This window comes from Bidens hawaiensis, unplaced genomic scaffold (assembly GCF_021521415.1).
Source record: "Bidens hawaiensis isolate Kalapana, Puna unplaced genomic scaffold, B.hawaiensis_p1.1 tig00019675_1, whole genome shotgun sequence".
Classification (NCBI taxonomy): domain Eukaryota; kingdom Viridiplantae; phylum Streptophyta; class Magnoliopsida; order Asterales; family Asteraceae; genus Bidens; species Bidens hawaiensis.
The window spans coordinates 339,085-411,173 of NW_027492987.1; the positions used below are offsets into that span (position 1 = coordinate 339,085).

The window sequence follows — 72,089 nt, forward strand, 5'->3', positions numbered from 1 at the left end:
GAAAACCCTAAAACTAAAAACCCTTTTCAAAACCCCTTGCTAGTCCAAAAGTTCACCTCACTTATTATTAATTCATGAGAAGAACATTGGACTGGGGGGACTTGAAGAGGTAGGTCCCAGCAGAGCCCAGTTGGACCCGCAAGACTCACCTTGAACAGGGACGTCTGCGCTACGACCAACTGCTCCCGCAGGACCCACCATGCTCAGAGAAAACCTTACGCGCAGTACGCCAGCTGTACCCGCAGGGAAAGCCTCCCAATGGTGAAGTACCCCGCTTATTCCCGCAGTTGCGGATACAAGCCATCAGGGAAGGCTACCCGCACTGACAGCAAGGCTACACGCACAAGGCACTAGCTACTTCAGTAGTCACATGAAGGAATGAGCAAGGCGGGAATAATCACGCCTAAATGAGCCAGTCCGTATGCTTCTGGAAGATCTTTTGTACTATACCTACTAAGGTATGGGCAGAACAGACGATCTGACCAGAGCAGCCCATGAACCAATCACAGGGTGACAGCTCACCGACAACAGTACGAGGAGGAGCACCCTCTAGTACTGTTTGTCACTATTAGCCGCTGCCTACTCACCAACCCTTACTATGGGACGTGCGCAGCCTACAGTTGGTGGAACAGTGCATAGCCGGCAGTAAAGGAACAGTATACAGCCGACCTTGTTACTGTCGGCCGTAGTCTATTCACCAACCAGCATGGCCTGTGCGTAGTCCACTGTTGGGAGAACAAGAATACTATTCAGCCGGCTGTACCTTCTAGGAAACCTACCTTCGGCTATAAATACTCCAACACCTTGGAATGGTAAGGACATCATCTGATATCTCGTTATCTTATCTTATCTAGCAATCTCTCAATATACACATATATTCAGAGCAATCTAGTCTGATTCTCACGCCGGAGGGTGGTCACAAGGAGGAACCCCCCCTTCTCAGTGACGAGCTTACGGTGTCTGTTTTGCAGGTCACCTGAAGAACAACCTTCTCTGCTGGACCTCATCCTCGTGGGAAACATTACTTAACCCCCAGATTATCCGTAATCTGCCCCGGGTCACTTAGTGTTTCTTCACGAACCGATGACCGGTTTGGGCGGTTTCACGGTTTCAAACCGAACCATGAACACCCCTATTGTAACCCATCAACATTGCATAGGTTCGGCAGCCACTAACAGTCACCCTCCACACCGGTCTGCATGCTCAATGTTTTCTACTTTCTTCTCTTCACAAACCTAGCCATCTCTTGTTTTCCTAACTAGTCGTAAAATAATTTCACTTTTAAAGGCCTTAAACTACGATCTTACCTCTCCAAAGGGCAAAGGGTATCTTTACATTGATTAAGGGTTACATTAAACACAATCTTATTCACTAAACATAGACCATGTTGTGTCCATTTCTTATATACTTAACTACTATTAAAAGTTTTTGTTATTGTCATGGTATCAAGATTTGGATTTTGGTGTCCCGAACACAGTACTAATATATGCACTTATCTTCCACTCGAAAAAAGAGATAATGGCCAATTGTCCATTTAACTAGTTGATGTCGACAAAATGTCCATTTAATCAAACAATTCTAAAACGTTCACTTTAAAACTCGTTAACCCGATCACCTTTTAATCATTATCGATAAATTTTAAGTAGCAAGATTATGCTATGTTTCATAAAACATCGGGTCGCCACTTTATATTTAATTTTCGGAGCATATGAGATTATTTAGGCTTCTGATAAAACTTATTTTGGACTTTTGGTGTCCAACGTGTTATTTTGGTTTATAACAAGATTCTTTGAACACGCGACATGATTTGGTTGGTTACAATTTACAAATCTCGTTGAGTAATGAATACCAAATGATCGTGTTTACGACAATGTTTTAAAAACCGGTATTTTACTTATAACAGATTGGTACAACCGATTGAACCGGGTTATACCAGGAGTTTCAACTAGTTAAATAGTTTACCTCATAATATCATATAAATATAACTTCAATCCACAAATAACCCAAAACTAAATGATTTCATAACAATAAATAATCCAAAAGTTAATCCATATTAAAAAATAATTCGAAAACGTTTAATTTTTAAAAAAATAGTCCTAAAGTTTACACGTTTAAATGCTAATTGTTGAGTTAAAAGTAATTTTGAAAAAACATGGGTCGCAAAAATAAAAAATTTCTCGGACTTAAAAGCCGGTTTGCCGGTAAAAACCGGTATTTGAGACAAAAACCACCGGTAGATGTTCAAGCAAACCGATGAAAAATACCGGACTCAAAATACCAGCATGTTGTACGAGTTTCGTTTTGGGAAGGTTAGATAGACATCTTGTAGACATTAAATAAGCAAAGTATTTTGGTAATTTTCCCATTAAAAAAAACAAATGAATGAAAAAAATGATGAATAACTATACAAATCGGACGACGGCGTATATCATTTTCATCAGTTAACTTGACACCGGTGTATTACTATTACTCTAATCAATCAACCACCCACCCACCAGCTTTCACTCACCGGAATCACAACTTCCACTATCCCATGCCCGTAAAACCCTAACCACCACCACCAACACCACACCTTAATAATAATAATAATAATAATAACACCACCACTACCACCAAATGGACATCCTATTCGCTCAGATCCAAGCCGATCTCCGCTCCAACGACGCCCTACGCCAATCCGGCGCCTTACTACAAGCTCTCCAGCAATCCGCCGCCGGCCGAGACATCTCCGTCATCGCCAAATCCGCCGTCGAAGAGATCGTCGCCTCTCCCGCCTCCGCCGTCTCCAAAAAGCTCGCCTTCGACCTAATCCGATCCACTCGCCTCACCACCGATCTATGGGAAACCGTCTGCACCGGCATCCACAACGACCTCGAGTTTCCTGATCCTGACGTCACTGCCGCTGCCGTTTCCATCCTCGCCGCCATTCCGTCGTATCGCCTCGGTAAACTCATTACTGATAGTAATAAGGAGATCTCTAGGTGCTTTGATTCCCTTAGTGATAACTTGAGGTTCTCAATTACCGAGACGTTAGGCTGTGTTTTAGCGCGGGATGATTTGGTGACCTTGTGTGAGAATAATATTAATTTGTTGGATAAGGTATCCATTTGGTGGATTAGGATTGGGGATAATATGTTGGATAAGGCGGATAATGTGGCGAAGGTCGCGTTTGAGTCGGTTGGGAGGTTGTTTCAGGAGTTTGAGTCTAAACGGATGAGTCGGTTGGCTGGGGATAAGCTTGTGGATAGTGAGAATTCCGTTGCCATTCGGTCGAATTGGGTGTCGTCGATGGTGGAGTTCGTTTGGAAGAGGCGGAACGCGTTGATGGCACGGGCGTTGATTCTTCCGGTCGAGAGTTTTAGGGCGACGGTGTATCCGCTTGTGTATGCTGTGAAGTCGGTTGCGTCGGGTTCGCTTGAGGCGTTTCGGAAGCTATCGAGTTCTTCGAAGAAAACTGCTACTGGTACTGTGGATTCAACTAAGGCGGAGAGATTTGTGGGAGTGTCGGATGTGGTTACTCATCTGGCGCCCTTTTTGGCGTCTTCGTTAGACCCGGCGTTGATTTTTGAGGTCGGGATTAATATGTTGTATTTGGCTGATGTTCCTGGTGGTAAGCCTGAGTGGGCTTCAGCATCGATTATTGCAATTCTCACACTTTGGGACAGACAGGAGTTTTCTTCTGCTCGAGAGAGTATAGTTAGAGCTGTTGTCACCAACCTACATCTTCTAGATCTTAGTATGCAGGTTTGTGCAACCACTTTTCTTGCACTTTGTATTACACTTGCAGCAGTTTATAAGTTTCAGTCATCGTGTGCGGTATTTTGTGTACAAAACCATATTTCACCGGCATTGATAGTATAAGATCCGGGTATACTAGTTCCAATGATTAGATGAAAGGCTTAAATTGTTGATTTGAAATATAATACACATTACACAAAAGACAGGCTAAGAAATGGTTTATTTTGTGTACAAAACCATATTTCACTGGCATTGATAGTATAAGATCCGGGTATACTAGTTCCAATGATTAGATGAAAGGCTTAAATTGTTGATTTGAAATATAATACACATTACACAAAAGACAGGCTAAGAAATGGTTTATTTTGTGTACAAAACCATATTTCACTGGCATTGATAGTATAAGATCCGGGTATACTAGTTCCAATGATTAGATGAAAGGCTTAAATTGTTGATTTGAAATATAATACACATTACACAAAAGACAGGCTAAGAAATGGTTTATTGACATGCTTCATCATAATTATAATCAACTAGGCTCTAAGCCCAACAGATTGACTGGGTTTGATGTTTAAACTCTATATAATACCGAGATGCATGATATAACATTATAAGATTCTATCCTATTTACCATTGTGATAGAAAATAAAACTTACTAGGTTTAATTTGTTTGCTATGTCCGACAATCACTAGACAGTAAATAGGAGGAAGATGAGATAACGTCTGTCAAATTGAATTTATGATTTTAGAAGTACACAGGATGATAGACATTTACTGGGCACATGTTAACAAACCAATAAAAAAATAAGTTAAGAAGACAAATAAATAAAGACAGTTTATTGGATATGCCATCTTTGTGTTATCTACCTTAAAATGTTACCCATGCTGTGTGCTTGTGCATCATACTTTCCTATCTAGATTCTCCTTCCCAGGATCATATAAACTTTGTATTTCCTAGTCCTATATTGTTAGTGCCTTTTGTCGGTGTTCAGAGCAACTACACTTGCTTGATTTGATTTTTCTAAAACAAATGATAAGTTAATTACATTATGGCATATTGTGCACGTTATTATTAGTGAATTAGTATCAGATTGTCAGCATAATTCTCCACATCACAATTCTATAGGATAGGTAATCAGGTTACACATGAAAGTTTCTCTAATCCATTGTGGTTTTCTTAATTCTTGGTGAAGAGTCAAGGTTATTATTATTATTCGCAGTAGTCAGTTATGATCTATCTTATCAAACAGTTGGAGCTTTTGGTGACTCTTCTTAATATTGTCTGCACAATAAAAATACAAATTAATGTTAACACAATGCAGTTATATATGGATTCAGGTTTCATTATTTAAAAGGCTGCTTCTCATGGTGAGAAACTTAAGAGCAGAATCAGACCGCATGCATGCATTAGCATGCATTTGTCGTACGGCTCTTTGTGTTGATCTTTTTGCAAAAGAAAGTGTCCGAAGAGGTCAAAAACCTCTTCCTGGAACAGACATTGCATCACTTTTTGAGGATGCCAGAATCAGAGATGACCTCAACACTGTCACAAGCAAAAGCTTATTCAGAGAAGAATTAGTAGCCACTTTGGTTGAAAGCTGTTTTCAGCTGTCCCTGCCATTGCCTGAACAAAAAAAATCAGGTATGGAAAGTAGAGTGATCGGAGCATTGGCTTATGGAACCGGTTATGGTGCATTAAATTGGACCGAACCAGCTTTAGAAGTGGTGGAAGTGTGTCGACCTTGTGTGAAATGGGACTGTGAAGGTCGAACCTATGCTGTTGATTGTTACTTGAAGCTGTTGGTTAGGCTTTGCCATATTTTTGATACCAGGGGTGGGGTCAAAAGAGTCAAAGACGGGGCATCTCAAGATCAGATTTTGAATGAAACTCGCTTACAAAATTTGCAACGAAAACTTGTAAATGATCTGCTCGAGGTTTGTGCAAGTTTAAATGTTCAAGATTTAAAAATTCTAATATATCCTTCTAAATTTAATAATATTGTATCTACCCTTTCAAAACACTATAAATACCCTTTGATGTTGATCAAAGAAATAATTGCTTATAGTAGTATATTCACTGAATAAATGAAAAAAAATATTACACATTCAGTGATGATTCACTATAGTAATGTTGTTTTCCACTTCGTATATGCACTAAAAACAAACTTTTATAAGCAATCAGTTTTATTTTATTTTACTACAGAAAACAAAAGTATAATGTTTTTAGTGTTTAGAAAGGGTAAATATGGTATCATTAAATCTAGAAGATTTACATTGAAACTATGAACTTTTAGAAGGATGTATACATTTGAATTATAAACCCTGCTCTTTTTTGTGTACATAATATATTTCTTAATTTGACAGGTTAATACGCCTAGAATTGCTGCTCGGCTTATTTGGGCAATTTCTGAACACATTGACTTAGAAGGTTTGGATCCTCTTTTAGCAGATGACCCAGATGATGCACTAAACATCATCATTTCAAAAATACACAAAATCTTATTCAATGCTGACTCATCTGCCACTGAAACAAATAAGCTGCAAGATATTCAAGCTGTTCTTTTGTGTGCTCAAAGATTAGGATCACGTAATGCTAGGGCGGGCCAGTTGCTCACTAAAGAGCTAGAAGAGTTCAGGGCTGACCCATTGACAGATTCCGTTAACAAACATCAGGCCCGTATGATACTGCAGAGAATCAAATACGTTTCTAGTCATTCTGATGACAAGTGAGCATCCTTTTCTAACTTTACAAACATAGACAGCAGATTCATAGATATTCCCTTGCACACTTTTTACATGATTGTTTGATGCTTTTGTTCCAGGTGGGCTGGTGTTAGTGAAGGTAGAGGAGATTACCCATTCAGTCATCACAAACTAACGGTTCAGTTCTATGAAGCTTCTGCAGCCCAAGATCGAAAGTTGGAAGGATTAGTTCATAAGGCTATTCTAGAACTATGGAGACCCGACCCTAGTGAGTTGACTTTGTTCTTGACCAAAAGAGCTGACACCACTTCGCTAAAGATACCTCCAAATGCATATACATTAACTGGTAGTAGTGATCCCTGCTATGTTGAAGCATATCACTTGTCAGATCCTAGTGATGGAAGAATCACACTTCATTTGAAGGTTGGACTCAACTTCTAACTACCCTACATGCATTTATAGGTTTTTATTTAGATGATTTGATTGTAAAATGTCTCTATATGCACGCATATAATCATATATAACAAAACATAAACAGATAAAAGTTGGTTGGTAGACTGAAGATAACTTGGAAATACATACTTTTTAAGTTATATAGGATATTAATATAAAGTTAGAGAAGAAGAGGGGGGGGGGGGGGGACTATTTGAAATTGTCATACAGGAGGTTATGTGCCCCTTGTTTTTATTGGTGCTATTAAAACTCCCGGAATGGAGGTGGACTTAGTTTTACTGATTTGATAATATCAGAATTTTGTAATAGCTAGAAACTTATGTTACACTCTAATGCATTAAACTATCATATTTGCGCTTTTACGACTTGTTGCAGGTTTTAAATTTGACTGATATTGAACTTAATTGGGTGGATATTCGTGTTGGGTTGTCTGGTGCTTCATACTTCATGGATGGATCTCCTCAAGCAGTACGACAATTGCGTGATCTAAATTCTCAGGTTTCTCCAAACATTACTTAGCTTTGTTATTTGTTTTATGCTGCATGTTCTACTGTGGTAAAAATCATATCAATGGTTGGTTCTTGGAATCAAGGCCATATAAAACATCCTAAAAGTTCTGTTTTCATATGATCGCGTCTAGGTAAGGAAGATCCTTTATTAGACAATTAAATACCAAAAGAAATATTATTTCATCCCATCTATAAGCATTTAAATTAAAATTGTTTTTTTATTAAAGCTTTGATCACAATAGTTGTGGACAACTCAAACCAAAATCTGTTGCACACCTAGGCTCATAAATAACATTATTGCAGACCTCTTATGAACATAGAACTCTGAAGATTTTAAGGACATTCAAACACTTTTAATTAAGTAGCAATATTAACTGGCTATATGGAGAATGCATGATCCGTTTGAAAACATATTCTACTACAGAAAAATAACTTATGTCATTATTTTGTTTCTGTTTTAAACGTAATCCATGTGTGCAGGAACCAGTATTATGCAGTGTAACTCTAGGTGTGTCCCACTTTGAAAGATGTGCTCTTTGGGTACAAGTCTTGTACTACCCCTTTGCTGGCAATGATATTCCAGGAAACGTAGGTGACTACGCAGAAGAAGATCAACAAATCATTAAACAAAAACGAACCGCAAAGCCAGAATTAGGAGATCCAGTCATCATGAGATGCCAGCCGTACAAGATTCCACTAACAGAGCTTCTTTCGCCCCATAAAATCTCACCCGTGGAGTATTTTCGCCTGTGGCCAAATCTACCTGCTATGGTGGAATTCACAGGCACTTATACATATGAAGGTAGTGGATTTAAAGCTACTGCTGCTCAGCAGTACGGTTCTTCTCCGTTTTTGAGCGGCCTCAAATCTCTTTCCACCAAGCCTTTTCACAGGGTTTGCTCTCACATAATCCGGACCGTTGCTGGCTTTCAGGCAAGTTTGTTTAAATGAAATTTGTAATTTTGTTCCATTAATTAAAAAAAATATACTATATTGCTTTTGAACAGTTGTGCTTTGCTGCCAAAACATGGCATGGAGGTTTCTTAGGGATGATGATATTCGGTGCAAGTGAAGTAAGCAGAAACGTGGACCTGGGAGACGAAACCACGGCTATGATATGCAAATTTGTGGTTCGAGCATCGGATGCAGCTATAATAAAAGAAGTGGGTTCAGACCTACAGTCATGGTGTGATGACCTAACTGATGGCGGCGTTGAGTACATGCCGGAAGATGAAGTCAAGGTGGCTGCAGCAGAGCGCCTACGGATATCAATGGAACGAATAGCCATTCTGAAGGCGGCTCAGCCGCCACCCAAGTCCCCCAAAGTTGAAGATGTAAATGATGACGATGATGAAGATAGTGATGATGATAAAAAGAAGGAAGACGGGAAGAAGAAACACAAGGGTCCCACAACGTTATTTGAATTGACACCTGAGGAGGTGGAGCATCGTGCTCTTCAAACTGCGGTGTTGCAGGAATGGCATGCTTTGTGTAAAGATAGAAACGCCAAGGTTAAGTAGGTATTTTTCATGGATGGAAATTTTGTGGTGGTTGGGTTTGTTCGTTCGTTCTACAGTTGGCAGTTATTTTTTAAGCGTATAGCGAGTGATTTCTTTTTTGCGTGGATTATAGATCTAATTTGAAGTCGGTCTTTGTAATCATGTTGTTTGTGCTTTTTTTTCTTTACGGATTGTTAAACTTAAGAACTACTTCAGAATGAGAAAACTTGTATTTTTGTTGTAAAATAATCATTATAAATTCAAGAAGGCGATTTCGACTTTTTATATTTGATTGTTAATTCTAGCTACTGGTATTTGGATGTTAATTCTAGCTAATGAAGAGCATGCGTAGTTTCAGTTATGGGTTTTAACCGAATCTATAACTAATCGGTTTATTTACAAATGGTTTGTTTAATTCCGTTATTGGAGAAGATGGTTCAGTTCTTTTCCAGTTACTAGACATGAAAGGGCACCAATTCCGTTATTGGAGGACCATCACTCAAACCGCACCCGTTTTATCTTTTTATTTTTTTTGTATTCAAGGTAAGCCCAAGATTTCTAGTCCCTAAAACATGACAAATCTAATTGCCTCCAATAAAACATATAAAATCATTAAGGGATTCCAAAAAAATAAGCCCAATAGGCAGACTGAGCAAAAGGCCAATCCTAATAACATTTGCATACACTGCATATAGGTTTTAGTCTTGTTGGTCAGTTAAACAAAATGTGAGATGAACCAATATGATGATGGCAACTACCGTCTCTTACAAAATGTATCCGGGCCAGTCTCTCATAAATTGAACCTTGGAGGAACATTATCAAAATCATCAAAGTCATGTCGTTGTCGTTCCCTCCCAATCTGAAGAAAGTACAATCAATCATTAACGTAAGGTTCCAAAAAAATCTGTTCAGGTTGTTAACCACGAGACAGATATAAGGTTTTTTAGCGCGATCAAGAGTTATACCTTGGACAGATAAACCGGATCACAAGACATAGATTCATCCATCGTCGTCAGCTTCTTTGACAGTTTCATGATTCTGAAACAATTCAATGACATAGGTCCAGGTTAGGCTTGTAGTTGAGGTATGATAAACCTTCAGAATATTAATATCATACCTTTGGATTGATGTATCAATATGCTCAATCATCTCACACGTTTTATATTGCTCGGGGTCCTCGAGAAATCTAACCATTCCATCCTTCTGGTTGATGGTTGCATAGATCTCCCCATCCTCAATCTTCCAATAAAAGGATAACACATAAAAAACAATCAAACAGAAAAGGTTAAAAATGAGATTTACTGAGATATGTGTTTACCATTTCAAGTACATGCATTTCAGCTTCCTTAGGGGTACTTAGCTGGGCAGTGTTGGCAATGTCTTGAAGAGATAACGTCAAATATGTCTGTGTCAACCTCTGAATGTTCCTTTTGTACATAGATGACACAACCTGCTTTACCAATCCAAGATTGCTTCCCTGCAAAAATTTTTTTTAAAAAATAGTGTAAATCGTTTATATTTGTATTTGAACTGTATGATACAGAACACAACCCAAACCGGCCCATTAGGTAAACAAGTAAAAATTTTAACTCTACAAGCTACAAATTGAAGGAGACTACAAAACTTACATTCTCAAATTTCTCTTGATTTGCTTGGACAAAGGCCTTAAGTTCGGAAATACTTCCAATGCTGTAACTAGTTGCCAACTCGATGTACGGCTACTTGGAACAGAAGAAAACAATAAAGATGATAAGAATATTAAATCTTACACGAGATACAAAATACATGGTTGAATGAGCATACTAATAACATAGAGTTTTAGTTAGCTAGAAGAACATGTATTCTATTTACATCAGTATTTAAGTAAAGGAAAAGACATCAGTCTACGATAATTTTGCATAGCCAAATAAGAAAAAAAAAACAGCAACAATATTTCATATGAGGGAAAGCTAGAAATCACCTGAGAAAAGTTCTTTAGATTCCTTTGAGCAACTGCGGAGGTGTACTTAGGGAAACTGCTTGAAAACTGCATTCAACAACAAAAGTATAAGTGATCACAAAGAAGAGGAACTCAATAACAATCAATAAACAAGATCATCAAAATTGCTAAATTTAATATATGAATACAGTTTATCAATCAATCAATCAATCAATCATACCCAGTGAAGTCCCACCAATAGCATAGCTATAAGTAGGGTCTGGGGAGGGTGGGATGTAGGCACACCGTACCTCTATCCACATGGATAAAGAGGTGGCTTCCAGAGAGACCCTCAGCTCTAAAATACATATGCATACAGTTTACATAATATAAAATCATAACATTCCTGATGTTACCAAAAGACAACTGATGTACTGAATACCAACTAACAAATAAAGCTGCACATTTGTAACACCGATGGCATATCCCGTAAACTAACTTATATATTTGAATATTAGAGTTCATATACAAGTATAAAATACATAAACACACACCTGGCGAAGGTGAATGAGTGAAACCAGTATGTATTTTTTGTATGCTTCAACAACTATAGCACTCAGTGTAGACATAGGAGCAGTTACCACCTGTAAATAAACATGAGCAAGAAACGTAAGAAACCAGGCAAGTTTGTTCTTAAACCATGCATGTATAAAAAAAATAAATGTAAAATAAATAAGCTGATTGAAAGGTATGCAAAAACAGATTGACACACATTGTGGAAAAGCTCCAATGCTTTGGCAAATCGTTTTTGTCCTATGCAAATCATTCCCCTGCTCAGAGTCAATTTCACATGACATCAGTTAATACATGAAATATGTAAAGGTCACGCAATTAGTATTCCTTATACATAAACAATAATAGCTCACCCATAATAGCAGTACAAGAAAAAGTCCCTTGGTTGATCAACTTCACATATATCATCCTCCAAAAGGCTATAACCAGTTTTGTAACACTTAGCAGACAAGCATACTTGAAGAAAATCTGAATGTAACGGAGTTAAATGCTCAGGGGTGGGTCGAATCTTGTGAATAGCAGTCAGCAGAGGGGCCACAGCTCTCATAGGGGCATTAAGGATCATAACAAGCTCGTGTAGTCTTTTACAAACAGTTATAACTGTACCAACATGGTTAACTCATTAGTATAATATAAAGTAAACATCACCTTGTATAGTTGTATTGAAAATGTAGAACTATACATTTGTCAGATGCTAAACGAATCTGCTCTACACTGCACGCGTCAATAAATCTGACAACAGGTAGAATTAATTCATTTGCTCGTGCTTCTGGGACTGGACTTGCTGTACATGCTTCCCTGTTATAATATAAACATTAAGTCATTGAAACAACTTTCAAACAAGTGTAACAAGAAGTGCCAGTTTACAAGTATTATTTGACAATTAGAAGTTGATAAACTATGCAATGACAAGGGGCTACAAGACTTGCTCGTTACACACTGTTATTTACAGTTCCAAGATAACTTATACTCCTTGTGTACAATTATCAACTTCCAAACTTAACATAAAGCAATCAGTATATCACAAAATTAGCAAGCTTGAACTGAATCATGAATCAAGAGAAACAAACAACCTGCTTCAAAAACAGCAGAAGCATACTATAACATGCAAAATGTAGCATAAAACAATGAAGAAAAAGGCAAGTTGACAGCTTACCATGATAACAAAAACCAAAAGAAGTACACAACTCACTTTAATTCAGTTTAAACATTAATAATTAACATCACATGACACACATAATACAAATATTAAGGGAAATAATATTACAAAAGCTCGAGCTCGGCATGTGTATTATTTATTATTTAATCTATCAACATCTTAATTACTTGTATGTATTTCGAGAAACCTTAGACAGTTAAACGAGCCTAAGCTCAAGTTAAGCTCAGTTGCGTAGTGTGAAATTAACACATAAAAGTCCAAAAGCCCTAAAATTTATAAACATACACAAGGCTCAACAAGCCTAAACGATTTGTCAGATAAAATGTTCAAGCTCAAGCTCGTTAAGGCTCGGCTAGGCTCGTTTCAAGCTTATTATCGCTCCAGTCTCTAGTACCTCGGCTCATTAGCACCCCTTAGGGAACACACTACAAAACCACATTCACTAGAATACATACTAACAATCAAAATCAATCTGCAATCTCAAAAATACCTACACAAAACCTTAAATCTCATAAAATCCTAAACAACAAGCAAAAATAAACAGCAGAAAACAGTTAACTGCAAAATTAATAATAATAATAATAAACATTCACTAGAATACATACTAACAATCAAAATCAATATGCAATCTCAAACAATACTTACACAAAACCCTAAATCTCGTAAAATCCTAATAACAAGCACAATAAGTTTAATAAACAGCAGGCAACAGCAAATTGCAGAATTATAAACATTCAGTAGATACATACATACTAACAAGCAAAATCAACACGTAATATTAACCGTACTTACAGAATGTATAGATAACCGAGTGAATGAATGGAAGGATCAAGGCGAGTAAGATATGAAGCAAACGTGGCGGACTGAGAGCGTATGACGTCATCTGATTGTTTCAGAATAGTGTTCAATTGAGCTACGCCTTCTGAACTACCTGATAAGCCTTCGATTTGAGTCACCACTGATTCAACCACATTCGAGTTCATCGTCTTCTTCTGTTTTACTGGTATCTATCGATTACTGCTCACGCTTTTAGGTTTAATAATATTATTTATATGCTTCGTTTCGGTTTGGTGTCGGGTTGACCCGCTTATGGTCAGATTTAATAACCCAATGGGCTATACATAATTACTTGATAGCTAGTTAGGATGGGTACTCGGGTCGGGCCACGTAATGATTTTGTAAACCGATTTGGCCAAACCAAAACACACGGGGTGGAAATCGAATGATGGGTGTGACCGATTTACTTTTATTATATATCCAGTTCTGTTCGGTTTCACTAAACCGAAATTACAAGCTGGAGTTCGTTACTGAAGTGGTGGCGGTGATGTTACTGAGCAAACTGATGAAATTTGAAGCCGAAGAATGCACCGGGTAGGCTAATAGGAATCAAAAGTGTGTATGAAGATGGAATATTTGCGTTTTAGTTAAATGATTATTTTTTACAAATTTTGATTTGTTTAAAAGGGGGTGTTTGGGATTCCTTATTTTACCTCCTTATAACTTTTCAATAAGTTTATAAGTTACAAAAGTGTAACTTATAGAACTTTTCATCTCACAATATAAGCAATCTCAAACAACTTATTACTTTTCAAAAAGTTTATAAGTTATAAGTTGATAAAATTAAGCAATCCCAAACACCCCTAAGATAACCGTTAAAAAATTGTGGGTTCTATTTCATTTTATTATAGTTAGATATGCATAATCATACAAGCACAATGGAATCTATTAGTCCCTGTGAGTTTTACTAATCTGTCTACATTAGTTTGACGATTATTCGGCCCAAAGTTTGATCACTCCTTTATTTCTAAATCAATGGAGATTATCGTTTACGATATGTTCTTTATTGCATGAAATTCATAGTAACTTCTTTTCTCTGTGATCTTGATAAAATTAAGCACATTTCTTTCTAAGTTAAGCTATATATCACTGTTGTGATTCCTCCCTAATCTTAGTAAGGATATTTAATATTCTTTATGATTAAGATAGCTAAATTGAACTACAAAAATGAAGAAATGGACCTCGACGGTTGGATCGCCCCTGCAATCGAAGATTTCGTTGCAGATACGAAGTGATCTCTCTTACACATGATGTGTGCTCCGACTTTGTGTTCTAGATACGTTTGGTTAACACGATTGAAGCATGTAAGAGAGAGAGCAAGAGCAGCAAATTTGGCAAAGAATGATAGTAAGAATCTTCTACTAAGGTTAAAAAGGCAAACATACGTTGAAAAGTAACGCCTGCATTAGATGGTTGTACCAATTGCATAAACATTGGTAGGGCTAGCACAATATCAATATGCGAGTACACATAAACTTGGCAATTGATATGGTAATAATGCTTTCAAACTTGTTATTATTATTTGATGTAATTGTGAAACTTGAATGTTTTTTTAGCATGATTTTTCCGTATGTGATCCTTTGGTGAGACCATTGTGTTTTTATAACGAAGTTCTCAAAATATGATTATTTTACAAAGTACAAACTTCTTAAAATGTTATCAAACTTTGTATCAAAAGATTAAAAAAATAACATAAAAACTTTATCAAACAAAAAGCCAATTTATAAATAGCTACAAAAAATGAAACCACCAAGGCACCAATGTTCTTACAAAATGACAAGTCCACCCATAAATACAAAATACCAATACTTCAAGATGAAGTATTTGTTCAAAGATCACCATTCACAAATATATAAATGCACAAGTGAGGTGATTTGCAAACAATCAAAATTAATTGACACATAACAAAAATTCTATACAACTTTGTTCTCGTTTTTATGATGCGAGAACAAAGTCGTAAAACTTATAATTTTTGTTATGCATCAATCGATTATGACTTTCTACAAAATCACCTCCACGTGTATCTAGTATCTACACATACATACAAACCCGAGCTTCCAACACCTCATACTCTACTCTTCAATCTTCCGCTTAGAGCTTCCATGGTCACAAGCCTTATCCCTCTCACCCACAACTCCGCCATTGCGCACCCAACCTCACACACAAAATGCACCTCTTTTTTCTTTCCCGTCACCACCCGAAACACTCCCGATGTGTTTCTATCACCTTTAGCCGCCCTATGCTTCACAAATTTCGGGCTGGGGCCCGCCTCAGCTTCCAAACAAACCACATTTCTCCTTTTAGAATTACCCCACCTTAAAACACCTTCACTTTCTAACATTTTCAACACTTTCCTATGTGGCTTTCCTTTCCCTCCCCTTGTGTGTTTCAACACTGAAGAAACACTAATCGACCCCGGGCAGATTACGGATAATCTGGGGGTTAAATAGATGTTTCCCACGAGGGTTAGGTCCGGCAAGATGGTTATTCTTCTGATGACCTGCAAAACAGACACCGTGAGCTCGTCACTGAGAATGGGGGGTACCTCCTTGTGACCACCCTCCGGCGTGAAAATCAGACTAGATTGCTCTTGAATATAAGTGTATATTAAGAGAAATGACTAGAGCAGATATCAGATAATATATGAAGATATATGATAATAGGATATCATACCGTTCCAAGGTGTTGGAGTATTTATAGCCGAAGGTAGGTTTCCAAGCAGGTACAGCCGGCTGAATAGTATTCCTGTTCTACCAACTGTGGGCTACGCACGTGCCATGCTGGTGGTTGGTGGGTAGGCAGCGGCTGATAGTGACCAGGCCGGCTGTGTACTATTCCTTTTCCACCAACTGCAGGCTATGCACGTGCTACGACAGGTTGGTGAGTAGGCAGCGGCTGATAGTGACATTAAGTAGTAGAGCGTGCTGCTCGTCGTACTGTTGTCAGTGAGCTGTCGCAGCTTTGGTCAGATCTTTTGTCCATACCTTGGCAGGTACAGTACAAAAGATCCTCCAGTAGCGTACGGACTGGCTCATTTGGGCGGGAGTTTTCCCGGCTTTGGGCGGGAGTATTCCCGGCTTGCTCACTCCTTCTTCAGGTGACATTGCTGAATTATTTAAGAGTTAGTGCCTTGTGCGTGTAGCCTTGCTGCGCGGGTAGCCTTCCCTGATGGCTAGTATCCGTTGCTGCGGGAACAAGCGGAGTACGGCGACCATTGGGAGGCTTTTCCTGCGGGAACAGCTTGCGTACTGCGCGTAAGGACGTCACGTCTCTGAGCATGGTGGGTCCTGCGGATCCAGTTGGTTTTTTGCAGACGTCTCTCTTCAAGGTGAGTTGCGAGTTTAGTCTTTGCGCAGACGTCCCTCTTGAAGGTGAGTCTTGCGGGTTCAACTGCGCATACGTCCCTCTTTGAGGTGAGTCTTGCGGGTCCAACTGGGCTCTGCTGGGACCTACCTCTTCAAGTCCCCCCCGTCCAATGTTCTTCTCATGAATTGTTAATAAGTGAGGTGAACTTTTGGACTTAAGCAAGGGGTTTTGAAAAGGGTTTAGTTTTAAGGTTCTCCGCAGGGATTCTTCCCGCGGGTTTCCTAATGTCACGTGCAGAATTTCCCACTGTTCTGCTTGATCTTTGGGTATGATGCGGGTAGGTGTGTAACCTCCTCGCAAGTCGGGAGCGTTGAGTTTCACTTGTAGAGATTATCCACGGGGTTTTGGTAGTTTTAAACATAGTGATCAATTATGTTAAACAACCAATTCCATCTTGGAGCTTCCAACAATCTAGTTCTCAACGTTCCCGCTATGCGAGGGTGTTATATCCCTTTCCGCAAGCATGGCCCAGAAGATCCTTCTTGGTTTCAATTCCCTGCGGAGTGCTAAGTATGTGAAGGGTTTCGCCTTGACACTGTACCCGCACTCGCCTTATAGTTACTTTACTTCCAAGGCATTCCTGGATTCAATTCCCTGCGGGTGCTAAGTATGTGAAGGGTTTTGCCTTGACACTGTACCCGCACCCGTCTTATAGTTACTTGGTTGCCGAGGTATTCTTGGCTTCAATTCCCTGCAGGTGCTAAGTATGTGAAGGGTTTTGCCTTGACACTGTACCCGCACATGTCTTATAGTTACTTGGTTGCCAAGGTAAGGGGTATAGTCCCGCTTACTTTTGAATCTTTGTGACTTGCGTTATAAACGTTACATGACTTGCGCATGCATATTTTAGTTTATTTTAGCAATTTTCCCAGTGTTTTGAATAAGTTAACCGTTCGACGCGCGGTTGTCAATAGGTTAGTGTTCAGTTTCCTCTATCATGATTGTGCGGGTAGGACCGTCACTTTCATTTAGTGGGATGACCAATCTTCACCTATAACTGACCTGCGTGGAGGTTTGTCGTTTTTTGTGTTTATGCGGGTTTTGCCGCCGTCCACACGCAACGACTTCTTTCCATATTTATGCGGTGAATACCGGCATACCGTCCGGAAAGTTTATAAGTATAAATGTAAAGCGATCAACACAATGTGATAAAGGAGAATCATTTCCATTAGAAGTGGCCCCAGGCCGTTTCTTTATAAGTTTGGAATTGATCTACATGTAACATTTGCGTAATTGAGCTCCATTCCATGTTCTTGGGATGGGGGTGCCATCGAGCCTTTCGAGCCGGTATGCCCTTTCCCAAAACTTCTTTGATAATGTATGGCCCTTCCCTGACGGGGGCCAGCTTTCCTGGGCGTTCTTGGTTCGAAGCCTCGTTGTTACGCAGTATGTAGTCTCCGACATTAAAGTTGTAGAGTTTTTCCCGCTTGTTGTAGTACTTTTGCATTTGTCGTTTGTAGTTCTCTTCACGCATTGTGGCTAAGTCTCTGCGTTCTTCGGTTAGCATAACGTCTAACCGTCTTTCCGCATCATTGTCCTCTGGATGAATCAAGACCCTTGGTGAGGGTAGACCAATTTCAACCGGGACCATGGCTTCAGTGCCATAAGTGAGGCTGAACGGGGTTTCTCTCGTACTTGCCTTTTTCATCGTTTTGTGTGCCCAAAGGACGTGTGGAAGTTCGTCCACCCAGCCGGATCTGTGTTCCAATAGTCTTTTCTTTATGCCGTCGACGATGCTCCTATTTGCTCTTTCCACCTCACCATTACCCTGTGGGTGCGCCACTGAGGTAAAGGTGTGGGTGATTTGAAGTTCTTTCAGCCACTGTTGTAGCTTCTTGTCGGCAAAGTTGGTGCCATTATCGCTCACCAAACTCTGTGGAAGCCCGAAACGACAAATAATAAATTCCCAAATAAATTTTTTGATATGTTTTGCGGTTGTTTGGGCTAAGGGTTTTGCTTCTATCCACTTGGTGAAGTAGTCGATGGCAACCATTAGAAACTGGACGTTCCATGCTGCTGTGGGAAATGGGCCTGTCACATCGATGGCCCACTTCTGAAATGGCCATGAAGAGGTGACTGGAACAAGTTCATTCTTCGGGCGATGCGTGTTGGGTGCGTAGAGTTGGTAAGACCTACACTTTCTGATGTATGCCAGTGCATCCGTATGCATCCCCGGCCAAAAGTATCCCTGTTGTTTAGCTTAGCTACAACTGTGCGTGGACCTGCGTGTATCCCACAGATGCCTTCGTACTTCCCTTAGGAGGTAGTCGGCATCTTGGTCGTCGACGCATCTGAGTAGTGGACCAAGAAAGTTACGTCTGTAAAGGATGTCATCGATGAGTTGATAGTTCAGTGCTTTACAGCGTAGTTTTCTTGCCTGTTTTTTCGACTCTGGTAGTATACCCGCCGCAAGGTAATTTATTATTGGCGTCATCCACGTTTCCGTGCCGGTTTGGATGACACAGACTTCCTTGTGTGGGACTGATGGTGCTCCAAGGAGTTCAATGCAGATGTCCTTTCCCAAGTGGGTGAAAGCCAATGATGCAAGCTTGCTTAACGCATCCGCAGATTTGTTTAACGCATCCGCAGATTTGTTTTCGCTACGCTTGACGTGTATGACTTTACAATCGTTAAAATCGCACATGAGGGTTTTTGCTTGAGCGAGGTACAGGGCCATTGTGTCGTTCACGGCCGTGTACGTCCCGTTTATCTGATTGGCTACTAACATGGAATCCACGTGGGCTTCCAAGTTCTTTACTCCCATCTTACGCGCAATCCTCAGCCCGGCCAAGAATGCTTCATACTCCGCTTCGTTATTTGTACTTGGAAAATCCAGTCGAATAGCGTAAGTGTATTCTTGGCCCGCTGGGTTGGTTAGTTTTAACCCTGCGCCTGAGCCCTCGTTGCTGGCTGCTCCATCAGTGTAGAGTCGCCAGACATCATCGATGTCCTGTGCTGGAGAGGGTTGAGCCTCGTCCTGGCACTCTTTCTCCCGCGAGGCGGGGACTTCTGCAATAAAGTCGGCCAAGACTTGGCCTTTTATGGCTGGCCTCGGCTTATACTTTATCGCGTATTCTCCCAATTCTATTGCCCATTTGGCTAGGCGTCCCGACAGTTCGGGTTTGCCTAAAACGTTTGCAAGTTTGAAGTTGGTGAGAATGGTGATTGGGTGACCTTGGAAATATCGTCTTAGCCTGCGTGAAGCCTGTACAAGTGCTAAGACTAATTTTTCCAGGGTAGAGTACCGGGTTTCGACGTCTGTTAGGAGACGGCTAACATAGTAGATTGGCATCTGGATGCCTTTTCGCTCGACTAGCAGGACGGCCCCGGTTGCTCTATCTGTGGCGGAGAGGTATAGGATTAATTCCTCTCCCGCTTCTGGTGCTGTGAGCGTTGGGAGTTCGATCAAACGTGACCGAATTTCCTGAAAAGCTGCTTCCGCTTCTGGTGTCCAGCGGAAGTGCGTTTTCTTTAAACAGTTTCTCAGCGTTGACACGAATGGGAACGACCTATCCGCATGGTTTGCCAAAAAGCGGTTAAGTGCGACTAGGCGTCCATTCGAGCTTGCTTGATGGTAGTAGGTGATTCCATTTTGATAATGGCTTCGACCTTTTCAGGGTTCGCTCTGAAGCCATCTTTAGTAACAATGACTCCTAAGAACTTCCCTTCTTCCATCCCAAAGGAACACTTGCTCGGGTTGAGCTTCATGTTTATCTTTCTGAGTGTGTTGAATGTTTCTTCGATGTCTTTCAACATCGTTTCTGGGTCAAGGCTTTTGGTGACCAGGTCATCCATATAGACTTCCAAGTTCCTCCCAATTTGGGCATGAAACTCTTTGTCCATCAGGCGTTGGTATGTGGACCCGGCATTCTTAAGTCCGAATGGCATCATTTGATAACAAAATGTGCCATCGGGCGTCCGAAATGCGGTTTTGTCCTGATCGTCAACGGCCATGTGGATTTGATGGTACCCTTTATACGCATCAAGGAAGCATTTAAGGCGAAACGGTGCTAGCGAATCTACCTTAAGATCAATTTCGGGTAACGGGTAACAATCTTTGGGGCATGCTTTGTTCAAGTCTTTGAAATCTATGCACATGCGCCATTGTTTGTTAGACTTCGGTACCATGACGGGATTTGCAACCCATGTTTGATATCTGCTGACGCGTACGATGCCCGCGTCAAGGAGTTCCTTGACTTGGGTTCTACACGCGTTAGCTTGTTCCGCCCCCATTACTCTGCGCTTTTGTATGACCGGCGTAAAAGCCGGGTCACACTTGAGCTTATGCTCTGCCTTACTTCGAGGTACCCCAGTCATGTCAGCTGGTTTCCATGCGAAGATGTCAGCGTTTTTCTGTAGTAAGCGTTTGAGTAAGGTGCGCGTAGGATCAGTGACTGTTGGGCCAATGGTAACCGCCTGGTCGGGGTATTTGCCATTGAAGGCCCATTCTTCTGGTTCGGTGATGGTCGGTTTAGCCATCTTTGGTTTGGGTATTGATGAGACAGATGCGATGCATACCTGGGGAATACCGGTGACCATCGCTACGCCCTCAGCTGTTGGCCATCCCATCATGCCGTGGACTGAAGATACCACGGCATTGAATCTTGCCATCCCGTCTCTCCCGAAGAGAATGTCGTATGTGTGGTGTGGCTTCCTCATTACGACAAAGTCCACGTCCTCTGTGCGGGAGTGTTTCCCGTCTGTGAGAATGACGGGGAAGGATAGGATACCCAGGGGGGTGTTTGTGCTGCCGTCAAACCCTTCCATCGAGCGTAGACCGTTTCCAAGCGTTCTTTGTCTTCGTCGTCTAGCTTGTCGAAGAACTGCCTGTACATAACTGTTGACGAGGCGCCGTTGTCAACAAGAGTGCGGGAAGTGATGTAGTGCCCAAGCTGGCTTTTGATGACGATAGGGCCTTCTTTGCTTGGTCCTCCTGGCACTCGCGGGAAGCGCACCTCAGCTTCCTTCCATGCGCATGGTTCTGTCGTCCGTCTTTTTCTTCCTCTGATGTTACTATGAACCATGTAGATGCTGATGTCAACGGGTTTTCGTCCGTTGCTTTTGTATCGGTTGTCATTCTTCCTTCCATTCTTGATTGATGCCACAAGGTGTGTAAGTTTTCCATCCTTGACGAATGATTCAACAATATCCCTCAAGGATGTACACTTCTCAGTGGTGTGACCCTTTGTCCCGTGGAAGTCACAGTATTTGCTCTGATCCGCGTCAGGTCGGTGCCGGACCGTTGGAGCTTTTGGCCATAGGAGTTTCTCAGTGGCAAATATCTCCGTGACGCTTTTGGTGAGCAGCGTCCACCGGGGGTGTCGGCTTGATGGGTGCGTGTTATCCCTTCCGCCTACTAAAGAGCGAGAGCTGGATGAGGTGTCAAAGTTTACCCTTGACTGCCAAATTCCTAGCTTCCTCCTTTTGTTTTGCCGGGCGGTCCGGACGTTGTTTTCTCTAGTCCTCTGCGCGTAGAGGTTTGTACTCTGGGGCGGATCCCCACCCAGTTGCTTCTCTGTTTCGGCAAAGCGCTTGGCCGCCGTCATGATGGCATCCCACGTGGATGGCATGCCGTCTTTACCCGTCAACGTGCGGATAAGCTCTGGGTATTCAGCGCCCTGGATGAAAGCGGCGCGAACAAGATCTTCGCTTATAGCGCCCAGACTCAGCTTTTTCGAGTTGAAGCGAGTGATGAAGTCTAGTAAAGATTCATCCTCCTCTCTAACACAGTTGAGGATCGTCCACTGCTCTTCAGTATATTTCCGCTGTTGACTGAAGTGTTGGCTGAACTTGTGTTGGAAGTCCGCCCAATCGTAGATGTGGTGGACCGGTAGACGGTCAAATCACGCTCTAGCCGCTCCAACCAGCGTCATCTGGAACATATAACACCACGTGGGTTCCGTCCAGTTGCTGACGGTTGCCCCCGCTATGAATCTGTTCAGGTGATCATCTGGGTCGGATATACCATCATAAGTGCCGATGTTGGGCATCTGCTTGGCACTCTTCGGGGCGATTGCTTCCGCAATGTCCCTTGCAAATTTGGACGTTCCTGCATTTGCAGCAGTTGGTCTAAAGGTTTTGGAGAAGTCACGTGGGTTTCCCCCCGCGTTCCTTTGTTTGAAGGTTTTTCCAAAATTCCTTGTTGGTTGGAAGTCCGTTTCGTTACGCTTCCCTTTCGCCCTATGGCGAGGGTTTGCGTCACTGTCGGATTCCTCCCGATCATCGAACGAGGACTCGCACTCATTGCTCATGTTGAGCTGTTGTCGAGTGCTTCCGAATTCGTCAGCTTGTTGGATGGAACGTAAGCGTTCGTCCAACTCAGCTTGGAATTCTTTCTGACGTGCTTCCGCCCACGCTTTAACTTGATCAAGTGTTTGGCGGGGGAACCTCGTCTGTCGTCTTTCCGCCTGGGTATCAATGAATCCAAGGGGATGATTGTTTACTGCACTTGCCCCGGCTCGGGTGACCGGGGTAGTGTTCGTAAAATTTACTGCACTTGCCCCGGCTTGGGTAACCGGGGTAGTGTTCGTAAAATATGTGTACTCGCCGGCGTTCCCCCCAGTAGCTGGGGTTGTGGTTACCAGGGTTTCTTGGTCACTCGTTGGCCTTGGCGACGGAGTAACCTTAACCATCTTTCCAGAAGTTTTGAAAAAACTGAGAAAATTAGTTCTAGCTTTTATGCACGGATGGCGCCAATGAAGAAACACTAATCGACCCCCGGGCAGATTACGGATAATCTGGGGGTTAAATAGATGTTTCCCACGAGGGTTAGGTCCGGCAAGATGGTTATTCTTCTGATGACCTGCAAAACAGACACCGTGAGCTCGTCACTGAGAAGGGGGGGTACCTCCTTGTGACCACCCTCCGGCGTGAAAATCAGACTAGATTGCTCTTGAATATAAGTGTATATTAAGAGAAATGACTAGAGCAGATATCAGATAATATATGAAGATATATGATAATAGGATATCATACCGTTCCAAGGTGTTGAAGTATTTATAGCCGAAGGTAGGTTTCCAAGCAGGTACAGCCGGCTGAATAGTATTCCTGTTCTACCAACTGTGGGCTACGCACGTGCCATGCTGGTGGTTGGTGGGTAGGCAGCGGCTGATAGTGACCAGGCCGGCTGTGTACTATTCCTTTTCCACCAACTGCAGGCTATGCACGTGCTACGACAGGTTGGTGAGTAGGCAGCGGCTGATAGTGACATTAAGTAGTAGAGCGTGCTGCTCGTCGTACTGTTGTCAGTGAGCTGTCGCAGCTTTGGTCAGATCTTTTGTCCATACCTTGGCAGGTACAGTACAAAAGATCCTCCAGTAGCGTACGGACTGGCTCATTTGGGCGGGAGTTTTCCCGGCTTTGGGCGGGAGTATTCCCGGCTTGCTCACTCCTTCTTCAGGTGACATTGCTGAATTATTTAAGAGTTAGTGCCTTGTGCGTGTAGCCTTGCTGCGCGGGTAGCCTTCCCTGATGGCTAGTATCCGTTGCTGCGGGAACAGGCGGAGTACGGCGACCATTGGGAGGCTTTTCCTGCGGGAACAGCTTGCGTACTGCGCGTAAGGACGTCACGTCTCTGAGCATGGTGGGTCCTGCGGATCCAGTTGGTTTTTGCGCAGACGTCTCTCTTCAAGGTGAGTTGCGAGTTTAGTCTTTGCGCAGACGTCCCTCTTGAAGGTGAGTCTTGCGGGTTCAACTGCGCAGACGTCCCTCTTTGAGGTGAGTCTTGCGGGTCCAACTGGGCTCTGCTGGGACCTACCTCTTCAAACACACTCCCACCACCTTAAACCAGCGCCCGAGCTAGCTCGTCTAGTATCACGCACTCTGCGTGTTTCATTGTGTTTTTTCTTGCAAGTGTTAACGCGCTTTCGCCTCTTGAATTGCTGAAATCACAAAGTGATCCACACACGATCAAAAGCTCGCACATTTGTGCATTGCCTTCTCTAGCTGCCAACATGAGGGGTGTGTATTCATCTCCATTGAGGGCATTTATGTCGTATCCTCTACTGATCAATAGTTTGACCGCTTGCATATCTCCATGACGAGATGCATAGTGAAGAGGTATGTACCCGCCTCAACACCAATCAAGGCGGGTCAACCCACAAGATAAAGACATTATGAAGGCACAAAGCCAAAACCTAGGCGCATGGCGCATACAAAACATGCTCAGGCATCATATGCTTGCGCATCACATATGCGCGCGGCGCATCAACGCGCGGCGCATATCACATGCTCTTGCACATCACATATGCTCGCGCGTCGCATATGCGCGCGGCGCACCATAGCGCGGCGCATATCACACGCTCGTGCATATCACACCTGCGCATGAAATATCTGCGCGTGAGAATAAAAAGAAGACTTCGCGCATCCTCAGGATGGGCGCATATCACACGTGCATATAATCAACCTCGTCCTTATCCAAATCAGGGTTAGGGCAACCTTGATTGTGCACGTCAGACAATCTTCTAGAAGGCATCTTTTTAAGGAGTAAGAATATGCTGATGTTGACAGCTGCCAAATGAAAGGTCGACAACTCAGCATGACACATGGGCTACCACATAATTACAACCAACGAGAAAGCGCCAGGTGTCCCAGAGGACACATGGCGCAGTGCGGTTGGAGGAGGCCAACGAGGCTGAGCCCAACCAGTGGAAACCCTAGCACTATAAATACAGCATCAACTCCACTTTGATGGACATTCATTCACACTCAATCATTGACAGTTACAAGCAGTGATATCACATTCAATCATATTGAATTATATTCACTCACAGTCAGTTACAGAAAAAACACACAGTCACACAAATCAAGAGTATTCAGCGATCAGCAATACTCTTGAGATTCACTTACATACAACATTATTATCTTCTCCAAAAGATACTGATTCTCACGCCGGAGGGTTACCCCAAAGAGGACCCCTCTGTCCCTTTCTGAGGGGTAAGTAACGGCGCTGTTCATTTTGTAGGTGGAAGAACTCGGATCCAGAAGAACCATCGGTGAAATAGTTTAATCACACCCGAGGAAAGTAGATCTGCTACCAGTAACGGCAATCAGATCTCATCCAGATCTAAAAAATTCAATCACCATGGTTTCTGGAGTTCGTAACGTTGATCAAGCTCTGGAGGATATTGAACGTGAGGGTGTTAACGACGGACAGCAGGTTCTGAGGGTTCCGCGTGATTCTACGCGTACCACCAGCAACCGTCCCTTCGTCACAACCCCTCACGGCCAGACTGAAACTCTTCCAGACGATCGCACGTTACAAAATATGGCCGGCGCGAAGCTGAAGGGACCAATGGGTCCAGAAGATGAAGCAGACGATCCGAATGAATGGCTCATAAATGAGCAGCGGCGTCTGATGGAAAAGTACACTGAAATGATCAAACAGAAGAAGCTAGCCGACCAAACACAAAGGCAAGCGATGGAGAAGCAGCCCACAAAAAGGCCGCGCGCGCCGGAAGAAGGGCATTCTGTTCACACTGCACACACAGAGTTCAGTGATGAAGAGGTGCATAGCATGAGAAAGACAAGGGATACTCATGCAGGAGGCTCGCAGCTCCGCGCGCCTGTGAACATGGCGCCAGGAGCCAGAGCAGATCCGGATCTGCACATGCCATACAGCCCACCGGTCAGAGGGCAAGTGGACGTAACCACACCCTACAGACCAGCCATCCTGGTAAAACACTCAAAGTTTACTGCGCGCATCGCGCAGGCTCCCATCCAGCACAAGACCAAGATGCCAAGTGGTCTGGGGAAATATGATGGCACGACAGATCCAGATGACTTTTTGCAAGGTTTCTATAACACGGGAAACCTAGAGAGCTGGACGATGCCAACATGGTGTCATATGTTTGCCCGCTGCCTCACAGGCGCAGCGCGAGTATGGTTCGAGAGCTTGCCGACAGGGCAAATTGATGGCTTCGAGGAACTATTAGAAAAGTTCCAGGCCCACTTCGTACAGCAGCGCAGGCACACGCGCGATCCTGATGACATCATGCACTGCATCCGCAGGAATGATGAAACGATTGAAGATTACATCACTCGTTTCAATCAGGAGTCCCTGGCAATCGGGGGCATAACTGAGCAGCTACTGCGCGTGGCCTTTATACAAGGCGCGCGCAGTGATCAGTTACGACGAGCTCTCGTAAGCAAAGATGGTATGCCCACCACGTGGGCCAAGTTAATGGAGGCATCGCGAGTTTTCGCGAGAAATGAGAAACAGATTGCCCAAGATAGGGCAAGAGTGCGAAGGCTTACCAGGCGCGTCACCGTCAAAGTCAAAATCCAGATCCACTGGGATGAACATGTCATCGAAGCGATCCGGGAAACCAACCTCCCCAATGCCAAGTTCGACGGAGCCGCCCTCCACATGTTCATCATAAGCGGCAAGGATGTAATCCTTGGTGACTGCGCAAAGACGAGTTAAATGATATCAGCAAAAGAAGGATGTTGGCGCAATAAAAAAAAAAAAAAAAAAAAAAATAACTTACACAACCCGTCGACTTGGATAACGGGCTCAAGCGCGCTGTCGGCCCAGAGCCTGCTCATGCCGACCCCAACCAGCGCCTCCTCGCAAATTTTCTTCGCGGGGGATGGTTCGGCGGTCAGTTTCTTAACCCATGCGCCAGTTGGGTTCTTGAGGACATCCTCATCCGCAGGCGCAGAAGTGATAGAGCGCATGGTCATACGGATGGGGATCACACCGGCCTTAATGTAAAAAAACCTCTCTGACCAGTCATGAAGGCTCTTGAATGAAACAGTGGAGCACTTCACCTTCTGACTGCGAGGAATAAAAGATATCCAATTGTCTTGGATCTTGGCCTTATAAAAATATTGAAAGCGCCGAGGAGTGGGTTCCTCGCGCTGGGATTTGCACATGAACTCAAAGTGAGTCACGCGCACGAGTCCAAACGGATGGACTTGGGATATGTGAATCCCATAGAACTTCAACAGTGCACCCACAAACCTTGTCATCGGGAGACGAAGGTTGCAGTGGCTGAAAAAGTGGCTATATAGGGATATATAGCCGGCAGGCGGGTTCGCCGCCGTTTGCCCGGACCTAGGCAACATGCAGCCAAACAGGGTGGGAAACCCCTGAGAGGTGATGAGGTTGTCGAGATCCGCCTGCTTCAATTTGCAGGGGATTTCATTCCACCTTTTGGTCGCCTTGGTCCTCCCTACTTCCTCCGATGTGGTTTCAACAACCTTCTTCCCCTTTCCTTTTTGCTTCAATGTCGACATCACCACAGACTTCACACGGCGTCTTCGAGAGGCAACGGAGGTGATTGAAGGGCTAGACGAGTATGAACTATCAGACATACAACTGTAATAACAGATAATCGAGGATTCGAATCGATGTAAACACTCAAATCAGAATGTGAAAGCAGGAATTCGAATTTGAATAACAATAAAGATGAGGATAAAAATTACCTAAGGGCCTGCTTTTATAGGACCAGGAGAGAGAAAAGTGGCAGCTGATCGGATTCCACGCGCCCCCACTCGCAGGGGCAACCCAACGAAGGCGCGACACGTGTCCCTAACAGCTGTGTGAGGTGACAAACCGACCTGCCACGGAACAGACACGCGCCCCCACTCGCAGGTACTAACCAATGCGAGCGCGACACGTGTTCAAGACAGCTGTGAGAGGACGTGAAAGGCAACTGTAGCACCTCGAGCACACGAAACGTCTGACACGTTTACGGCGCACGTCACCACCAACCAACCACGTGTTTGGACCTTTGGTTTTCAACAAAGTGGATAGAACTTCGCGCGATGATGGAAACAACCAAGAAAACGACAAAACCCCCTATAAATGGACAATTCAGTGAGTCTAATATCTATCTTACCACGCTCGCGCGAGATAAGACACACATTAGACTGGGGGGGCTTGAAGAGGTATGTACCCGCCTCAACACCAATCAAGGCGGGTCAACCCACAAGATAAAGACATTATGAAGGCACAAAGCCAAAACCTAGGCGCATGGCGCATACAAAACATGCTCAGGCATCATATGCTTGCGCATCACATATGCGCGCGGCGCATCAACGCGCGGCGCATATCACATGCTCTTGCACATCACATATGCTCGCGCGTCGCATATGCGCGCGGCGCACCATAGCGCGGCGCATATCACACGCTCGTGCATATCACACCTGCGCATGAAATATCTGCGCGTGAGAATAAAAAGAAGACTTCGCGCATCCTCAGGATGGGCGCATATCACACGTGCATATAATCAACCTCGTCCTTATCCAAATCAGGGTTAGGGCAACCTTGATTGTGCACGTCAGACAATCTTCTAGAAGGCATCTTTTTAAGGAGTAAGAATATGCTGATGTTGACAGCTGCCAAATGAAAGGTCGACAACTCAGCATGACACATGGGCTACCACATAATTACAACCAACGAGAAAGCGCCAGGTGTCCCAGAGGACACATGGCGCAGTGCGGTTGGAGGAGGCCAACGAGGCTGAGCCCAACCAGTGGAAACCCTAGCACTATAAATACAGCATCAACTCCACTTTGATGGACATTCATTCACACTCAATCATTGACAGTTACAAGCAGTGATATCACATTCAATCATATTGAATTATATTCACTCACAGTCAGTTACAGAAAAAACACACAGTCACACAAATCAAGAGTATTCAGCGATCAGCAATACTCTTGAGATTCACTTACATACAACATTATTATCTTCTCCAAAAGATACTGATTCTCACGCCGGAGGGTTACCCCAAAGAGGACCCCTCTGTCCCTTTCTGAGGGGTAAGTAACGGCGCTGTTCATTTTGTAGGTGGAAGAACTCGGATCCAGAAGAACCATCGGTGAAATAGTTTAATCACACCCGAGGAAAGTAGATCTGCTACCAGTGAGTAGATCCACGTTTCTTCACATAGTGTAACGGATAAAAGCCTTGGGAGCTTTTATTACCCTTTTCGAGGGTATACCGAAGCATTACTTCTTCAAACATATCAGAATTTCCATTCGTTTTAGATAAAGAAATCGCGCTCTCCCCATTTTTATTAACGAGTTTTACATCAGCACCGGAATAAACGAGAAGTTTGAAGGCATGAACATCACCTTGCATGGCAGTCACCATAACAGCTGATAAACCATTGCTATCTTGCTCATTAATGTTGACATTTTCCCGGCTCACAATAGCTTTCAAGGCTTGTATATCTCCTGAATGAGCTACAAATATTAAAGGCGAAAAGACGGTATTGTTGCTGGATACAGGTATCATTCCATCTTTAATAATATTTAGCACAGTTTGTTGAAAGCTATTAGACCATTTAACTGATTCAGCTATTGACCAAGCAGACTGGCCAGAAATATTAACTAGACCAAGGTCAGAACCGGCTTTGATCAAGACTCGGAGACATTCTTCTCGTTTAAATCTTGCACAAACCATTAGAGGTGTTTCATCATTGTTTGTGATTCTTGAATTTATGTCACAACCCGAGTCTATTAGGAGTTGAAGAATGGCCAAAAACCCAAGCCGGACAGCCATGTGTATCGCCTGGGGTTCGGCTTTTTGTGTGGTCTTGATTCGAGAGTTAATATCGGGCCCACGTTTTAATAGTGTTTTGACGGCTCCTATGTTGCCACATAGGACAGCATGATGTAGGAGTGTTCTGCCATTGTGGTAAGTGTTGGGAGACAGATGGTGGAGTAACAATTGCAAAATGGTGCCACTTGATTCAAAATACTCCACCGCACACCACGTGATGGCATAGGGCTCGGCTAGCCCTGCACCCACCCGAAACTCATCGCATGAACCCGTATCCCATGACCATGCTCCTAGCGGTACCTTGATGTCGGTTTTGGCACCATTCTTTGATTTTAAGAGAAAAATCAACAAGTTTTGTTAGTTCATGTATGTCATGTAAAGACAAACGAAACAATATTATACAGCAAGTTGAGATATAAAAATAGAAATAAAATCTGAAATGATTTGATGTGGGTCAAGTTAGCTAGAAATACTTTAGTACATGTCATGTGCTTGAGTTTGAATTCATGTGGTATGTGTATTACCTAACCTCTTAGCCTTGTTAGCCTATCACCTCTAAGATGTAAATTAACTATAGAAGCGATGAATTCCAATAATCATAGATTACAGTGAATATCATTATAAGGAATAAATATAGATTAATAAGATCACCTGCAAAAGTAGACGAACAATTGCCACTTGTCTGCTAACAACCGCAGCCACAAGGGCCGTGCAGTCAATGTTTGTGTGTAGAGAAGGCTTAGATGACTGGAGAAGCACCCTAGCAGCTGCATTTATATCTACCCCACACTATAAAAACAAAATTTTACAAGTCAAGATCGAATATGATTTCATAGCATCGATTAACATTGGTCGATGTTGTCTTAATCTTAAAATGATATGCCTATGTAGTACAGATATTAAAATAACATTAAGAAGAAAGAATGTTAGCGGGTCAACCCGGCCTGGCTCATTTTGCATCATACAAAACAATTGGCTTGTTTCAACCGAAGCCCGTTTTGCCTTGGGCTCACCAATGTTACTAAATCAATTAAGTACCTTTGTAGGGGTATGGTACTAAACCCGGTTTTACGACCCTAAATTTATTATGTTTGGCTTATTTTATTATATGGACTAATACAATGTTATTGGGCTGAGGGGGTTTTGTGGAGGTAACCCTAACTGGGCTAGGCCCATTAGGGTACCATGATGGTGGCCATGAGGCTCCCTATATAAGGAGGTCTCCACCTCCTTATTAGGGGTTGGTCATTCTCAATAAAAGCCACCACCATATTTTTGTGTCTGTGAACAAGAGATCCTGGAGATTTCTTAGCGGTCACCTCCACACCCCCAAAAAGCCATTGCAGATCCCGAGCTGCCGGAGAAGAAGATCAAGATGTGGTTCGTTCATCTCAAAATCCGTGGAAACATCGTCGTGGATCAGGTCAGATTCATCTCGTGCTTCGACAACCTTCAAAAGAGTATCCACCACGTCTATAAATCCTCTGCAACATGTTTGGCTTATTTTATTATATGGACTAATACAATGTTATTGGGCTGAGGGGGTTTTGTGGAGGTAACCCTAACTGGGCTAGGCCCATTAGGGTACCATGATGGTGGCCATGAGGCTCCCTATATAAGGAGGTCTCCACCTCCTTATTAGGGGTTGGTCATTCTCAATAAAAGCCACCACCATATTTTTGTGTCTGTGAACAAGAGATCCTGGAGATTTCTTAGCGGTCACCTCCACACCCCCAAAAAGCCATTGCAGATCCCGAGCTGCCGGAGAAGAAGATCAAGATGTGGTTCGTTCATCTCAAAATCCGTGGAAACATCGTCGTGGATCAGGTCAGATTCATCTCGTGCTTCGACAACCTTCAAAAGAGTATCCACCACGTCTATAAATCCTCTGCAACATGCGGTGACAAGAGCATGCACGGCAATATGGGCCCGGACTAGATCAGAAGCCATAAGCAACTCAATAAACTTCCCTCCTCGGTCATGACAGCTGGCCTCGAGTAGAGCTTCTTCACAAGCAGGCTGAGATGCTCCATTTTTTAGTAACATTTCAAAGATATCAAAATGATCCTTCCTTACTGCTGCTGTTATTGAAAATCCTCTAAAAAGTTTCTGATTCACATAAGCTCCATGGCTCTGTTATTTTAGGTACAGGACATTAGCAAGCCACTTAGTGTGATTGACTAATAAAGCAATTAACCTCCTAATTGATCATTTAAACAAATTAGGTATTAGGATTATTTATTCTTAGAAAACCAATATACTCTGATCTGCCCCCCCCCCCCCCCCCCGGTTTCAGAAATGCAGTTTTGTCCATCAATGTTTTAAATAAACAAATAAGCTTCAGGGAGGTAATCAGCAAGTCAAACACAAAGTATCTCTTTACCAGTCACAAAATAAAGTTCTATATTTTTTTGAACCGAAAATAATACTGAATCAACCACCGAAATAATGTAGGGACCTAACCATATATTTGGTGAAAGCATGTAGGGTTCTTTTTTAATTTTTATGACATCCAATACATTAACTTATTTATTATATAACTAAAAATCTGGGAACAAAACAGTCGGTGCGCCAACCCTTCGGCCCATTTTAACCCACACTGAAGATTACCACTTTTAGCCCGTTACCCGACGCACCGATTGTCACCTCAGCATGGGACAATCAGATTAAGCTACTTTCCTGAGTCTTTATGAAGCTTCCATGTCATAGGAAACTATTGGTTGTAAATTTTTCAGAAAGACAAATCACATTGATATTCAATTATTCATGAAGGATATGGATTTACCCTACACAAGTCAAAACTCTGTTTGTATGGTCACAATGCCTTTTTGTTGCAACCCTCTTTTTTAGATGATTTGATGGGCACTGGGTTAGCATTAATTATAGAAATCATTTTATGAAGATATTTTTTTTTCTTGGAAGGATGCATGGCTTGGTAACTCAAACAAAAATAAGAGCATAGTTTAACTTGACTCCAGGAAAGGTTACATATGGCTGTACTAAGGTGCATGTATGACTTTAAACTAAATAAACAGATAAAATTCATTCATAATCAAAGGAACACTTATTTTTGGCTCAATCAGAGGCTAACTACTAACATTTGTCAATCCTAAGTCATTTTAGTTTGAACATTTGTTCAGAAAATAAATGTTGCAACTTATGAAACCTCCAAAAATGAAAACAGTTGCAGACCAAACGACAGAAATATAATACTGGGTTAATTAGAAAAAACTAATAAGATAAGTGTAGCCAGTGTGCAGCATATCAAATAGTAAGTCAAAGCCTACCAACAGCTTTATTTAATGAACAAACCAGATCTAGATTCTATAATTTCCACCAGATTGAAATATCAAAGAGTTTTTGTGAATAAAATATGAAGGACCAACATGAGTGTTGGCAACATGCATAATTAGCTTTAAATTAATCAAGCAGTAATCATCTTGTTAAATTACCAGGCTACCAGGGACACTTGATCTACTCCTACAAGTTCAGCATTTGTGAGCACTTAGTGACGGAGGTCATCACATCCGTATTAAATTTATAAGTTTCTACTTTCGATTCAATCTGCAAATTAAACCTAATGCTTCTTGATTCTCTACTACCAATTCTGAGGTGGTTTAATCTCAAAGAGGCTAAAATGTTGAAATTCTGTGTTAACTACTCTTACATGATCTTTCACATATAACTACATTCAGTCTTATTCACCAGACACCATGAACTTTAGTAATTGCAACAAAATGTGCACTATCTTATGAATTCTTCAGTTCTATGTAGTGAATAAAGCAAAGTGCATCAGTTTAACAGAGCCCATAGGCCATAGAAAACATCAAGTAAGCAAAACTTAATTTAGATGCCTGACAAGACTCTGTAAAAGTCTAAAACAATAATATAACTACACAAATCCTAGTGCAGATTCCATATGAATCTTACTTCAAATAAAATAACAAAAACACTATAATAAGTTAATAACCAACACCAGACGAATTATAACCGTGTCGCCTAAGTTGCTAGCTCATTTCGAATTCCGATTCCCCTTAGAAACTGTTCTATGCTTATGATCTATTTGTTTCATATACCTAATCATGCAGGATTAATTTACCTATATACTCTATTGAACTATCTCCTTTAAATACTTACACCAGAAACCTTTTAGAAACCACTGATAACAAATATGAAGTTTTAACTTATAATAATAATAATAATAATAATAATAATAATAATAATGATAATAATAATAATAATAATAATAATAACAACAATATAACAGAGCTCTAAAATATTATTATACCAATAACTTCCGGACGAGACTCAAATTCCCGTTGTGTACAGCAACGAACAACGCGGTGACGTCAGATTTCATCTCCTGGTACTCAAATCGAACCGCATTTGGTGATTCCACGTGGCAGATGACCTCCGCCATGCGCACCTTCAATAAAACAGAATCGACGAAATTGACGTCGATAAACGGATTGGTGATGCAATCCAACGCCGATTTCAGATCGTTTGCGGACGAAGCTTCGAGTAGGCGTCGAGATACGTCCGCTTCGTAGTCCACCGGAAACACCTGTTGTTTGCCGGAGTGACCGAAAACCGTCATTTCGTTTGTTTATTTTAATTAACCGGCGGTTTCCTACAGTTAATTAGTTGTAGGAGAAGAAAATTGAAAGAGTTTGAGCGCCAGAGATATATACAAGTAAAGACTATAGTGTGTGTTTTATATTTTTATGTGTTTGTTAGTGGGGACGTTATTTATAATTTTTTATATTTTAGTTTTAGATTTTAAAATATTTTCACATTGTTTTAAACCATCAATTCAACATGCCACACGTTATGTTTTGAAAAAAAATACCCGAAAAAACTTTTATTTTTTCTCCGATGGTTAACTACTTTTTTCTTTATGTAATCTGCATTAATCTGAGTTGGGTTTTTTCTCAACTCTCAACTGTTTATTGTTGTTCTTGTTGATAGAACGATTGTGTTAAAATGATACCACTTCAATAGAAAAAGTGGTTTGTAACCTCTATTTGTAAATTCAAACAGTACCATGTGAACATCATTAAAAATAAATGCCCTTGGTGTTTTAGGAGACGGTCTTATAAGTTATATCTTGTGATATGAAAAAATATTTTATATTTTCATATAACTATTAAGAAATAAGAAATTCTGTTAACTTCATTATGAGATTTGATTTAAATCCTTTTAACTATTATTCACAATTAATGAATATATATATGGTGGCATTGACATATACTAGGAAACAAAACCGGGTTATAATGCAATTGATTTACTAGATAATGACTAAACATAATATCCAAACAAAACCTGTGGTTGAAGTAGAAGGTTGACAAATGTTGACATTGAATGAATCTCAAGTCAAATGAAGATCGTGATAAACCTTTGTTGAAAATCTGATGTCTAGATGGAATATGAGCACACATTAAGTTCTTTTTAAAAGCTAACAAACGTAAGTTATAAGAGAAAAAATAAATTAATAAATGGTTAAAATGAAAAAGAAATGTGTATTATATGTATAAATGGTGTGAACAAAATTACGTTAGTTTTTTTAAAGAAAATATTCGATCTATTCAAATAAACCTTGTATATTTTTTATTATCATAAATAAAGTATAGTAAATAAAATTTAATGATTTGCTAATTAAATTAACAAAACTAAGAATTTAAACAAATGATAAATATATTTTATGTAACTTTAAATAAATAATAAACTTAAGAAAACTTAACAAAGACTAAACTTTATTTTAAAGTAAAATGGTACGTAAAGTTTTTCGTCACCCAAAAATAATCAGATTTTTTAATCATCAATCATCATTTATGCAAATGACAAGGCCAATGGATAGCAAAATGATGATGATCGGACGGCTGTTGGCTTCGGATTGAATCCACCCGTGTGTGCCTAATGGCACTATCAATGTATCATGTATGGCAGGCAGGCAGGCAGGCGGTCCTCTTTGCTATCCACAATGAAAAACTAGAATTTAATTAATAAACTAATGTAATCATAATGCTAAAGTTAACCTTCAAAGTTCTTAACTTGATGGTTTTATGTATGCGTGCTTAAATTCCGTTGAGATCGACTGAACGCTTAAACTGAAACAAATCGATTCAAGAGATTCAAACGTTCAGAGAACTGTTTGTTTTTCATGATTTGAGATTCAAACCTAACATGTTTAGTTTATGGTTTTTTAAAACTGTAACTAGCAGTTTGACCCATAATTGTAATCAAAACCGGCTAAATAAGCCATGAATCTTGGTTTTAACATCATATTTTTAGTGCCCGTGACTTGGTGTATACTATTATGTTTAGTAATACATTAAAAACAATTAAGTGACTCAGCTTGAATAATTTTGTGACATTTGGTCCATTTTGGACTAAGCTTTCTTGATACTCAACACTCGGACGACTCGTTCTTTACTATATGTTTATAAAATAGTCGAAAATCATATTAGGTTTATTGATTTTATACAACTTTGACTCTTACACCACTGAAAACCGAAAGTTTAAAAAAGCACCACAAGATTGAATTTTGAATGTAAAAGATGGTAATGGATGTTAAAATTTAAAATGGTTTGTGGACCACAACATATTTTAGTGAGATCATGCACGTGCGAATCTTTTTTTATTGGTTTTACTATGATATGAATCTATGAGTATGATACGGTTTTAGAATTTTGAATAACTTTTTTATTTTTCAACCTGGGTTATCAAAATATTAAAAATATACATTTATTAAGAAAAATGCATGCTAAAAAAAATGTAAAACTCCCAATATATGATAACTGTTATAACACTATCGACGGTTTTACAATTGTGTATGTCACTTTTTCACTTTTTGTCAAACCAATAATGTGAGGTTGTCTCCTCAAATAGTCTTTGTAAATAGTTATTTTGGTATTATATATACCATGTATTGTTACGATTAATATGCATCCAGTAAAATCTCATATTCTCATATTCTCATATTTTCTTGTTTCTTGTTAACTTAAAGTTCATATATTATTATAATAAGCTTGTTATAGTTAGGGCTAATATTATAACACGTTATCAGCACGAACCGCTTATATCCTAATCAAGAAAGGTAATAGACACAAAGGTATCTACATAAGCATCATAAACACTTCTTTAATTATGTATAAACATTGTTATTAAAATTTGATAACCATTCTAATTTTTATATGCACACTAATATATCATTTAAAAGTTAGATTTATTTACACTAACAATTTTATTCTTATTATTATGCATAATAATTATATATTTTTATAAAATAAACTGTATTTATTATCTTACTTTAAAATAATTAAATATTATATACACACACACACATACAAACGGTAATGTTACCGTTATAAAACGGTAATATAGCCGTTGTAAAACGGTTATAAATTTTCACTATAAATAACCAATTATTAACCCCATTTCATTTACAATAAACATTCTTCTTATTAAATTTATTCAAGATAAAGTTTTCAAAATGATTCACCCGGTTTTGCTGTTGGTCACTATAATGCTTATACTACTTCTCATTCTAATTTTTAATCTCCCATCTGAAGATTTCGGCATTTTCTTTTTCTTTTATATGTTTATAGCTCTACCAATGTATTGTATCTCATTGTTGATTGATATATATGGATTCTAATATTTATCTTATTATTTGCTCTATTATGTTTAGCAACAAAATGTCAAATATAGCAAAACTCGAATTCTCCGCACTCAACATTTCTGGAGAAAACTATATGTCTTGGACAACAAATGTCAAAAGACATTTAAAATCTATGGATGTGTTAGAAACAATCCAAGAATACAATGATTGCTCTGACCAGGATAAAGCAAGAGCTGATGTTTTCATCCATAAACATATTGATGAATTACTACAGCTTGAGTATTTTAATTATGATAACCGATATATGATATGGGAAGATTTGAAAAGCAGATTCGGTCATCTAAGGGAAGTTTTACTTCCTACTTCTAGAGATGAATGAAACAGTCTTAGGTTTCAAGATTTTAAGAGGGTAAATGATTACACCTCTGCTTTATACAGAATTTGCTCAAAGCTAGAATTTTGTGGGTATCCCGTAACAGAGGAAGAAAAGTTAGAGAAAACTTTCTCCACGTTTTATGCATCAAACATAAACTTGCAAACACATTATCGTTTGCAGAATTTTAGGAGATATCATCGTACTCAATATATCACACCAATAGCAATGCTATGGTAGGGTCTGAGGAGGGTAAGATGTAAACAGCCTTACCTCTATCCCATAGGGATAAAGAGGCTGCTTCCGGTAAAATAATGAATTATTGATGAAAAATCATCAATCTCCTTGTAGCAAAGAAAAATAATGAATTATTGATGAAAAATCATCAATCTCGTCCCACGGGTTCATTAGCAATAGCAGAAGCACATGTTGCTCACAAAAGTTCTCATAAAAATTATGGTCATAAATGGGAACAAAGTCGAGGACGAGGCCGTGGTCATTTTGACAAAAGACATTTTAATGATCATAAGCTTTCATTCAAATGGAACAATAATTCTTACGGTCGTGGTCGTGGCCGTGGCCGTGGTCGTAACCAGAGAGCCAATAATTATCATGTCCCACACAATACCAATTTCAACCACCAAAATAAATGGAATGAAGCTGGTAGGTCCGAAAACAATGGCACTTCATGTTTTAGATGTGGAAGTACAAACCACTGGTCAAAGGCTTGTCGCACAGCTCCACATCTGTGCGAACTGTACCAAGCCTCCCTAAAAGGAAAAAGAGAAAGAAGTGAACCATGTTGATAACTTTAATAATATCAATGCTGAGCTGAGCGTTGAAGACTTTGAGGTGGAACTTTGAAACAAAGTTGCTTGACTACTATTATTAGATGCAATTATTAAGTGTGTTCTCGTTATCTTTAATTATGTAGTTCCTCTTTCATGTAATACTTGTGTTTCAATTAAATAAAGTTCTTATTAAAATATCATATGTCTTCGTTATACACTTATTATTTTTCTTAATATTTTTCAAGATTTAAAATGAAAATCACCGGAGCACAAGATCAAACAAATGAAGAAGATATATGTATAGCGGATAGTGGAGCCACGCATACTATACTTAGATCTAAAAAATATTTTTATAAACTGAAACCAACAAAAGGGATCATCAATACAATATCAGGTCCTACAAACTTGACAGAAGGAGTAGGAAAAGCTAATTTAACATTACCAAATGGTACAAAGCTCAAAATATAAAATGCTTTATTTTCCCCAAAATCAACAAGAAATTTGTTGAGTTTCAGAAACATATATCATAATGGATATGATACTCAGTCAAGGACTGTTAGTAATGAAAAATATTTGCATATCATAAGCAAAGATCAAATATTGGAAAAATTGCCAATGCTCCATTCTGGTTTGCATTATACATATATAAATGTGCCTCAAGCACATATGGCAGTCAAAGAAAATTGTTGCGATTCTGGTATCATAAACCTATGGCATGACAGATTAGGCCATCCAGGATCCACAATGATGAAAATGATCATTGAAAATACACGTGGGCATCCACTGTAAGGTCAAAAGATCCACAAAATAGATAAAATGTCTCAATGTACATCTTGTTCTCTTGGAAAATTAATTACAAGGCCTTCGCCATTAAAAGTCGATAAAGAAACACCAATGCATCTTGAAAGAATTCAAGGTGACATATGTGGACCAATTCATCCACCATGTGGACCATTTAGATACTTCATGGTCTTAATAGCGCATCCAGCAGATGGTCTAATATCTCTTTATTATCGACTCATAATGTTGCTTTTGCAAAATTTCTTGCTCAAATTATCAAATTACGTGCACATTTTCCGGATTATACCATTAAAAGAGTAAGGCTTGATAATGCGGGAGAATTTACATCACATGCTTTTGATGATTATTGCATGTCTGTGGGGATTGTTGTAGAACACCCTGTTGCTCATGTACACACACAAAATGGCTTAGCCGAGTCGTTGATCAAACGCCTACAACTAATAGCTAGACCATTAATAATAAGGACAAAACTCCATGTTTCTATTTGGGGTCATGCAATTATGTATGCTGGATCATTAATCCGTGTGAGACCAAGTTCAAATCATAAATACTCTCCCACACAACTTGTTTCTGGAAATTAGCCAAATATCTCTCATCTTAGAATTTTTTGGTGTGCCGTGTATGTTCCTATTGCACCACCACAACGCACAAAAATGGGTCCCCAAAGAAGGTTGGGAATATATGTTGGATATGAAACGTCTTCCATCATAAGATACCTTGAACCTTTAATAGGTAATGTATTTACAGCACGTTTTGCTGATTGCCATTTTAACGAGACAATGTTCCCGGCATTAGGGGGAGAAATGAAAAAGCAAGAAAGAGATATATCATGGTGTGTGCCATCATTGTTACACCTAGACCCAAGATCGAAACAAAGTGAAACAGAGGTTCAAAAAATAATACATCTACAAGAAATTGCAAATCAGTTACCTGATGCATTTACTGATATAAACAGGGTCACTAAATCTCATATACCAGCTGCTAATGCTCCAGCTCGAGTTGAGATTCCAAGCAAGCAAAACCATAATAATGCACCTCATGAATCTCAAAAACGTTTAAAACGTGGAAGGCCAATCGGTTCAAAGGATAAAAATCCTCGAAAAAGAAAGGGCTCTGAGAAGGATACTGACCCTAAGGAATGAATGATTGACAAAACCTTCCCTCAGGAAAGAATAAATGATATAACATTTCCTCGGGAAGAAATAAATGATTCCAATAAAGAATTGTCAATCAACTATGGTAAATCACATATAATGTGGGATCGAGATGAAATGGAAAATATTGATGATATATTTTCTTATTCTGTGGCAAGTGATATCATGGAAGAAAATGATGACCCTGAACCAAAATCTGTAGATGATTGTAAAAATCGACAAGATTGGAACAAATGGAAAGATGCCATGCAAGCTGAATTAAATTCCCTAAATAATCGAAAGGTTTTTGGACCTATTGTCATTACACCAAAGTCAATGAAACCTGTAGGATATAAATGGGTTTTTGTGAGAAAACGAAATGAGAAAAATGATGTTACAAGATATAAAGCAAGACTTGTAGCTCAAGGTTTTTCTCAGAGGCCAGGAATTGACTATGAAGAAACGTATTCTCCTGTCATGGATGCTATTACGTTTAGATATTTAATCAGCTTAGCAGTCTCTAAAAATTTAGAGATGCGTCTTATGGATGTTGTCACAACTTACTTGTATGGATCACTAGACAGTGACATCTATATGAAAATTCCCGAAGGATTTAAACTCCCCGAATCATTAAGCTCAAAGCCTAAGGAAATGTATTCCATCAAGTTACAAAGATCATTGTATGGACTGAAATAATCTGGAAGGATGTGGTACAATCGTTTGAGTGAATATTTGATAAGCAAAGGATACACAAATAATCTTATTTGTCCATGCGTCTTCATCAAGAAGACAGCATCAGGATATGTGATCATAGCTGTGTATGTAGATGATCTCAATTTAATTGGGACACAAAAAGAAATTAATGAAGCGATTGCTCTTTTAAAGAAAGAATTTGAAATGAAAGATCTTGGAAAAACCAAATATTGTCTTGGTTTACAAATTGTGCATATGCATAATGGGATACTTGTGCATCAGTCAACTTATACTGAGAAACTCTTAAAACGTTTCAATATGGACAAAGCAAATCCTTTAAGCACACCGATGGTTGTTAGATCACTCAATGTTGACAATGATCCATTTCATCATTGCGAAGATAATGAAGAGATTCTTGGTCCTGAAGTACCATACCTCAGTGCAATTGGAGCACTTATGTATCTTACTAACTGTACAAGACCTGACATTTCTTTTGCAGTTAATTTATTGGCAAGATTCAGTTCATCCCCTACTAAAAGACATTGGAATGACATTAAACATATTTTTCGGTATTCAAAAGGAACTGCTGATTTAGGTTTATTTTATCCTAACGATTCAAAAGAAGGGTTAGTTAGTTATGCTGCTTATGCAGATGCAGGTTATTTATCTGATCCCTATAAAGCAAAATCTCAAACTGGATACGTATTTAAGAATGGAGGAACTGCGATTTCATGGCGTTCTCAGAAACAAACACTCATTGCAACATCTTCAAATCATGCTGAAGTCATTGCATTGCATGAAGCTTCAAGAGAATGTGTATGGTTAAGATCTATGTCACGACACATATTGATTTCTTGTGGACTAGAGAAAGATAGAATTCCAACTCCTATCTATGAAGATAATGCAGCTTGTGTCTCGCAAATGAAGGAAGGGTATATCAAAAGTGACAGAACAAAGCATATACCACCAAGATACTTTGAGTATACTCGAGACCTTATTAAAGACAATCAGGTTGAGATGAGATATGTCCAATCCAGCAACAACTCAGCTGATCTTTTCACAAAAGCACTTCACACAACTACCTTCAGAAAACATGTCCATGATATTGGCATGCGCCATATACGGACAATGTAACGACCTGCAACTTGAGGGGGAGCTATCTACTGCACTCTTTTTCCCTTAGCTAAAGATTTTTCTCATTGGTTTTTTTTAGCAAGGTTTTTAATAAGGCGGTACTTCAAGACCCCGAAGTTTTGAAAAGTTGTCATCCAAGGGGGAGTGTTATAACACTACCAACGGTTTTACAATTGTGTATGTCACCTTTTCACTTTTTGTCAAACCAATAATGTGAGGTTGTCTCCTCAAATAGTCTTTGTAAATAGTTATTTTTGTATTATATATTATATATACCATGTATTGTTACGATTAATATGCATCCAGTAAAATCTCATATTCTCATATTTCCTTGTTTCTTGTTAACTTAAAGTTTATATATTATTCTAATAAGCTTGTTATAGTTAGGGCTAATATTATAACAATAACAATTATTTAGATAAAATTTATTGAAATCAGCTACATTATTTATTTAGTTTGCTAGTTAAGTATCAGAAGTTCAGAACCGAGGCCTTTCCGATTATTGATGGAGTTTTCTAAAAAAAACCCTTTAATATGCCCGTATTGTCCTATACGGGGCATATTGAGTGGTTTTTAGAAAACCCCAGTAATTTTGTATTATTATGTTTTTTTATACGTTTTTTTGTTTTTCTTTTTACGTTTTACGTTTTATGTTTTAATTTTGTTTTTTTCCTTTTATATTGTTTTTATATAATAATTTTGTTTAAAAAGAAGTGTTTTTATAACAAAATATTTTTTACCAAAACAATAAACACGTATACACCAAACTAAAACATTATTATGTACAAAACATTATTATGTACAAAACATCGAGTTTGTACAAAATAAAACAAATATATATATAAACTGTAACCGTCGATGTCGGGGGCCGTAAACGTCGCATCGTGAACATCAACATGGTCGTCGGCCCTGTGTCTGACACCCGATCCCTGACTGTCGTCGTCCACGTCGTCACCCCGTCCGCGTCTAACGTCTGACGTGCTCGCCTCGTGGTAAAAAACGTTTAATAATAATAACAATAATAATGAATAATAGTAAATAATAATTACAATAATAATATAACAATAATAATAAACAATAACAATAATAATGAATAATAATAAATATTACATAATAATAATAATAATAATAATAATAAATAATATCCACATCCATACATGGCCCCTTTTAACAAAGAGGGGGGGGGGGGGGGGGCTAAAAGGGGACATATATGGCGCGTATAGCGCGATACGCGACATATAAGGGCTATTTCAACCATCCGTATCCCTGTTTGAACCTATATGCCGTGTATAGTGATATGCACGGCCTATAGGGTACGATATAACAACCTACATTCGTACCCTATAGGCCGCGTATAGCACAATACGCGGCCTATTCCCCTTAATATGGGGCGTAGTGTGCTATACGTCGCATATCAGGTACACCATATAAGACGAACACCCCTTAATACGTAACGTATAGTGCAATACATCCCGTGTTAAGGGGTGTATCGGGTGTCCCCAGCAAGACCCTTCTATAAACTACATCTTTTTTTTGTTTAAAAATCTCTTCACTCTTTGGCACGTTATTGAAAACTTGAACAAAAGTATTCTACCATCAGTCGGCAACATTTTGGTATATAACTCATAACAAAGATTCCATGAAGTAGGTAGTTTAGGTATGACTTTTGGGTATACAAAAATGTAGGCTAGAATTTAGGTTGATTCATAGTCAAGATACTCCACTCTGTATCATTGAATTTTTGAATCCTTTCGAACTTTCAGAAGTGTAAAATGTCACTACTTAGGCCATGTGTAGACTTGTAGTGGGCGTAAGGAAGGGGCGATTTTGGACGATTTGGGGCGTGAACACCGCCCCCTGGGCGAAATTGGGGCGAATTGGACGGGGGCGTGGGTTATTTATCGCCTGGAGAAGATGAAATTTATTATTATTATATTACTAGTGTGTATTATGTATATATATATATTTATATATGTTGTGTGTGTGTATATATATGTATATATACATATGTTGTGTGTGATATATATATATATATATGTATATATGTTGTGTGTGTGTATATATATGTATATTCCCTCATTTCGGTCAACACCATGGTTCGCAAAACCAACCGAACGTGAACTTACAATGGAACCCGAAGAACCTAAACCAACCGAGATATTCGTTTCAATTTCCCGACTTGAACCTAAACATGTACGCCAACCGAGCTATATGTTTTTTTTATATTTTTAGTTATGTTTTTTTTATTTGCATTTCTTTTTAATATTAATGCATTTTTATTTAATTATTTAAATAAATTTGTTTTTATTTGATTAGTTTAATTATAAAAAGAAAATAATAAAAAAGACACTGTGGGCCTAACTTGTAGCCCCTACACCATTACACCCCAAAAACAAATTTTCACTCCTTGCTAACTGGACGCCACTTGTCACAATTCGCCTCCAATTATAGCCCCTCCACTACACGTGGCCTTAGTCCCTAACTAGTAGTACAATAATAAATTCAGAGCTAGACTCAATAATGCAGGTTTCAAGCGATCCTACACTTTTTTTGATTTTGAAATTGAATCTTACACATACCATTGAAGTTGCCTTAAAAAATTAAATATCATCGTAATTAACTCAACCGATACCGACAGTGACTCGTATTTTTATATAGTGAAGATTGAAGTGCAAAATCAAAGGTGACATGTGATAGAGTGACTAAGGGGAAACACGATTCACTTTGGTAAAAAAAATGCGAAGTTAGCTTTTATGACCCGATTTGTCTCTAAAACGATTTTACAACCAAACCAGGTAAAAATATAGAGTTAAAAAGTTACACGATCTAACATTAAAATTAGTAAGTGTATAAAAGCTACCATGAGTCACCATATGTTCATATGATGGATAGTAACATTCACTTTTTTTAATAAAAAATCTCGACGGAAGCTAGACATCTCTTTGTAAAAAATCTTAATGTGCATAATTGTTAATTTTCTTAACCATAATGCGCTTTTTATTTTACAAACAAATAATAAATATTAAGGGTTGATGAATTATTGATTTAAGAAAGTAGTATTATAACAAAACCACTACAATATGATTTAATTTGCTTGCTTATGAATTAAGTTTAACCATTTATTTTGATTAATGGTCTCCCCTAACATTGGACTTCTTATCTTAAGTAACCCCTACTATAAGATTTGATTTCTTTTATTCCCGACTACATTATCCTTAATTTGCTATAAATTGTAATAAAGCTTGCTCTTTTTATTTTTTCACTTTTTAAAATACATTTACCATTAGTTGATAGTTATAAGAATGATTTTCTTTTTATTAAAAACAATTTAATCCATTCAATAAGCTAGGGTCGTGATTTGTGTCCTAAAATTACTTCATTAATCATTATAATGTTACCTCTATATCAACGATAAACATTAATATAATTTTTCACCAGCTTGAACAAACGATTAAACATTTTAATACACATATCCGTTATGCATTTAGAGTTTTAGAGATGATATATAACTATATAAGTATATTTACATGGTTGAAAGATGGAGGTGAAAGATGAATGACACCATTTGGGAATTGGGATGGAGTAGTATTTACATGTTGAAAAATGGAGGTGAGAGATGAAAGAATGTATTAATGGTTGAAAGAGGAAGGTGAAAGATAAACTCATATAAAATAATATAATAATTTGACACTAAGGTGATGAATGAATACCCATAGTCCAAAAACACGGGTAGATACCATTTTTAAATAGACAGCCACTTTATAAGTTTTCTTTGAAAAAAAAAACTTTATGAAGGTAATGGCGTGTTATGACTTATATGATTAGGGCTGTTCATGAACCGAACCGAACCGAACCGAACCGAACGTGGACATGCTCATATTTGGTTTGGTTTGTAAGCGAGCCGAGCCGAACCGAGCGAATTGAATTTAAAGAAACGAGCGATATTTTTATGCTTGAACTTGGTTCGGTTGGAAACCGAGCGGCTTGGTTCGGCTTGGTTTTGCTTGATTTCGTACAAAGTTTCCAATTTTGAATTTCTAAAACTTCAAAATATCATTAATTCAAGACTTTCAGCTCTATATTGTCTAAAGTTCCACCTTTAAAATGTATAAAACTCAAAGTTAACAGCAAAAGATATATAAACGAGCGGCTATGATTTAAATATGAACTTTGAATTCAACACAAAAGATAGATATTTTAAAAACCTTAAAAAAATAGTATACTTTTATATATATTCATAAAGTTTATATATACAACTAACAAATAAAAAATAATTCGAGCAAAACGAACCGAACCAAACCGAGCGAGGTTTTGCTCGTGCTTGGATTGTTTTTAAACCGAACCGAGCCGAACGGCTCACTTCCAAACCGAGCCGAAATCGAACGAGCATTTTTCGAGCAATTTTCGAGTGAACGACGAACGAGCGGCGAACGGCGAGCATTTTGGACAACCCTAATGATAGCTATAATTACCAGGTTGTTGGATTATTGATGATTAACTAATGATGGGAAAGATTGCTTCTTGTGAGTACCAATGGTCCAATATCAACAAACAGCAACTGAGTGTGTACGGTGGGCCATGAGCCGAACAAAGAAATTAATTTTTGTAAGTTTTCTTAGCTCGTAACAAAACACCTGCCACCGATGACTTTCGGTTTAACCTGTCAAACATATTGATTCAATCTCGTTTAAAAAAACGTACACAAATTAACTTTTCTTAATTTACCCATTGGATTATGAGCCTGGCCGACAATAAACTAATTTATAAAAGGATAAAAAGTTTGTACATCATAGCATAATAGCATGCCGTATTTGTTGTTAGCTACCGCTTATACTAATATCACTGCCCTCGTAGCAACATGATATCACATATGTAAAATTTTTTAGTAGGGTTCAGCGTGTCGTAAATGGAACCTCTTCAGTTTCTAGGTCCCAAAGCTTCGTTTTTAGCAGGATTGATTTTGCTATTCAAAAGGGGGTTGCGGCGCAGCTTTTTGCCCGTTTACCTGTCACTTTATTATAATCGTTTTATAGTAAATTATATATATGTGATTTAAAATTGGCAACTAAAAAAAAATGTAAACTTTTGTCTTGTAAAAATCAATTATGTACATTTTAAAGTGGTTGTATACTCGTATGTATTAAAATTTCAAAATAAAAGGGAATATCTCATAGAATAACTCATTTATGAAATTAGCGTTACAGCTTATTGTTGAAAATAGGAACAATAACTAAAACATAGAGGGTGATAAAATAAACACATTTTTGTTTTGATTACTTGACGACAACACATGTTTTAAATTTTAGATGGAAGACTTTTTTTTCTCCAATTATTTATGATCAAGTACTACTCTACTAGCTCATAAATCATAATCATTTTCGTATTAGTCGTACTAAAAACAAAATCAGGTTACCTATGTGCTTTTGCTTCATGATTTTTTATTCTTTATTTTTTACCAAATACAATGCGGGTGTTCAACGAGGCAACTTTAAACCGAGTTAACATGAACTCATGTTCGAGATGATAAAGCATGTGTTGACTCTTTGATACGAATTGGGCTTAGCTTCAATGCATCTGGACACAATATATAGCATGTTGAGTTCTCTTGTTTTTACTTTATCCATTTTTGTGTCATCCTGTTTTTTTCTTTTTTTAATAAAACTAAGTCACAATATATATTTTGTTCATTATGAGGCTAGAACCCTCATCATTTGAAGGAACTACACTTACCTTGGTACCAAGTGGGCGATCCCTACATTCATTTAGATAGTTTTATCCATTCATTTTTAATATTTATAAACACTCAACTGTAAAATATTTGTTTTTTTACACATTTAGACAATTTACTTTACATTACATTTTATTTTACTATCAAAATTCAAAACTAGTTTTGATATTATGATTGTGGGCTGAAAAGGCAGCCAGAGTTCATTTTGTGAGAAAAAAACATAACAAAGCCCACTTATAAAGAGGGGGGAAAAGAAAAAAAGAAAACATCTATGTGACACATTTTCGGTTTAGAAAAAGATTAAACGGTTGAAAATGACTTGTGTATTTATGAATCCACAAAATTTAAATTCTAAAAAAATATTGAAATTAATATCTAAAAGTATGTTATTAAACATGTGAAACACTAATATATGTTTTACATACTCATGTATCATCTTATCGTAAGTTTTAATATAACTTTTGTAGCTATTGTTAATGTGTTAGCTAGTTATTTGTGATTATAGTGATTTTCATTGAACCAATACAACTCTTATAGAAGAAAAAAACATATTTTAACCCTTAACCCGAGTCTCTTTTATTTTGCCAACTCCAAACAAATCATTGTTTTGGTAACTCCAAACAAATCATTACATGTAGTTAAGTTTGATTCTTCGTTCAGCTAAGGAAAACAAAAGGCATGTGTAGGGCTGTAAGCAAACCGGACGTCCTGTCGTCCGTTCGTTAAGAAGTTTGTTTATGTCCGTCTATTTAATAAATGAACCGGACATAGACAAAAGAATTTCGTTCGGTAAGCTTAGTGGACGAACACAGACAACGGCCAAGTCCGTTCGATAGTGTTCGTGAACGTCTGGTAACGTTCGTCCGATTACGTCCGGTAATGTCCGTCCGGTAACATCCATCCGGTATTGTAAGTGTTTAGATTTATCCAGTTACTCCAGCATTGTAATTTAATTGTTGAATTTCTAGTGTTATTAATTTCCAAAGAACAATAGCCAAATAATCGACATTCAAAGAACAATAGCCAAACAATTAATTTCATATTCGAATCGTTTGCCGAATTTATGTAAGCGTAAACTATATTAACTTTTTTCTAATCTCTCTAAGTCCTAAAATGTGTTTTATTAAAAGTTCAGACCTTAAATCTAGTTTAAATGTGCAATTCCTTTAATAAAACACGACCCACTAAATGTTCCATTTGTGATTCACATTAGATTTACAAAATTTAAAACGTTGAGACAAAATAATATAAAAAAATAATAAAGAATAAATAAACCAATTGAATTGGATCTCAAAACATGATATCAAACAAATAAAACAAGAATAGAAAAATATATACATACATAGGATACATTTAAAAATCAACAACTTGCAAAAACTTTTATGGATTATAGTTGGCTTTCAAATCATCAAATGTATTGGCACAGAGGAGAAGACTCCCAGTTGACTATTAAAATACTTAAGGTCAAATTTGCCCCCTTACAATTACAACTTTTATTAGTAATTAATTATATCTGTCATTTTAGTTTTTTTTAGCTGGGTGATAAAGACTTTTGAGTTTAAAAATGATGAGTAGAGAATATGATTCAGGACTTAAAATGTGTGTAGATTTTATGCTATAGTAGTTAAGGGTAAGAGTAGAAGTAGATGAGTGTGTATCTTAAAAAAAAATAAAAATGTAATTACATTTGTCCATTACGCTTTTATTACACTACTTTTTGACCCTCCCAAATAAATTTCTTTTAACCCGCCGCCGCTAATATAGCTGCAAAGTCTTGAAAACTAGTGTTGTGTGCTACAACTGTAGTTTACTCGTAATAACCGGATACTAAGAAAGATACGTCATAATCTTGTGTTTTTGGTAAACATATACGTAAGAGCTAAGTCTAGAGGAAAATGTGCATGATATACCTAAGGGCTAAATATACGTAATGCAATTTATTATATACTTGTGATTATTAGAGGTGAGTGAGGAGTTTGTTTAATGCTTAAAATGAAATTAAAATTGGTAACTTCTCTATTGTCTGGATTGAGACAAGTGAATATAAAGCAAAAGGTGTACACTAAATGAGGTTAAAAATTATATTGTAATTTATATGTGTACATATATATAAATAATAAATGACAAAAATATGATACATGAAGAAAGTAAATATAGTTAAAAATAAACATGATGCTTATACACATACAACGAAAAGTTATAATCAATAACAACTGGTCTTTGAATTTATCATTCAAGTAAAAAAAATATACGCACGTTAAAATATATGGACTCCAAAGTTCAAACTTTAACCTCATTTTTTACTCATAGAGTCGGTCTCATGATAATTGTTATACGATGCGTCGATGCTCATAACATTGTCATATGATCGCAATATCATCTCCTGATATGATTTTGTCTACATACCTCGTGTCACACATTTGTCCAAAACTTTCATACTTGTTAATTTGTTATCATTAAACGGTCATCCGCCCTTTGTTAGATATGTCCCAAAGGCAATTTTTATACGGACATAATTTCAAAGGTGGTCATGGCTAAATTTTGTTTCATATCCAGAGTTTATAAGTTAAGAAGCATGAAATGTTAGGGTTTCATATTTTTTAAGAAGCAGTTTAATTTAATTTTGAAAATAATAAAGGCCTAACAATTAAAAGTTATTGCGACGTTAGTATATTTCCATAAAGAAAATGGGTTGACTTAACTTCAAAGCTCGTTTACGTTCTCTTTTTAGGTACCAGTGTACCACATAAGGAACATTAGCACTTAAGGTTTCAATTCTTTTTCTTATGAAGAAAACCATCGATGCGTTACCTTTTTTTTTTCTTTTCTTTTTTTTTTTGAATTAAAAAAGAAGAATGTCAATGTGGGTTACAGCTTACAAGTTTTAAAATGTTAGTATAAAATTAAAAAAAGTTGCTAAAAAATTAAAAAAAAAGAATCTAAAAAGATGTTGAGAATCGCAAAAACCGCTAATACACTTGTAAATTGATGTTTTGACTGTGATACATAAGACGGTTGCATAACCACCACATTTTTCTCCCTCGAAACCTTGATTTATCTAATGCACTATGTACAAATGTATTATGCGGTTCTCGTAACTCTCAACATTTTCTTGGTTATGAAAAAAATGCATTAATATTATCAAAGCAATTGTTAAATTACTCGAAATGATGGGAAATTCTTTGAAAACAAAAGAAGCATGTAGACGGTTTCCAACTATTTTTTAGTAACTCGGATAAAAAAAATTACTAAGGGATGTTAAAAAATGTTATATTTTAAAATACTTGGACACTTGAAAGAAAATATATACGCGCTCGAACGAAAATACACTGAAATAATAAATCAATTATTTTGACATATTAGAAACTTGATGAGGCGTAAAACAAATCATTCACTTGATAAACTTTAAAACAAATTAGACTTTATGAACCTAAAAGTAATCAATCATTTGGACATGTTATAAACTTGATAAGCCGTAAAACAAATCATTTACTTTATAAACCTTAAAACATATTAGTCATTTCGGTATGTTATATTTTCCATCAATCTTAAAGTAATCAACCATTTTGAGTTTTTGACACGTTAGAAGTTGATAATCCACAAAATAAATTAATAATTTGACACGCTATGAAACTTTAGGAACCCTACATTACTTTCACAACTTTTGGACACATTGCAAGACTTGATGTACCTATCCATTGAGACAAAAATGGTGTAATGACTTTGATTGTATGTTTATGTGTGTCACGTATCATAAATAATTTATTTTATTTTACGCATTATAATACTTAATGAACCTGGTCTATATGATGTGAATGAACGCTAAACTGGTCTCATATTATAAAAGTAAATTAAAAATACACCAAATTAGCCAAAGAAATCAACACTTACCCATCTCGATGATGTACACCAGTACACCTATATATGTTCGGTTCTTTAGCTCAAAACCGCGTATACGAATGAGGAATAATTATAAAAGTTCAATCTTTTAACAGACACAAAACCCTTTCAAACTATCCTAGATGGCATATAATCTATCACATATTCACATGAGTTGATACTATTACATTAAAAGTATATCATCAATAATTAAGGTAGTGATTCCTTGAAAGTTGAAAGTTGAAAGTTGAAAGTAGTACCTTAGTACATGGGGTCTATTTTTCTTTTGTTTCTTGTCATATAGTCAAATTAACAACCTAATACAACCATTTCCCATTTGTCTTGTCTTAATTTCCTCAAACTCCCAAACATAATATTACCGTACAAGTACACCTGGCCCATTAATCTTTTATTATTATTAATTTAATTAACACCTCTCTTCTTCTTCCTCCATAATATTACCAAAAGCTTTCTTCCTTTCTTTTCTTCTTCCATTAATTACTTCACCAGTTTCAAATCTTGTGCTTCAACTACTCTCCATTATAACACCACCTCCTTACATTTATTTATTAAACTCACATCACCATTTTCTGTTAAATAATTAAATATTTTTATATTTAAATCCAGCCAATCATTTTATTATAAAAAACAAACAATAACTTACTGAACTAGTAAAAAGAAAACAACAACAGATGAACACAAGATGCATTAAATGTCCCACAACCAGACTTACATCATCTTTGTTTGCTTGTTTCTTTTGTACTCTTCTCTTTATCTTCTCATCTAAAACCAGTTTCCCCAAACATTCTCCTCTTTAAACCAACTTTATCTTTCTTGTTTCAAACACACATTCATTATTATTATTATTATTATTATTATTATTATTATTATTATTATTATTATTATTATTATTATTATTACATTACACAAATCTCTGGCCTTTGGAGTTTGGATTCAGTTTATGATTTTTATAATCACTTATTTCAGATTCATGCTTTTAATGCTCTGATTTCTGACTTGACCACTTACCTTTAACTAGTTTTGAATGTTAAATTTCAAAACTTTGTCATACCACACATGTGCCTTGTGACTTTGTCTTTATATCATATATCTTAAGGTGATTTCATCACTTTTTTGTGTATCTTGAGATGGGGTTTCTTTGTTCTCTTGTTGGTTTCAAGAAGACTGTTTAAGGGTTCAAATTTGTTTACCAAATGAGGTGCTACTGCTCAAATTTGGTGGCTTTTATACTGTTTCTTTCATGGGGTTTCTTTATCTCAAACACCCATGAACTACAATCAACTCAAACTCAAATTCTTCTACAAATCAGGAAGCATTTGGAGTACCCATTGCAGATAAGCATCTGGGAAAATTATACTGGTGATTTTTGCAGTTTGGGTTCAAGCCCACAAGTGAGCATCAAATGTGAAGGTAATTCAGTCTCTGAGGTTAAAATAATGGGTGATAAGCTTTCTAAAGTTAATGATTTTCATGGATATGCAATAAAAAACCAAACTTTATCTGAAAGTTTCTCAATTGATTCATTGGTAGTCACATTAACAAGATTGAATACTTTGAAGGTTCTTAGCTTAGTTTCTTTAGGAATATGGGGCCCACTTCCTGATAAACTGCATAGGATATCTTCACTTGAACTTTTGGACTTGAGTTCAAATTTCATGTTTGGTTCTATCCCAGATGGGATTTCAAGACTCATAAAGCTTCATACTTTAACATTAGATGGAAACTTTTTCAATGAGTCTGTTCCGAACTGGTTTGGTTCGATGTCGAATCTCACCATTCTTAGCTTGAAGAACAATAGATTAAAGGGTGAATTTCCATCTTCAGTTAGCAAACTCACAGTACTCACTGATGTTTCCCTCTCACATAATAACCTCACCGGTGAGTTACCCGATTTAACTACCTTATCTAGTTTAAATCTACTGGATTTAAGAGAAAATCGTTTCGATTCTGAACTACCATTATTGCCTAATGGAGTTACAACAGTTCTTTTAAGTGACAACTCATTTAATGGCAACATTCCTGAAGAATTTAGCAAACTGAACCACCTCCAACACCTTGATCTATCTGCAAATTCATTGGTGGGCCCGCCGCCATTCGGGCTGTTTTCGCTGCCGAACATAAGTTATCTGAATCTTGGATCCAACATGTTAAGTGGGTCCCTTCATAATATCATCAAATGTGGTGAAAATCTTGGATTTGTTGATATTTCAAACAATAGGTTCACAGGTAGTCTTCCATCTTGTTTGGATACAAATTCTAGCAATAAACGAGTTGTGAAGTTTGACGGGAACTGCTTGATCACGGGTAACGAACAGGAAAATTCAGATAATATTTGCAAAGAAGAGTTTACCAAGAAGAAAAGATCATGGGGTAGTACTGTTTGGATTGTCATTGGTGTTATTGGTATAATGGTGATATTTTTGGTGATAGTTGCATTTGTTCGGTTAGCTTTTCGTAAGAGGGAAACTCGAAGAGAAACTGATTCTTTACAACACACGGTGCCAAAAGTTATCCAGGATAGTTTACCTTCCGGGATTTCTTCTGAAGTTCTTGCAAATGCCAGTAAGTTTGCCTAACTGAATTTGCATTTTGGAACTGATTTTTAATGTTTGGATGAACAGATTCTGATTCCTATTATATGGTTACAACTTACAAGTAATTTGTTTTGGATAGTCAGTCTAAGGTTTAACTAAAATTACTTATTTACCCTTAATACATAACTTAAGACACTTTTATTTCCACTTTAGAAAGCTCATGTATATGCACATGCAAATGTTATTTTGTACAATGGTTATTTAATATCACATAATCACTTCCAAATCACACATCTAAAGACATAAAAATATTATCATTTTATGGTTGAGAGCTCATTATTAAGCAAAAGAAAGGACCATCAATGATTAGTGTTCTTCTCTAAATTTTTAACTTCAGGGATTATATCAGAAGCATCTAAGTTAGGGACACACGTTGTACCATCGTGTCGTGTGTTTTCAATAGAAGAATTGGCTGAAGCCACTGATAATTTTTCCGCATCAATGCTTCTAGGCGAAGGCTCAATCGGAAAGGTAATGCAATAAATGTTTGTTTGTTTTTTTTAACAAAATTGGCAAGTTTTGATTTTTGAGGTCAAACCAGTTAAATTTACAACGTGAGATTGGTTTGTATTCTCCAATTTGCAAGAAAAACTTAAAAACCGAGTTAATGTTGTAATACCATACTACACATAGAATAACATATATGTAACAAGCAAACTCCAAAACAAAATTTGTATTGTGTTTCTAAAGTCTAAACTATTAGGCTTGACTTCAAAAGTCAAAAATTGAATTCATGTTTAGGATGCATTGTTTTGTGAGTGTGAACAAAAACACATGTTACCAAAGTTTTAGATGGAGTGAAATTTTGACATAAAACGACCCTAACACGAAATTCGCGGTTTTGGGTTGAGTTTAAACGGGTCAGAGTCAACTTCAGGTCGAACCCACAAACACGTTAGCTAAGTGATTCGTGTGCGTGTCAACCAGGCGGATTCGTGGGTTGACCCATTTATTTACTTTTTTTTGTTTTTTAAAATGTGTTTTACATAATCACAACTATTAGGGTATTTTTATGCCAATATTTGAAATTTTAAATATAATATGGCATAGTTAAAACATAATTTCTTCAAATAAAAAAAATAATATGTAACTTTAAAAATTTAAATTATTAACATGTAAAAAAATAAACTGACTTTATTTTTGGGTTAAACTGGTCGTGTGAAATTATCGGGTTCGTGACAGGTTAGCCAACCTGCGAACACAACTTGTTTAGCAAACTTAAGTTTCCGTTGACTTGAATAATTACACTTTAGTACTTTGGCTGGTGCTGTCAGAAACAACCTAAAAATATACCTTTTTGCAGCTTTACAAGGGAATGTTAGAAAACGGGAGCTATATCGTTGTTCGGTCCCTTTCATTATTCAAAAAGTATTCGATCCGAAACCTTAAAGTTCGGTTGGATCTTCTGTCAAAGCTTAGACACCCTCATCTTGTTGGATTCTTGGGTTATTGCATTAATGATGAAGGTTTAGAAGATACCACTTCAAGCAGAATATACCTTGTTCATGAGTATATATCTAACGGAAATTTCCGCGCTCATCTCTCACGTCAGCATGCTCATAGCTTACTGAACTTTTTAATAAAAATGAAGGAAATATTTTTAGTTAGTTTATAACTTTCAATATCGAAGTTTAAGGGCCTATGTTTGGTATCACTCTTAAAGTATTGTTTTGAAATGATATCTGCAGAGTTTTCTCCAAACCAAATCCTCAAATGGCCAGATCGGTTAGCAGTTCTGATTGGAATAGCTAAGGCGGTACATTTTCTACATACGGGTGTGATTCCTGCTTCTTCAAGCAATCGGTTAAAAACAAATAATATATTGCTTGATGAACATTGTTTTGCAAAGTTAAGTGACTACGGAATGTCCATAATAACAGAAGAGTTGGAACAGTTTGAGGTTTTTTTTTTCTTATTCCTTTGTTCTTTTTATTTGATTTTTTGATAAACTCCGTGTCATGAATTTTGACTGTATCGTGATGTAGGCGAAGGGAGATGGACCAAAACCATGGTAAGGTTCTTTGCTAACATTTTTTAATTCTAATATGTTTGCGCGGATTGCATAAAAATGTAACTAACTTTGGTCCAAATGAGGTTTCAGTTAAACCATCATTGTCTTCACACATAAAAGTAACTAAAAATTTCAAAACAAAATATTTAAAGTAGTTTGTGGATGAGTACAAAGTTGGTTACCTACAATGGAAATTGGACCACAGTTTGTTACTGAAACAAAAACGGGCTCGAAATGGGTTACTTTTTAATGCATTTACCCAAATATGTTTACGGTAGTGTAAGGATTATATGTGATGTATGCAGTCAAATGTTGCAGGCATGTTAAAAAGTTGGCTGATGATGTATATGATTTTGGATTCATTTTGCTTGAAGCACTTGTTGGGCCCGTTGTAACAGGAAAAGGCGAAGCATTTCTGCTTAATGAAATGGTATGCCATATCTCGTTTCTTAACTCAGTCGGAGATCCAGAATTGTTTAGGGGCGATTTCGTATATACCCTGGAAATTTCATGATATCATGTTTATCCAAATAGAATGAAATCAAATATATTGACTCAAAATATTTAAAAAAATTTCATATTTACTCATTTTATTCAAAATATTTAAAATTTCATATTTACCCATTTTATTAAATGCAATTTGTCTTATGAGTTATGACCATTATACCCTTATCTTTCTTCATACACTAAAAACTCATATTCTATTTCAAGTTTTAAGGGAAAACTGGAGAAGTATTAATGCTATAGATTTGAATATAGGTAAATTTAATATTATAAATTCCATTGGTTAAATATGATATTATACCAAGTTTTGATGGGGATATATGGAATTATTTTATAAGGAGCGATTTTTATGAGTGTCATCATATCTTAGTCTTCGGATGTCTGTCAACTATATTTACAGTCATCGGCAGGGCCGTCTGAACGTTCATGGAGGCTTAAAGCGAATTAAAATGTTGGAGCCTTTTTCAAAATCTATTTGATGTAAACCCTCTTCCTTTTCCCGAGCTTTGGACGGGCAATAATAAACTAATAAGTTTATAGTTGGCAGAGTTATATTTAATTTTTTGTTTCTTTAACCTTTTAGAATGACCCGATTCAAATTCTCGTATTCTATTTGACATTATAAAAACCTAATTATAAATAATCTAAGATTCTAACTATCGGCCGCCATTAGCTTATGTCCTTATTTTTATTTTGTTTTTCTACCATAATACAAGGATGAATCATTAATAACATGGGCCTCACTCGTAACCTGTGGCCCATCAACAAGTTCTTAATAAAAAAAAACCCAGTTTTAAAAGAACAATACATAACCCATATAAAATTGGAGGGCTAGAAATAATGGATGCCCAAAGCCATTGCCTTATTTGGCTGGCCCATGGGCCAGGCCTGGTCATCGCCTTGTCGGGTGGGGTCAGCGAGTTTAACTACTTATCTTGCAAAAGATTCATAAAGATTATTTCTTAGCATTTCTAAAAAAAAAGGATCAATCTTTTGTATGCTTATGAGACCGAAATCTTTTGGAAGCCAAGCTTTTCTTGAAAAGGATTCATTAATAATAATCTTTTCATGTTTATGCAACAATTGTTTTTCGGAAACTTTAAAAAATTCATAAAGATCAATCTTTTTCGTTTATGCAAACATAAATCTTTCGAAAGTATTAACAAAAAAACATATTTTTCTTCGTTTATGCAACAGAAATCCTTTGGAAGCCAAGATGGCAGGCAAAGAATTGTGGATCCAGCGGTGTTGACAACTTGCTCACAAGAATCATTATCGATTGTGATATCGATCACCAACAAATGCATATCTATAGACCCAGCAAACCGGCCCTCGTTTGAAGACGTACTTTGGAACTTACAGTATGCAGCTCAGGTACAGGCCACAGCTGATTCTGAACAGAAATCAGAAGGTGCATCTTAATGACACGAGCTTGAAAATCGACTTAATTAGTAGCAGTAGCGGATACAATTCAAAATTAAGATTCATTCATATATTAGGCACATAACTAGATGTTGCAACAGCCATAAACCATTGACTATTGTGTTGTAGTTACCATTCTTGTAACAATATGTAAATCTCTATTTGTTTAATGAATTCTTTTATGTTATTAACCTTGTTTAGTAATGTGATATTGATTTGTTACACATGCGCGCATGCGACAAATTTTGAATGCACAACCCCCTCAACCCCACTGGTCTTACATGGCGCCTCAAATCCTAAATGGCCTGTTTGAACTTTGAACCCCCCCCCCCCCCCCGGTTTCATGTCACGCGGCTCATTTGGGGGATAGCCAATAGAAAAAAAAAGTTTGTTTTTGACTTTTTCACTTCTTTATATTATTAAATAATGGAATGTTGGATAATGATGGAGAATGACCCATAGCAGGGGGTTGAATGGTGTGTTAAATGATAGAGGAAAAATTGACGTGACGAATGACGGGGGAATGACCAAAATGAGCATACCCCTTAGCCTAAGACGAGTGGGTGATTCAAGCTTAACAGAGACATAGATTAAACAACTTATATGGAACCATAAATCGTGTGTGTTATCTATCTCTAGTTGGCTAGGAAGCACGGAAACGCGAAACAGAGTGGAGTCCCCATCCCGGGGATGGTGTTGGGACGGGTATGCCGAGGAAACGCCGCCGAAACGTTTCCCGGCTGCTTTTGAAAATCGGGGACAGGTTGTTATAAGTTTCCGGGCTTGGGTAAGGCGTAGAAGTTTCTGAAACGTTTCCCTTAAATTTTAGAGCTTTCTAATTAATTTTTTAAATTCCTAAAATAGGTTTATAAATTAATTATAACATGAGACGTTTGAGTTTAGTTTGATGGCAGGAAAAAAAGCAAACAAACCATCCATATCTATTATTATAATATACAAAAATAATGATTTAACCATATATCCCCTAATTGATCTAATATTTTGCCAAGTGGCACCCTCATCTTTTAATTATTCATTCCTAATTATTTTTATTAAAATAAATAATTACTTAGCAAAATTATTAATTTTCACACATACCACTCATTACTTACCAAAATAATTAACATTTCTATGTTCAATTTTCTAATTGTTAGTTGCTTATTGTGCAAATATATCCATACAATCAAAAGTCAAATCTCCCATCAAACCCATTCTATAACCACCGAATTCTTTACAATCACTAATAAAAACTCATGTTTGTTTTTTGAGTACCCGATATCATCGATTAAGAACAACTTTGCTTTCACAGTCAATTATTTTATCATTTTATGAGTTCATGGTTTGGAAACATGGGTAACTCAATTGAGAAGAAGGATATTGGGGCTCAAAACGTGTCTTTATGGCTTTCATTGATCGTTTTAGGTCACTAAAGATTTGTCTTCATATTCCTCTGATCTAAACAACTGTGTTATTCGATTATCAATGATATATAAATCATAAGTCAAGTTTTTGATATTTTGGTGTAACCAATTTTTTTTTTACCTTGTGCATATTTCATTTCTCAAAATTATCTATGGTTTTGCATATTTCGCTTGTGAATATCCTTGCTCATATGTTATCTATAAGTTTTGATTTTTATTTGATTGCTATGTATTTTGAGTTCTTTGATTTTGAATAAAGGATAAAAAGGTGAGTTCTCTAATGATAAGGATATGTGTTTATTTGTATTATATTATTTATAACTTGATACAATATAATATGTTTTACCTAATTATGATATGATCCGTAGTTACGATCAATAATTCTCTATGACTTTTAACATTATAAAAGTAAAAAAATGACTTAGAATTTGATATAATTATAAATTTTTATTTATTAAGTTCTACACTAATTACAAAACAAAATTTAAGGAATTAGAATTAAAAAACTCTTCGTAACATTACCTTTTAATTCGTGACATTATACAATTTGACATATATTTTTTCTAATTTGATTAATATTTACGATTATTATTTCCATTAATTAATGGAATGAGATCATTTGAGGTAAAAAAATTTTTGAAATCAAATTAATTAATCAATCTATCCTTTATCTTTAGTAGTTATAGTTATCAACTTTCAAACGATAACTTTTCCCTTCATAACTCGGTATTAACCATGAAGAATTAAAAAAATAATTGCAACTTTCATCAAGTAATATTGATAGTTGGGTTTTTCTATAGAATTTGTTTGACACATTCGAACATAACATTCCTTTCAAATTTCAATAATGGCCATTTCTATTAACCATGTGTTACGCATAGTCAATTGTACGTAGCATTATCTAGAGTAAAAACTAGAGACGTGCTCAAACTATTAAATTTTGATAAGAATAACAAGGTTACCAACAGAATTGCAAAGGTTGTATACAATGAGGTATTCATGAAGGTATTCGGGAAGTAGTGAATTACATATTGATGTTACTTTTATAAATTAAATTTTAAAGTTGTGTGGGCTTTTTTCGCATTAAGTTGTAAATTTGTCAAAATCAACAAACTTGTGAATTTTAAATTTATGTACTTATGTAATATACATTAATACGGTTCGGTACGACACCGATATTTTCCTAAATTTATGTCTTCGAAACCAGTATTGTACCATACCAAGTATATTAGGTATTGGCATATATTTGGGTACTGAATTTATGCCTTCGAAACCATAATTTATACGGTTCGGTTCGGTACCAACCTATATTTGGGTACTTTCAATATCAGTACTGAGCTCATCCGTATTGATATGTTATATATATTTGTTAGACATTTTTTAATTTTTTTATAAAACCCCGAGCAGTATGATAGTTTTAACTTATTTAATGTTAATAAATAAAATGTTCTTTGTGCCACATGATACATAATTGTATTATATTTGTGTCATTTGATAAGTTTTTTGTTCAATCATTAAAAACCATTTTGTTTATTTAAAAAAAAATTGCGCTTTTATTTTAGTTAAGCTTCTTAGAAATGTGGAGCAAAAATGTAAAAAGACTTTTTAATTGTGTTATTGAAACTAAAGTCATATATGTACGAAGATGGTAAACTTTCAAACAAGATTACATGTAAAAAGAGTTTTTAATCGTGTTGTGATCAGTTGTATGTTGCGGTATCCAGAGTTAAAACGAGAGAGAAATTGGAAGTACTAATTTTGTACGAAAATGGAAAACTTTCGTATAAGACAACAAATATATAAAGAAACTTTAAGAGATTTATGATAACTTCATCATGTAATTCTTTTTATCTTTTGTAATTTGTAATTATTCAACTTTATAAATTAATTTTTATTATCATTCATTAAAATAATTAAAAATAAAGTATTATTTATTCAACCCGTGTATCACATGGGTTAATAACCTAGTTATATGATATATCTTCTCATACTCTATGATCTCAAAATCGTGAGCAGATCTCCATATATTTTTGTTATATTTTTTTAGGCCGTACCCTTGCCGTGCCCGTATCTTGGATTTTTTATTTTTTCCGTTTCTCATACCCGTAACGTCCCTGTTTCCTGGTCTCGTACCCATTCTGTGCTACTTAGCTAGTCGGATAAGCTACAACAAAGTCTAGTAAGCTCCAACAAATGAAAGTTTAAAACTTACCCCGCATAATACAAGACCGCATACACGGTCCAATATTTCCGCAAAGTTTAAAGGAATCTGTTGTCATAACCCAAACGGTGCAAAGCACGAACATTTTTTTAGTTAACTTGGCCAATCGCCATACACATCATTACAGATTATTCATGATCTTTGTTCTTTTTACAAATATAACTTAAAAAATAGAAAGTAGACATGATCAGCATACGCATTTAAACCGAGTCAAACGAATGTTCTTATTGCGTTTTTGAACACAGAAAATCAGAGGGAGTTTTTTAACTAAACTTTGGGTTTGTTTAAACTAATTTGCGTCATTTACTATTTGATATACATTAAAATAAGCAAGGTAGTTATTTTTAATTTAAGTATTTGGATATACTAACTTATTATAGCATATGTCACACAATCTTATCAAATCCAAAATTCCATTGGCATATAACTGGAAAGTTCAACACCTACCTAAGTTAATTAACCCCTCTCGACAAAACCATGTGTGTTCGAAATGGCGACATATGATCGGACAAATTAACGCTCGCGATAAAGACACGTTTGAACTCATAACAAAAGTAAAAAAACGATAAAATTGGGAATAATATTTTTATCTATGTTTTATTTAATAAAACGTCGTTAAATTATTATGTGTTTTTAAATCTATAACGTATGCATTTTTATCTATTTTTGAGTTTTTAAATTATAATTTTGAGTTATTTTAAATTAAAATATAAAATTCTTTAGTGTAGTTTAGGTACACCATTGACAGCCCTTAGAGTAGTTCATGATAGTTGAGGATAAAAATGATATGACAGTGCAACATTAGTCAGTGCCAAAGATAGTTTCACCACCCTTAAGTGCCACTCCCTCCACCCTAAGACCATGCGTAGTGGTAGGGGGAGAAGTGTACGTGCCACGTGGCGTCAATTCAGCAAGAAAATAAATTGTATTTTAGCGGTTTAGTGGTGTGTGAGAGATTGAAGGGATGAGGTGTCACAATTTTAATGAGTATATAAATAAAAAATTAATAAAAGTGTGGTAGGCTCCCAACCTGTCCATCCCAATCGTGTTCACTTCTCAAAGGGGGCGATGTTCCTTTCCAATTTCCATCATTTCTTGTCCTACTTCTCGTCCACTACGGACGGTCTAATAGTTGGTTTATATATCATGATTCAATTAAAAATTTAAAATTACAAGGCAATGAAATAAATAAATAAATAAATAAAAGGTCATAACTTATAGAGTTATAGGTTTATAGCAAATCTATCTGAAGAAACTACATCAACGTTGATTTCCTGATGAAAGTTGAACTGTTTGATTTGGTTAATTAGGTTTTAGTGCTACTTTCATGTGTTTAAGTAGGCTCACCCAAGGCCGTCCCTGTGAAAGCGTTGGCCTTCATAAACCCTAAGCGAGTTAAAAAATGGGCCCTAATACACACACACACATTTAATCAGTATTAGATCGATAAGTGTTATAACATATTAACTTCAAATTAAACAATATTGTTGTAGCAAAATCATTTAATTTAAATAGCTATATGAATCATGAGAATGTGACTCACATTAAAGGTTTTCAATTTAAGACACTATTTTATAAATCATTTCCCTTTAAATATTTATAAATCTTTCAGAACCTTGTTTAGTAAAATAATGCTACCAATTATTTTAGTAGAAACGTATAGTCAAAATAATCTTATAGGATTTTTTTTTATCTTTATAAAGATGTAATTGAAAGAAGTAAATATATGTTCGTTATTTACTTAAACAAACCATTCATTTATTAATAACTAGGTTAGGTACCCGTGTACTTGATGTGCTAAAAGTAGTCTAATTATTATTAATTAAAAATAAGCTAATCTAGACACTAAGTAATAATTCTAGACTCTTAACTTAACTAAAACTACTAACCGGCAAGTGAACCGGTCGACTCTAGTGCAGCTAAGTAAGTCCGGATATCGAACCCACGAGACTCTTTTAATTACGTAAACTGGCTAAATTAGACTTAACTACAGACACGACTATTTATTTATTATTAAAAAGGGGGTTTTACTAAAAACTAATATTAAACTAATTAATAAAACTAAAGACGACTTAAATCTAGACTTAATTTAAATGATGACGAACAACCACCTAGGCTAGAATCTCTAATGCATCAATTATCAAATGGTTGGAAAATGCTAGTTATGGAACCGGGATCTTAAACTATTCACTTAATGGGAAACCGAACAGGACCCTTGACCCTTCTCAAGAAGACACATATGGAATCCTAATAAGCTATTAAAATTACCGGTTTTAATTAGACTCATTTACGATCGCTAATTTATTTTATGACAAATATCTCTATAAGAAATCCTACTTTACAGCGCGGAAATCAAAGGTAGTTTAAAGAATTCACTCGACTAGATAAACAAAGCTGATAAATCAAACCTAGATGGACTCCTTACGAAGAACTAAATCTAACAATTTAAACAACCAAGACTTATCATATAATCTATCACCTTACAGCTATTTAGATTAGCAGCACACTTAAGTCTACTTGATTTATTAATATTGTTCCTATGGTATTATTGCAAATTAACCATAAACTAGTCAAAAATACATAGTAGATGACCTAACAGAATCCTATTATATGACAGACAATCACCAAGGAAACTGTGAAACAATAAAATTCACCAAACAAACTTAAGCACACATATGCATCGAACGAAAAATCAAGAAACCCGTTACTTAGTCATAAACCATAACAAAACCAAAATCCAAAATCAACAACAGTTCATCGTAACCTAGGCGGTCTAAGGGTTTAGCCAACAACCATACTCAAGAACAAAAGAAAATAATTTGGTTTAAATAATGAATTCATAATGGTAATAATAAATTCAAACTAATAACAATGATGTTTGGTTGAGTAGGTGTTGAACCCAGACGCTCTCCGCTCTCGAACCAAGATGCTTGCTTCTCTCTCTTTCTTTCTTTCTTACGCCTCCCTCGGAGTCCCTCCTACACCATGTATCCTCCTGAATTCGACTAATAATAATATTATGTGACGGCTCTCTTTGCCCTCCTTTTAATTCCATTTTACTTGGGCCGTAAGTGGGCTGGTTAATGTATTTTTATGGGTTGCAAAACCATAACTTGTTTATTGTATCATTTTAACCGTCGACCCAAGTCCCAAAACACCAACTTTGAATTCCATGAGAATTAGCAAGTCTTGAAAACGTAAACTGCCAAATTGATTAAGACTAAATTAATCATTTCCTGTTCACAATTATATGGCCTTAAATAGATTATAGCTTTTATTATTATTATTATTATTATTATTATTATTATTATTATTATTCGTTGGTCTCAAGTTTAGCAAAAGTACTCTATTCTAGCTCGTTGTTTCTCGGAATCATTAAAATCTTAAAATGAGCCATATAGAAATATGTTCAATAAAAACCAACCCAAAAGTGTAAGAAATACATATTGAATTTATATATAATTTAGCCCATATCAAATATCCCACGCTTAAACCTTTTTCGTCCTCGAAAATATATTTTGCAATGGAATCATAATCAGAAAATATGGTCTTAAAAAAATTAAGTTAATTTAAAATTTAGAGGAACGCAAAAACCGCGATCACCGATATTGTTGTCCACTTAAACCCATGCCTTAGTCTTTACCGGGACAAATAAGACCCGACAATAATATTATTCAGTGGTTTACACAATTAAGACCTGCTTATTTTCAGCTTTTACCAGACAAGACCACCCCAACTTGACTTAAACCTCAAAATTAGCATATTTAAAACTTTTGTTGCTCTATTTTTTTTTTGAATAGTTAAGACGATCAAGGGTATTGTTTATCCACCTAAGCTTAAGCATCAAAGTCTACCAAGCAGCCATTAGATACGATTAAGGTATAATTAATTAATAGCTAGTGTTCCCCACAACATGACATACCCCCGTTATCAAGCAATACCCCAAATCCATCACCATAGGTGAGCATGCAAAATTTCATTTGTAGGGCTTACATGTAGCATGTCCCTTGTGGTCCGTTTCTTAATGGTAATGAGACGCGAGCAAGGGGACCCCACATGGCTAACAGCGTGGATGATAAAGTCTGTAATGAATTTGTACTTTTGTACTTTGTGATCATGTTTATAGACTTATAAGGGGTTGCTCTTTTTGGCTTAATTTTAAATATCCACAACCCCACTTAGGAATTGTGAATACCCAGATGAATAAATTGCATACAGACCCATGGTCTCCGGACCCGAAGCATCCTATCAATACAAGATTTAAGGTTATAAAACCATACGCCAATGAGATGTAAAACACTAAACTAGCAGTTTTAAGTTTATATCACAGGCTACACGGCATACTCTAACGTTAAACCTACCCAAACATCATATGATAACGTATTCAGATTTTTAAAATTTATTAATATTTCCACTTTTTCATACCAATAACTGAGGCTTGAGTATGGCCCGACCTTTCATTACTTATCTTCCACGGACAAAACGCTTTACCCACAAAAGATTTCCGTTTTAACCATTTTATCAAATTTGTCCTTTCATTCTCAAGGCTGAGCCAACCGACACATCCCAAGTTAATTGCGTTTTCTTTTATTTATCTCATGTTATTAGTAGTTTGAAAAACCAATTTCCAATTTTTCTATCATCTTCCATTTTTTGATTAATAAGATCATGGACTTGGATTGATTGGTGGATTAGAGGGTAATGGGCCTTAGGTCCATGGGCTTTAAGGGATATAAATACCCCTTAAACCACCCTAAAACCCTAAATCCTCATTCCTTTCATCCTAATCTCTACACACTCCAAACACACACCACCACCTCATACGGCCGCAAGAGAGAAAACGGGATTCGAGTCCAACATCAAGCCAACCATTATTAGATCTTCAATATACGAGCTAGATACGAGATAACCAAGCAAACCGCGACCACACCGAACGCATAAAGGTATGCCTTTTACCTTAAAGTTTATGTTTTTAGGATCGGTTAGCTTTGAAACTTAAACATAAAGTAAATCGGGTCTAAACGAAATGTAAAGTAGCAAACTTGACGTTGGAAACGAACTTAATGAACCTAGGGCTATGTACGGCGACGTGTATGGAACGTTTTAAGATTTAAAGGTACAAGCTTTGCGGTGTACACGGGTTAAATATGAACGAAAACGGTTATATCGAGCCATAACAACGGTATTGAAATCGCAAGATGCTTGTAAAGGTTGAATGAAAATCAACCCGTCGCTGCTACTTAATAACTTCGCCCTATAAGTTCGCGAAGTATACAAGTTCGCTAAAATCAAGTTCGCCTTGGTTAACATCGCTATATGTAAGTTCGCCATAGTTAACTTTGCTATACGTAAGTTCGCCGTGGTTAACTTCGCTATACGTAAGTTCGCCTAGCTTAAGTTCGCTTGACAAGTTCGCTCACTGAGAACTTTGCCTAATACAAGTTCGCTAATGATTAATTCGCTTAATATTAAGTTCGCCAAAAGTTAAGTTCGCTGAGAAATGAATTAAAATCCTAGAGAAAAATGTGTTAAGACAGTTAATGGAAATAAAATTTTTCCAAGCTGACCTGGCAGCTTAACCCCAGCCAGGGGCTCTGCCCCTTGGACCCCGCTAGGGGCTGCCGCCCTTAGAACCTCGCTGCCAGGCCCGGACCCCCGTTCGTTGTGGGTTATATAAAGATAGAAATACGATTTGAGTAGCAACAGTTAATTGACACATGTACATATTATACAATTAGCCGTGCACGGCTTAAGAAGGGAATAATTATTAACGGTGAACGTAACCGCATACAGGTGAGTTTCTAGCCCCATTTTCGTGTTATGTTTTTGGGGCTGTGTGCATACTCGACGTGATTGTTAATACATTTATCCTAAGTGATAAGTGTATGTCTTATGTGATTATGTGAAAGGTAAGAATGATTGCTTGCCGGTACGTGAACGATCTTCGGATATTGCACGTACTGTCAAGTTATAATGCTATGTATGAAATATGAATGATATGTATGTACGTTATGAAAGGTAAGAATGATTGCTTGTCGGTACGTGAACGATCTTCGGATATTGCACGCACTATCAAGTTATAATGTATGTATGGACTATGAATGATATGTATGTATGTATGTTATGAACAAATGTAAGAAATAGAAAGGTAGAAAAGGGACTGGACCCTAATAATATCTAAGGCAGAAAAGGGACCGAGCCCTTTAATAACCTCGAGGCAGAAAAGGGACTGGACCCTAATAATATCCATGGCAGAAAAGGGACTGGACCCTAATAATATCCAAGGCAGAAAAAGGGACCGGACCCTAATAATATCCAAGGCAGAAAAAGGGACCGGACCCTAATAATATCCAAGGCAGAAAAAGGGACCGGACCCTAATAATATCCGAGGCAGAATAGAATAGAGTAAAGTAGAATTTGAGTTATGAAAGTATGAATGAAAGGATGTATGTATGTAAAGTATGTGATGTTATTAACTAGAACTCACTCAGTGTAAGTATGTGATGCTATTAACTAGAACTCACTCAGCGTAGCTGACTTTTAGTATGCACGCAGGTAAGTAGGATGAGACAGCTGGCTTGAGCGGGGAGGCATGGCAGAAGAATAAGAGTCTGGCATCTGAAGACCTGTCATGTTTTATAAGTTATGATTTGATTTTGAAAGACAAGAAGAATGTTTAAGACATGTTTATGATTTGATACGTAATGTTTTATGAAAGTTTTTATATTCCGCGAATGTTTTTATTAACTATGATTTTAGAACTGCGTTTATGAGTAAATCCAACACCAAAGTAGGGCTACCGGTAACGGGGTCTTACAGTTTTTAATTAAATTAATTCAAAGAAAATACTCTTCGAAACATGATTAATTCAAATATATCGACCCGCATATTCAATTAGTTATGTCGATAATGGGACGCTCGATTTTGATTTTGATTTTGTTTTTGTTTTGTCAATGATTTGATTATGGTTGAAACAAATAGCGATCTGATTCAGGATGTATGCGTGTTAATTACAATTATGCCACTAAGCAGTTTTAGTTTCAATTAGAATCGGTGGTGAAGGAAGTCGCATACGTAATGTGCGATAACTCATTATTGTACAATAACTCACCCCATAATATATATAGTTACTTTTAGAATCCCCACAGCCCACTCTTGCATGCATTTTATGTTTGGGCCAAGCCCAATTACAGAATTTATGTAAGTTTGTTTATTAGTCTTTTGAATATGTGGGCTACTATTTAAAAAAAATTATAGGCCCTTACTGAAAGTGGGCCTTGTGCAGCTGCACATGCCCAAATCCGGCCCTGGGCTCACTGGTGTACTCCAAAGCCTTAATACGTTAGGGACAAGGGAAGCCCGTTTGGTATCACTCCCCATGCATTAGAATTGTTCAAAGGACCATGAGTTAAGCTGCCAACGAGTTAAAAAAGAGTGAGAGCCATGCATTTAACACCAGATTTAACAGTTAAACGGCTCTCTTGTTTTGTTTTGTTTTTTTTTTCTATTTTAATAAAAATACCACAACTATATATAACTCAGCATTTTTGTTATTTTTAACATCCTCTATATTTTTACAAACGCCTTTTAATGAAAGATTAATATTATTATTTATTCTTGTAATTAAACTAAATGAGGAAGCACACCACACAATTAGTAGAGAGAGGTAACGGAGATATTGGTCCCATCAAATGACTTCAAATTAAACAGTAAACTACCCTCAACAGTATATTAGCATTTAATCATACTATACTATTAAAACAAATTAGTTTGTCTCCACATGCCCCTTTCCTATTGGAAGATTACATTTCCTTCCAAAATTATCTTTCACTTCTCTATTTTTCTTACCATTTAAATAAATCAAAAATAAATTATATTCCTAATTATTAAAATAATTAATGTATTCATTTAAGTCAATAATAATACCGGTTTCCAAGTTTCAATTCTTTCAACTTCATTACACCTTTTCCTTCATACTCAACCTTACCTAATCAACAAAATCCTCCATACAATCGGCTATTATTTTATGTCAATCGGACAATGATTTGATTAGATCCGACATATTCAATTAACACCGTCGTTCGTCTAAATAAGGGCAATCGACGATAAACGGAATACTCAATTACATAACGATTTCCGTCAATCGATGAGTAGATCCATGTCGACTGTTAATCAGATCTTCACTTCGATGGTTGTTTTACCGTCAATCGATGTTTTTTCTGGTTAGTATTTTATATTGTTAGGATAGTATGTTTAATTATCCTAGGTTAGTATTTTATATTGTTAGGATAGCATGTTTAATTCTTAATCTTAATTGTTAATGTTAATTGATATTTTTAATTGATAATTCCTATGTTTGCTTTGGTTAATAGTTAATGTGTAATTCATTCCAGATTTCAATTACATTATATGTTAAATTTTAAATTCAGATTTCAATTACATTATATGTTAAATGTTAAATTTTTAAGTTTTAATGTGTCATTGATTCCAATTTTCAATTATGGTATTTGTTAAATTTTTAATGTATAATTGATTCCAAATTACAATTATAGTATTTTGATTTTATTGATTCATATCATTAATAATACCTAACAACTTTTCAAAATCGGAATTTGAATTCGTAGTCAACTTAATGTCTAATTTTGTAAACATTAATTACAATATAATTGAATTTATGTCAATTTGAATTCGTAGTCAACTTAATGTTTAATTTTGTAAACATTAATTATAATATAATTGAATTTATATCATTTATGACTTATGAGTTATTATGATTTTGTTAAAAATAAATCCCTAATTACATTATGCAAATTTACTATATTTATTAATCAGTTATTATACAAATCCCTAATATATTCTTTAATTTTACTATATTTATTAGTAGCAAAATAAGTTTATATCAATATCAATTATATTTTTTGAAATCCCTGATTGTATTCCCTAAATTAACTATATTTTAGACCTTTTTTTTTAACAATTCAAATTTTCTAACAAATACTGTTTATCTATATATACTATAACCAGAATAAAGAGATTCACACACTTCTCATTTATTTACTCTTCGATTCATATTTGTATCATTGTCAACGTTTTTCATTTTCTTTCATACGGATAAATATTTTTTTTAACTCATCTAAAAGTTAATTAATGAATCTTGAATCTTTGCTTGAATTTTTTATTTGTTACACAGCAACATGGAAGCATCAAACTTTACCATGTTCAACGGTTTGGATGTTTCGAACAACGATTGTGTACTGAATGTTCGTATACTCAGACTATGACGTTTGAAGGACAACAATAAACCAGGAGAGGACTGGTCCATAGAAATGATTTTATATCTTTCTCCCTCTCTCTCTCTCTATATATATATATATATATATCTTACTTTCTCTCTCTCTCTCTCTCTCTCTCTCTCTTGCGGTTTAGCCATTTTTGCCGACTTTCTTTTCCATATTTTCCGGTAATGTATTTATT

General features: G+C 37.0%; 3 protein-coding genes and 1 pseudogene across 4 annotated transcripts; 2 read left to right on the forward strand and 2 right to left on the reverse strand.

Moving 5' to 3' along the window:
* The first annotated feature begins 2,605 nt into the window (after window positions 1-2,605).
* On the forward strand, window positions 2,606-9,189 carry LOC143558944 (protein TPLATE-like). The gene is made up of 7 exons (XM_077047678.1): window positions 2,606-3,744; window positions 5,077-5,673; window positions 6,103-6,464; window positions 6,561-6,864; window positions 7,270-7,392; window positions 7,884-8,336; window positions 8,411-9,189. The coding sequence occupies exons 1-7, from the start codon at window positions 2,617-2,619 to the stop codon at window positions 8,921-8,923; spliced, it is 3,480 nt and encodes a 1,159-aa protein (XP_076903793.1). The 5' UTR covers window positions 2,606-2,616; the 3' UTR covers window positions 8,924-9,189.
* Window positions 9,190-9,469: 280 nt separating this feature from the next.
* LOC143558945 (COP9 signalosome complex subunit 3-like) lies at window positions 9,470-13,535 on the reverse strand. Its single transcript, XM_077047679.1, has 11 exons — window positions 13,345-13,535; window positions 12,076-12,191; window positions 11,747-11,993; window positions 11,593-11,650; window positions 11,375-11,464; window positions 10,863-10,928; window positions 10,531-10,620; window positions 10,221-10,379; window positions 10,020-10,141; window positions 9,868-9,940; window positions 9,470-9,761 (listed from the first exon to the last, which is right to left on the reverse strand). The coding sequence occupies exons 1-11, from the start codon at window positions 13,533-13,535 to the stop codon at window positions 9,693-9,695; spliced, it is 1,281 nt and encodes a 426-aa protein (XP_076903794.1). The 3' UTR covers window positions 9,470-9,692.
* Window positions 13,536-15,276: 1,741 nt separating this feature from the next.
* Window positions 15,277-34,990, reverse strand: LOC143558946 (uncharacterized; annotated as a pseudogene). The gene is made up of 6 exons (XR_013139834.1): window positions 34,557-34,990; window positions 32,123-32,401; window positions 30,920-31,057; window positions 29,671-30,592; window positions 24,522-24,825; window positions 15,277-15,794 (listed from the first exon to the last, which is right to left on the reverse strand). The product of XR_013139834.1 is annotated as an uncharacterized LOC143558946 (transcript).
* Window positions 34,991-53,450: 18,460 nt separating this feature from the next.
* Window positions 53,451-59,145, forward strand: LOC143558947 (putative inactive leucine-rich repeat receptor-like protein kinase At3g03770). The gene is made up of 7 exons (XM_077047682.1): window positions 53,451-55,004; window positions 55,374-55,507; window positions 56,340-56,583; window positions 56,725-56,936; window positions 57,022-57,047; window positions 57,366-57,477; window positions 58,749-59,145. The coding sequence occupies exons 1-7, from the start codon at window positions 53,636-53,638 to the stop codon at window positions 58,971-58,973; spliced, it is 2,322 nt and encodes a 773-aa protein (XP_076903797.1). The 5' UTR covers window positions 53,451-53,635; the 3' UTR covers window positions 58,974-59,145.
* The last annotated feature ends 12,944 nt before the right edge of the window (window positions 59,146-72,089 follow it).

Excerpts from the sequence above, each read along its gene's own strand:
- LOC143558944 (XM_077047678.1), top strand. The coding sequence starts at position 2,617 with ATGGACATCCTATTCGCTCAGATCCAAGCCGATCTCCGCTCCAACGAC. Across the intron at positions 5,674-6,102 it reads TTGTAAATGATCTGCTCGAG|GTTAATACGCCTAGAATTGC; the intron begins GTTTGTGCAAGT and ends TTAATTTGACAG. Across the intron at positions 6,465-6,560 it reads TCTAGTCATTCTGATGACAA|GTGGGCTGGTGTTAGTGAAG; the intron begins GTGAGCATCCTT and ends CTTTTGTTCCAG.
- LOC143558945 (XM_077047679.1), bottom strand. The coding sequence starts at position 13,535 with ATGAACTCGAATGTGGTTGAATCAGTGGTGACTCAAATCGAAGGCTTA. Across the intron at positions 11,465-11,592 it reads CATTGGAGCTTTTCCACAAT|GTGGTAACTGCTCCTATGTC; the intron begins GTGTGTCAATCT and ends GTTTATTTACAG. Across the intron at positions 9,762-9,867 it reads ATCCGGTTTATCTGTCCAAG|ATTGGGAGGGAACGACAACG; the intron begins GTATAACTCTTG and ends TACTTTCTTCAG.
- LOC143558947 (XM_077047682.1), top strand. The coding sequence starts at position 53,636 with ATGAGGTGCTACTGCTCAAATTTGGTGGCTTTTATACTGTTTCTTTCA. Across the intron at positions 55,005-55,373 it reads TGAAGTTCTTGCAAATGCCA|GGATTATATCAGAAGCATCT; the intron begins GTAAGTTTGCCT and ends TTTTAACTTCAG. Across the intron at positions 56,584-56,724 it reads TTTCCGCGCTCATCTCTCAC|AGTTTTCTCCAAACCAAATC; the intron begins GTCAGCATGCTC and ends TGATATCTGCAG.